Source organism: Hemitrygon akajei, chromosome 7, assembly GCF_048418815.1.
Source record: "Hemitrygon akajei chromosome 7, sHemAka1.3, whole genome shotgun sequence".
NCBI classification, from domain to species: Eukaryota; Metazoa; Chordata; class Chondrichthyes; order Myliobatiformes; family Dasyatidae; genus Hemitrygon; species Hemitrygon akajei.
In genome coordinates this window covers 11797016-11869104 of record NC_133130.1, presented here as the reverse complement: position 1 = coordinate 11869104, position 72089 = coordinate 11797016, and the positions used below count along the sequence as shown (strand labels likewise).

The 72089-nt window shown below is 45.5% G+C and overlaps 1 protein-coding gene across 3 annotated transcripts; it reads left to right on the top strand.

The window, feature by feature from the left end:
* The first annotated feature begins 13763 nt into the window (after window positions 1-13763).
* On the top strand, window positions 13764-49665 carry LOC140729959 (T-cell-specific guanine nucleotide triphosphate-binding protein 2-like). Of its 3 annotated transcripts, XM_073050130.1 has the most exons (3): window positions 29134-29199; window positions 31435-31564; window positions 47575-49665. In XM_073050130.1, the coding sequence occupies exon 3, from the start codon at window positions 47581-47583 to the stop codon at window positions 48796-48798; it is 1218 nt and encodes a 405-aa protein (XP_072906231.1). In that variant the 5' UTR covers window positions 29134-29199; window positions 31435-31564; window positions 47575-47580; the 3' UTR covers window positions 48799-49665. The 3 variants fall into 3 exon arrangements, with proteins under 3 accessions (XP_072906232.1, XP_072906230.1, XP_072906231.1); XM_073050131.1 differs by lacking the exons at window positions 29134-29199; window positions 31435-31564 and adding an exon at window positions 13764-13849; XM_073050129.1 differs by lacking the exon at window positions 31435-31564 and having other exon boundaries at window positions 29127-29199; window positions 47575-49664.
* Window positions 49666-72089: the final 22424 nt, after the last annotated feature.

The following is a 72089-nucleotide window of genomic DNA, read 5'->3' as shown; positions in this document are numbered from 1 at the left end:
CAGCAGACTTATTATAACATATTCAATCATTGTATCGAAGCATTACCACACTAACATTATGTTACCATTCACCAAAAAATACTTAGAGTGAAAGAAACACTTACAAGTTAAACTATCTTGCAGAGCTCACCACATTAGTTTCCATTGCTCTGATCACAAGCAAATTAGACTCATAGCTTATCTCGCAACAGTTACCACATCCTGTTTGCTTTGTAGTGTCCACTGTCCTTAGTCACGTAGCTTATTAGCCCTTTACCTCCATAATTCCCTCTTTATCGAATTTCTAGATCAACGCTCATATCGCTTCCCCTATTCACCGCCTTCACATCCCATAAGAGGGAACTGCTATCGTCCAAAATCATTCTTTTTCAGAAATTGCCTTCTTATTTCTGCTTTCACCCTTTTCCCAATGTGGGTTTTTTCTTGAAGAGGGGTACTTTAAACCTGGTGTAACAACAATCGTACCAGTCATTCTTTAGCCATGGATAAACTCACTCCCCACAGATCTAAAAGGTGTTGTTTGGCGGCAGGGGTGGGGGGTGAAGTTAGTCCTATAGTGGCTGGTCCAATTATTCTTTTTTTTTCTTGCACTTACTCCATCCTGCCTTCCATCGCCAATTCTTCCTACACCAACAGGTGTCTCCTCTGTCTATATACTATCATCTGGGGGGGGTGAGTCTGAAACATCAGGGTAACATGGGAAGTAGGATCCCTTTAGCAGACCTGCCCGTCCACTCAGTCCCATTCCCCATTCCCCTCTACTCTTGCTGTTTAGCTGGCAAGGTGTCCATCCTCCAGTGCCGCTATTATGGTCTGGTCCGGAGCCCGCATTCTGGGTCTTGATCTGATCTGTGAACTCCGGACTCTAGGTCTTGTAGCCGTCCCTCCTTTCACCCTTGAGCCAATTAGTCACACCTGTGGATCATTGTGGCTTGTTTGGACTCAAGGAGGCACACCTGATGCCCATTGGCTGGTAGGTGGATACAAGGGGCTCTGGGACTGAGTCTAGTTGGGGGCGATTGCCCTCCTTTGAATACCTGTTTTGTCCTGGTTGGCACTGGTCCCGCAGTTCTGTCCGGTTTGCCTTGCTCATGCTGTCGCGCTGTCTGACTGTCTATCCTGTTTTGACCTCGTCGTCCTGTTGTGTTGGTCACCCTGTCTTCCCTGTTCCGACCTGCGTGTCATGTTTGTTTTGCTGGCGCCTTTTGCCCGGTCTTCGTTCCTGTTTGTCCTGGCTTGGAGTACCCGCCGCTAATCAACGAGTTCTGTGAGTCAGTCTCGGAGTCACCCTGGATCTAGTCCCTTTCCTGCCCCTTGCCCCCATCGGGCAGGTCAGGCCAGATTGCTGTTGCCTGACAGGGTCTCTGCCCCTTTTCCTATCCCTTGCTTCCAATGGGTGGTACCCCGCACCTGCCCAGGTTTCCCGTGTCTCGCCCAGGCCTCTAAGTCCATGCCTGGGAGGCGGCCCTTTCAAGGAGTTATGCGACCTGCCCGGAGGCCTCTGCCCATGAACCCCAAGATCCTGCCTTGTCATGAACCCCAAGATCCTGCCTTGCCTGAACTCCAGGATCCTCCTGCCTCGCCACGAACCCTGAGGATCCTCCTGCTTTGCCTGAACTATCTCTGAACCCCAGGATCACCTTTGAATGCCACGTCCCTCATGACACGGTCACCCCACCTTGTTCTATCCTTTAGTTGTCCCTGTCCTGCCCCTAGTACTTCAGTGCCTGCGTCCTGCATTTGGGTCCATTCCATGTCCCCCTTATGACAACCGCTGCGCATAAAATTGTATCCCCACAACAAGGAGACTGCTCCACCCATCCAATTCCTGTAAGCTCTCCCTCCTCTTCTTTGGCAAAGGGTATAGCCACAAAGGGCATCTCCCCTCCTCTTCCGGTATGTGTCGGTATCGCCATACATACCCAACAGCTTGTATATATGCTCTGTCCTCCAGAGAAAGCAGGCTCTCCCAGTGGCTACACATTTTAATTCCACGTCCCATTCCCATTCTGATATGTCTATCCATGACATCCTCTACGTCAAGGTGAAGCCACACTCAGGTTGGAGGAACAACACCTTGTATACTGGTTGGGTAGCCTCCAACCTGATGGCATGAACATTGATTTCGCTAACTTCTGTTAATGCTCCTTCTCCCCTTCTTATCCCATCCCTGATATATTTAGTTTTTTTCCCTTTTTTTCTGTCTCTCTGCCCATCACTCTGTCTGTTCTCCATCTCCCTCTGGTGCTCCCCTCCCCTTTTCTTTCTCCCTAGGCCTTCTGTCCCATGATCCTTTCCCTTCTCCAGCTCTGTATCCCTTTTGCCAATCACCTTTCCGGCTCTCAGCTTCACCCCACCCCCTCCGGTCTTCTCCTATCATTTTGCATTTTCCCCTCCCCGTCCTACATTCAAATCTCTTACTATCTTTCCTTTCAGTTAGTCTTGTTGAAGGGTCTCGACCGGAAATGTCGACAGTGCTTCTCCTTATAGATGCTGCCTGGCCTGCTGTATTCCTCCAGCATTTTGTGTGTGTAGCTTGTATGGGTCGTCCTATTCACATAACCATATGCCAACTGAAGGAAGGTATTCTTTGATACATATGCAATGCTGGAAGAACTCAGCAGGTCAGGCAGCATCCGTGAGAAAAGAGTAGCCAACGTCTTTGATTTGACTTCTATTCCTCTAGGATTGTGATTGACTGGTCAATCTTTGAGACTTTACCAGTAGATCCCAAAAAAAAAGAAAAATAAATACACAAATACTGTTGAGAGATTGTTTCCGGGTAAAAAGTTTTTAGTTCCGTTCTTTCTGCCCAGTGCGCATGCGCATAGTTCCCCCGCACTACACAGTGTACTTCAGTGGTCCCCAACCACTGGGCCGTGAGGAAACAATGTGAGTCAGTTGCACCTTTCCTCATTCCCTGTTACGCCGACTGTTGAACTTGAACCCACACAGGGTCATCAGTTGCCTAAATGCAGTGACACCCTTGCGCGGCCAGCGAGAAGTGCTGTTGCTACTGGCCCGGAGCGCGGACAGATGGGCGCTGCCTCTAAACCTGTTTCGCACACTGAATGTTCGTGGGGAACCCGGTGCTAAAATATTTGCAGACGACCTAATTCGGGCTCAGGGTTTTGTAAGTAACAGAGCAGGTACCTTGCTGTGACCTACTGAAACAAACTTCTGTCGGCTGACAGATCCTACAAGGGGGCGGGCGCGGGCCTGTCGCTCTCCTTGCTCGGCTGGCTGTTCTCTCTGGACTGCGACTGCCACGGCTCCCGTATGGGGACCTCCGACTCTGACCTTGTCCCCTCACCCCACCCGCGACCAGCCGCATCTGACCAAGGCGGCTGGTGGTGGGCGGGCGGGAGGCTGTCTAATTAGGCAATGAAGCCCTCAAAACTGCTTCGGTACCCTGAGTCCAAGCACCCTGCCCTTAAAGACAAACCCACTGAGTGGAAAAAACATGAACAGTGCGGGACAGCAGCTAAGTGCCAAGAGCTGTGAAAACTAAATTGCGGAATAGACTGAACATAAGGAACACCCCTTCGAGCATCACGGTATCCCCGTCGTGTTTAACACCTCCCCCCGTCGGCCGGTCCGCAAGAATATTGTCCATATTAAACCGGTCCGCGGTGCAAAAAAAGGGCAGGTACCCCAGTGTTTATACATTATTTCTACTTCCGGGTTGTGGGGCTTAACTTCCGATCTTTTCTGACCCGGTGCGCATGCGTGTAACTAATCGTCTCCTGCCGAGGTATGTGTCATGGTCCCTTCTGGCAATCGCCCACCTGGCTATTTTCCTCAGAAACTGGGCCTCAATCACCTCATTTAGTTTCCAATCATTCTCAGGTTCCACTAACAACAAACACCTGCTTTCCATCAGCAAATGCAGTATAAGAACCCTGTGACCACAACAAGGAGCTGCCAGTTCGTTTGGTTGAATCGTGTATGAGTAACCTCGTTCCATGGTTCTTAGGACTATTAGTTTTAAGTCTAGCATTGTTCCTGAATTCTCTACTAAGGCCAAGGCTCTGGGTAAAGTCTCCCTTGGCACCAATTCCACGCTTGCTACGATCGTAACGCCTCCCGACTTGGCCTCCACCCCCGTGTTCAGCACTTGGGTTCGTTCTACCACAACGTCCTTGCAAAAGAACGAACTGGCCACGATGAATCCAATGGATGTGGATCCCGTACAACAGGCCCTGGGCAGCCGGGGCTACCTGTTGGGCACCCATGACCAACTACTTTGGGAGATCATGGAAAACCTTTGGACACTTACCACAAATGTGCAGAAGGTCAGTGAACAAGTGGACCAGATCCCCGCTTCTTTTTCTCTGTCTGCTCCAAGAATCCCGGCTATCCAAACTGCACCGCTTGGGATGGCTTTGCCCTCGGAATCAGCAACACCATCCCCTGGAGAGCCGTATGTACCCAAGCCTGAACCCTACGCCGGGGACCTAGGTAGGTGCCGAGCCTTCCTGTTACAATGCTCCCTAGTCTTTGAGCTGCAGCCACGTACCTACTCTTCCGATAAATCAAAGATTGCGTACATCATGGGGCCGCAACGAGGGGATGCCTTGGCCTGGGCAACCAGGATATGGGAAAACCGACCGGAGGTTTGTTCCTCCTACTCCTCCTTCGTCGCTGAAATGAGGAAAGTCTTCGAACAATCCATTCGCGGTAAGGACACTGCAAAACAGTTGCTTACTCTTCGTCAGGCTTCGCGAAGTGTGGCCAGGTATTCCATTGAGTTCCGGACCTTGGCCACAGACTCCGGGTGGAATGATGAGGCCCGTTCCGACCGGGCCTCTCGGACAAGATAAAGGATGAGTTGGCTGTGAGGGACGACACGGACTGTCTGGACTCTCTGATCTTGCTAGCCATTCAATTATATTATCGACTTAGAGAATGTCTGAGAGAGAAGACTGGTTACCCCCTTCCTCGGGCCATCCCACGGTCCACCATATCCTCCTCAACCAGCCCGAACCTCTCTCCCCCTTCCATTCCTCACAGAGCTCCCACTCCTACTGTTCTGTTGGGTCCGACAACACTCCCTTCAGCGCCCCAGACTCGGAGGCAGATCCCGACTACCGTGAATTACCAACGACAGTCTCTGTCCCTATCCACTTTGGTGGATTTCAATACCGAGGGCAATCTGCTGGATTAATGATATAGCCTCCCAGGCTGGAATACTTCACGAGCTGCTAATTACACCCCTGGAGGCCCGGGCCCTGGATGGAAAACTGCTGGCTCAGGTAATCCACTGTACCCCTCCCCTGACCTTGATCCTGTCTGGCAACCATTGGGAGGAGGTATGGTTCAGTTTCATTCATTCACCTCAAGCCCCAGTAGTTCTAGGGTATCCATGGCTGATCCAACACAATCCCCACATCGACTGGTCTACCGGGACGATAGCCAAATCAAGCCAGTCTTGCCACGCCAACTGTCTGCAGTCACCTCCATCTCCCAGGGTAGCTACCACAACCTCGACTGTCCTGGAACCCCTCGATTTGTCCAGAATCCCCACCGAAAACCATGACTTGGGACCAGTATTCAGTTGTCACGTACCCCGTATATATATATGCCGTCGATCTTCCCGTTGTCCTCCGAAGTCCTTTAGAAGTCACCGACTGTGACCACAACAAAGGCGACCGTTCTTCCGTGGTGGAATTATCAACCCAGGCGAGGGCTGGACACACAAATAACTCCCCACCGGTCAGACCCTTTCACACTGCGAGAGCCACTGATCAATCCACCTGATCGATCCTCTAAAACTCACCTTTTCTGTGGGCACAACAAAGCTCATTCAGTGTCCAAAACCATGTGCCTGTAGGTCTATCAGCTGTCCTATTTATCACCCCGTGCCGAACACCAGCTGTCCACCAAGCAGCTCCTCCCTTCTCTCTCTGTGAGAATACAGACGCTGAGTGTCCTTGCAAAAGTGTAAACATGCTCGCAGAGAAACCGTAACACCATCTCCGAGCAGTCTTCGCCTCTCTCTCTTTCAATAACAAGGTGTCTGGTGTTTAACAACAACTCCCTCTCAATTTTGAAAAGCACAGTTCATAGGGGTAATTCAGGACCCCGCCACACAGTAAACAACGGGCTCTTTCCCTGCCTCTGCACCGCCCATATGATTGTGCCATCGACCTTCTCCCCGGGGCCCTGCTACCCACCAGTCGCCTTTTTAACCTATCCCGACTGGAGAGAGGCCACGGAGAAGTACGTCAGCGAGTCCCTCGTGGCGGGCATTATCAGACCTTCACCTTTCCTGGTAGGTGCCGGTTTCTTCTTTGTAGAAAGGAAGGACGGGACGCTTCGCCCTTGTATCGACTACCGAGGCCTAAATAATATAACAGTCAAGAACAAGTACCCTCTACCCCTCATTAGTTTGGCATTAGAACCCCTGCATGGAGCCACCATCTTCTCAAAGCTGGACCTTCGCAACGCCTACCATTTAGTCAGGATGAGGGAGGGGGACGAATGGAAGACAGCCTTCAATACACCTCTGGGCCACTTTGAATATTTGGTCATGCCGTTTGGCCTCACCAATGCTCCTGCCGTTTTCCAAACCCTGATCAATGACTACTGAGGGACTTTATCAATCGGGTCGTATTTGTTTACCTTGACGATATCCTGATATTTTCTAGCAGCCCCCAAGAACACGTACACCATATCTGTCAAGTCCTCCAGAGACTGTAGGAAAACCAGCCATTTGCAAAGGCGGAAAAACACGAGGCGCGTCCCTTCGGTCAGCTTCCTAGGCGATACCATTGAAAGCGGGCAGGTAAAAGCAGACCCTGAGAAGATCCGGGCAGTGGAGGAATGGCCTCGACCCACGACACGCAAACAACTTCAGCGATTCCTGGGGTTTGCAAACTTCTACCGCAGAGTCATCAGAGACTACAGTCGAGTGGCGGCCCCCCTTACCCGGCTTACTTCGCCCACCACACCGTTTTGCTGGGACTCCGAAGCGGACTCAGCATTCACCGACCTGAAGAGGCGTTTCACTACCGCTCCATCCGCACCCATCCCGTCAATTCATCGTGGAGATGGACGCCTCTGACTCCGGGATAGGAGCAGTCTGACCCAACGGGCAAGTTCGGACGAAAAGCTTCACCCCGTGCCTTCTACTCTCGCCGACTGTCCCCCGCCGAGCTGAATTACGACGTGGGGAATCGGGAAATACTGGCGGTCAAACTAGCACTGGAAGAATGGAGGCACTGGTTGGAGGGGGCAGAACACCCATTTGTGGTATGGACTGATTATAAAAACCTGGGGTGTATTCAGACCACCAAACGATTGAACTCCCGCCAGGCCTGTTGGGCATTGTTTTCTGGACCATCCAGGATCCAAGAACTGGAAGCCAGACGTGCTATCCGGCCAGCATGACTCCAAGGATGACTCCTCCAGCCCTAAGACAGTCCTCCCACCATCCTGCGTGGTGTCCACCCTTACTTGGGAGATCGAGGCTAAAGTGAAAGAAGCCCAGCCGGTCGACTCTGACCCTGGCAATGGACCCGGCAATCGCCTGTACGTGCCCATCTCCATCAGGTCTCAGGTTCTCCAATGGGGGCACACATCCTGGCTCGCCTGCCACCCCGGGAGTATCGGACCCTGGCTCTCCTGAGGAAGCACTTTTTGTGGCCGTCCATGGAGGGGGACACCCATTCTTATGTCTCGGCTTGTTCCATCTGTGCCCGGAGAAAGGCCTCTGATCGACCACCTGTGGGTCTACTTCGTCCTCTACCTGTCGCTGGTCACATATTGCCCTAGACTTCGTCACCGGTCTACCCCCTTCCCATGAAAACACCACTGTCCTCACCGTGGCAGACCAATTCTCCAAGGCGGTGCACTTTGTGGCCCTCCCTAAACTCCCTTCCTCTCAAGAAACTGCAGATCTTCTCGTCCGCCACATCTTCCGCCACCACCGAATCCCTGCGGACATCGTCTCAGATCGAGGTCCTCAGTTCATCTTGCGGGTATGGAAGGCCTTCTGTCAAGTCTTAGGTGCAGTGGTCAGCCTGTCATCCGGCGTCCACCCCCAGACGAACGGGCAGACGGAACGGGTCAATCATGACCCGGAGACGACACTACGTTGTGTAACGGCAAACAACCCGTCAACCTGGAGCGACCACCTCCTGTGGGTTGGGTAAGCCCACAACTCTCTGGTGAGCTCTGCCATTGGGAGGTCTCCGTTTGAGTGCTCCCTTGGGTACCAACCCCCACCTTCCCCGCGCAAGAAGAGGAGATTATTGTCAGTTCAGGACCATATTGATCGCTGCCTGAAGATTTGGGAGGAAACACACACGGCCCTACTCAGATCAACAAATCAAAATAAGAAGGCAGCTAACCGATACTGGACTCCAGCACCGGAGTACCAACCTGGGCAGACAGAGTGGCTTTCCGCAAGGACATCCCGCTCAAAAACGAACATAGGAAACTCACCCCTCGTTTCCTGGGACCATTCAAGTTTGGAAGGGTTATCAATCCCACAGGGGTCCGCCTAAAGCTGTCAGGGTCTACGCGCATCCACCCAACTTTTCATGTGTCTCAGTTAAAGCCAGTTTCTGTCAGCCCCTTGTGCCCCCCAGCTGAGATTCCCCCACCTACCCATATCATCGACAACCATCCGACATACACCGTCTGACGACTACTAGATTGCGCCATCGGGGCAGGGGTTTCCAATACCTGGTGGACTGGGAAGGGTACAGTCCAGAGAGCGTTCCTGGCTCCCCTGCTCCTTCATCCTAGACCTCTCCCTCATCCAGGATTTTCATCGGGACCATCCTGACAGGCCTGGAGGATCACCTGGAGGCTCCCATTGAGGGAGGGGTATACTGTCATGGTCCCTTCTGGTGATCGCCCACCTGGTTATTTTCCTCAGGAATTTGGCCTCAATCACCTCATTTCGTTCCAATCATTCTCAGGTTCCACTAACTACAAACACCTGCTTTCCATCAGCAAATGCAGTATAAGAACCCCGTGACCACAACAAGGAGCTGCCAGTTTGTTTGGTCAACCCGTGTATGAGTAACCTTGTTTTATGTTTCTTAGGACTATCAGTTCTTTGTCTAGCATCATTCCTGAATTCTCTACTAAGACCAAGACTCTGGGTAAAGACTCCCTTGGCACCAATTCCTCGCTTGCTATGACCGTAACGCCTCCCGACTCGGCCTTCGCGCCCGTGTTCAGCACTTAGGTTTGTTCCACCGCCACTTCCTTGCGACACTATGTGCCTCACATTTAATTATGGCTAAGGCCTGAGGCAACTGGATGTCCTCTAACAAGTTAATAACTAGTTGAATGTTTAATAGGTTTTCCAGAGGAGGTAATGAATCCTCTGTTCTTCCAGAGTTGACCAAAATCATGGGCTACTCCAAAGGCATAACGGAAATCAGTGTAAATGTTCACAGTGTTGCCCGAGGCCAATAATACATGCCCAAGTGAGGCCGATAAGTTCATCTGCCTGTGTGGACGTTCCATTTGACAGGGCGTAGGCCTCTACAACCTCATGGGGAAAACTGCTGGGTGACAGCAGAATTGAGGAGCAGGATCACAGCATGGGGTACCAACACAGTGCAGGGGTGATCAAATGCTACGGGGATGGATTTTTCGATGATCACCACTGGGGCTGCCACTACTCACAGACAGGATGGCATTCCCTTCACTCCAGCAGGTAGGGAGGCTGAGTAATAGGCCACTGGTTGCTTGCCACCCTCGTATTTTGACACAGCGCTCCGGAGGGAGGCAAAAGAGGTGGGAGCGTGCACTGCTGATCAGAGATAGTGTCATGGCTGCAGAAAAGGTAGACACCATTGAGGGATTTTCTACGGAGTCTCTGTGGGTGGAGGTTAGGAACAGGAAGGGATCAATAACTCTACTGGGTGTTTTTTACAGGCTGCCCAATAGTAACAGGGAAATGGAAGAGCAGATAGGGAAACAGATCCTGGAAAGGTGTAATAATAACAGAGTTCTCGTGATGGGAGATTTTAATTTCTCAAATATAGATTGCCATCACCTGAGAGCAAGAGGTTTAGATGGGATGGGGTTTGTTAGGTGTGTTTAGGAAGTCTTCTTGACACAATATGTAGGTAAGCCTACAAGAGGAGAGACTGTACTTGATTTGGTACTGGGAAGTGAACCTGGTCAGGTGTCAGATCTCACAGTGGGAGAGCATTTTGGAGATAGTGATCATAACCCTATCTCCTTTAAAATAGCATTGGAGAGAGATAGGAACAGACAAGTTAGAAAAGCAATTAGTTGGAGTAAGGGGAATTGTGAGGCTATCAGGCAGAACTTGGAAGTTAAAAGTGGGAACAGATCTTCTCAGGGAAAGGTATGGATGAAATGTGGCAAATGTTCAGGGGATATTTGTGTGGAGTTCTGCATAGGTATGTTCCAATAAGACAGGGAAGTTATGGTAGAGTTCAGGAACTATGGTGTACCAAGGCTGTAATAAACCTTGTCAAGAAGAAAAGAAAAGCTTACAAAAGGTTCAGAGAGCTAGGTAATGTTAGAGATCTAGAAGATTATAAGGCTAACAGGAAGGAGCTTAAGAAAGCAATTAGAAGAGCCAGAAAGAGCCATGAGAAGGCTTTGGTGGGTAGGATTAAGAAAAACCCCAAGGCAATCTACAAATATGTGAAGAGCAAGAGGATAAGATGTAAAAGAATAGGACCTATCAAGTGTGACAATGGGAAAGTGTGTATGGAAACAGGAAATAGCAGAGGTACTTAATGAATGCTTTACTTCAGTATTCACTATGGAAAAGGATCTTGGTGATTGTAGTGATGACTTGCAGTGGACTGAAAATGATCTTTGCAACATCAGTGGGGACAGGAGAGGTTCCAGATGATTAGAGGGTTGCCAATGATGTTCCTTTATTCAAGAAAGGGAGTAGAGATAGCCCAGAAAATTATAGACCAGTGAGTCTCACTCCAGTGTTTGGTAAATTGATGGAGAAGATACTGAGAGGCAGGATTTATGAACATTTGGAGAGGTATAATATGATTAGGAATAGTCAGCATGGCTTTGTCAAGGGCAAGTCATGCCTTACGAGCCTGATTGAATTTTTTGAGGATGTGACTAAACACATTGATGAAGGAAAAGCAGTAGATGTAGTGTATATGGATCTCAGCAAGGCATTTGACAAGGTACCCCATGCAAGGTTTATTGAGAAATTGAGGAGGCATGGGATCCAAGGGGACATTGCCTTGTGGATCCAGAACTGGCTTGCCCACAGAAGGCAAAGAGTGGTTGTAGACGGGTCATATTCTGCATGGAGGTCTGTGACTAGTGATGTGCCTCAAGAATCTGTTCTGGGACCCTTACTCTTTGTGATTTTTATAAATGACCTGGATGAGGAAGTGGAGGGATTGGTTAGTCAGTCTGTTGATGACACAAAGGTTCGAGGTGTTGTGGATAGTGCGGAGGGTTGTCAAAGTTTACAGTGGGACATTAGTAGGATGCAAAACTGGACTGCGAAGTGGCAGATGGAGTTCAACCCAGATAAGTTTGAAGTGGTTGATTTTGGAAGGTCAAATATGGTGGCAGAATATAGTATTATTGGTAAGACTCTTGGCAGTGTGGAATATCAGAGGGATCTTGGTGTCCTAGTCCATAGGATGCTCAAAGCAGTTGCGCAGGTTGACTCTGTGGTTAAGAAGGCATACTGTGTATTGGCCTTCATCAATTGTGGTTTTGAATTTAGGAGCCAAGAGGTAATGTTGCAGCTGTATCGGACCCAGGTCAGATCCTAGTTGGAGTTCTGTGCTCAGTTCTGCTCACCCCACTACAGGAAGGATGTGGAAACTATAAAAAGGAGATTTACAAGGATGTTGCCCAGATTGGGGAGGATGCCTTATGAAATCAGGTTGAGTGAAATTGGCCTTTTCTCCTTGGAGTGACGGAGGATGAGAGGTGACATGATAGAGGTGTATAACATGATGAGAGGCATTGATTGTGTGGATAGTCAGAGGCTTTTCCCCAGGGCTGTTATAGCTGCCACAAGAGGGCACAGGTTTAAGGTGCTTGGGAGTATGTACAGAGGAAAAGTCAGGGGTGAGTTTTTTTCTGCAGAGTGTGCTGAGTGCGTGGAAAGGACTGCCGGCAATGGTGGTGGAGTGCTATATGAAAGGGTCTTTTAAGAGACTTTTGGATAGGTACATGGAGCTTAGGAAAATAGAGGGCTGTGGGTAACCCTAGTAATTCCTAAGGTAGGAACATGTCCGGCTCAACTTTGTGGGCCAAAGGGCCTGTATTGTGCTGTAGGTTTTCCATGTTTTCAATGTTCTGTGTTTTCTTTACGGCATGGTGTATTAGCAACATGCAACATTTCCAAGGAAACCCAATGTCCCCTGTTAGCCAGATGCTGTAACACATTAATTGTATCAGCTAGGCAGTGAAGACCGGTGTCCAAAGCTATCAGGATATAATCAGCATATTGCATAATTGGACTCATCCAGGTCATGCTTTACGGCCACTCCATACGCTGCTGGGTTTTCTGAGTATCCTTGCGGCAGTTAGTGAAGTGCCTTGTATTCCCAGCTGGTTTTGAGGAGGTATTGCAAATCCTGCCTTTGCAAGTCCGAGGAATTTCCCAGGGCTGTGCATAGTGCATTGTATGAGCAGGGAATAAGGGTTGCAGTCCAGTTGCCCAGCAGTACAATACTGGAGTATTGTGACAATCATCCACTCTTCTCATGAACTTTAACATCTGCTGGACCTGAATTTGGGGAAGATACATGTAAATGCCATCAGGTCGACAGTACAAGATCATGCCTGAATTATAGAGAGTTTGTCTGCCTAACAAGGGGAAGGGGTTTGTTTTAGAAATGATAAAGGTATCAGTAACATCCATGTTATCTATTGTTAGCGAGGTAGGTGTGGAAAGGAGTTCCATCATCGGGACATCAGCTGTTCTGATGGTGCTGAATAGCTGTCCATTAGCTTGTACGTTCACGCGGGGGGGGGGGGGGGGTATACAGGAGTTAGGGGACAGAGTAGCGCCATCTCCATCAGCCAAGCCTCCTCACTATCTCCTATTTTTACAACCACTGTGGGCTCTTCTCTCATACTTCTGGATAGTCTGATAGCTGCTGCCTGCACCACCGGCACCCCTAAGGCTGAGGTGAGTAAAAGAGAAAGTTGACGACTGTCGGCCTTCTGAAGCCCGAGGAGTGGGACAGCAAGGGGGGACCCGACAGTTCCAACCCAGTGGCCTATTTTTCTACAATTTCGGCATGTCGTTGGGCAATCAGGGTCCAGTGCCCCTTCTCACCACAACTACAGCATTGGTCGCTTGGTGATGCAATAAGTGAGGCAAACCCAAGAACAGGAAACAGGCACGGAGATTGAGTTAGGATGCAGACGCGGGCGTGAGCTTTGAACAGCAAACAGGAGGGATCTTGAGTCCAAGGGTGGCTAGGGACAGGTAGGGGATGAAGCAACCCCAGCAAGTGGACTGTGGGAGGCTTTTCTGCAGGCACAAACAGAACAGGCAGAGATGACAGAACAAGTGCCAGGGTCCATGGAGGGCCACCAGAAATGTCTCTTCAGAAAGAACAGAGTTTGACCGATCTCGAGACGGCAGGTGAAACGAAAATTGTGCTCCCACTGGAGAACCTGAGATCGAACAGAGTCAGCTACAAAAAGGCGATTGGAGGGTCCATTGCCTGGGTCAGGTTGAGTCTGTTTGTCCTCTTTGACTATGGATTCGATCTCTCATTTGAGGGCAGCCACCACACAGGATGGTGGAAGGATGGTCTCGGGGTTGGGAAGGCTCTCCTTGGAGACTTATTGGCGGGGGAGAGCATCGGGCTTCCCGTTCTTGGAACCTGGATGATAGGTGAGTGTGAATCTGAAAGGGCCAAAAGATAATGCCCAATGGGCTTGGCGGGAATTCAGGCGTTTGGCGGTTTGGATGAATGCGAGGTTCTTATGGTCTGTCCAGACAATGAATGGATGTTCCGCTCCCTCCAGCCAGTGCCTCCACTCCTCCAAAGCGAGTTTGACGGCCAGTAAATCCAGATTCCCTACGTCGTGTTTCCATTCGGTGGGGGATAGATGGCAAGAAAAGAAAGCACAGGGATGGAGCTTTTGGTCTGGTCTGGAGCATTGGGAGAGGACCACTCCCACCTCAGAGTTGGAGGCGTCGACTTCCACAATGAATTGGCGAGAGGGGTCTGGTTGGACCAGAATGGGAGTCTCTTCAGTTCCGAGAAAGCAGTGTCAGCTTTGGGGTCCCAGTGAAAAGGGGTCTTAGGCGAGGTGAGTCGAGGAAGGGGTGCTACCACCCGGCTGTAATCCCTGATGAACCGACAATAGAAGTTTGCGAACGCCAGAAATCACTAGAGTTGCTTGAGTGTCTGGGTTTTGGCGACTCTGCCACCGCCCGGATCTTTTTGGGATCTGCCCTCACTTGCCTGCTCTCGATAATGTACACTAAGAAACTGACAGATGGAACATGAAACTCGCACTTCTCAGCCTTCATGGATAGTTTGTTCTCCCAAAGCCTCTGTAGAATCTGACGGACGTGGTGGGTGTGTTCCTGAAGACTGCGGGAGAAGATTAAGATGCTGTCCAAATAAACAAAAACAAAATGGTTAATTCAAGTACTTAAGGACATCATTTATCAGGGCTTGGAAGATGGCGGGGGCACTGGTGAGACCGAAAGGCATGACCAGATATTTGAAGTGACCAAGAGGGGCATTAAAAGCTGTTTTCCACTCATTTCCCTCCCTTATCCTGACCAGGTGGTAGGCACTCCACAGATCCAATTTAGAGGAAATGGTGACTCCGTGAAGGGGCTGGAAAGCAGAGTTGGTAAGGGGTAGTGGATACATATTCTTTATGGTGATGCCATTCAGGCCACGGTAGTCAATGCAGGGGCGCAGTGAGCCGTCTTTCTTCCCCACAAAGAAGAAACCTGCGCCTACAGGGGAAGATGAGGGTCGTATAATGCGAGAGAGTCATTTAGGTAAGCCTCCATTGCTTCCCTTTCTGACCGGGACAGGTTATACAGCTGACTGGTGGGAAGAGAGGCTCCGGGGAGAAGGTCAATTGCACAATCGTAAGGGTGATGTGGAGGCAGAGAAAGAGTCCTGGTTGTTTGCTAAACACTTCTCCCAGATCATGATACTCTGCTGGGAGTTTCAGAGGCAGACAAGGTTGTGGTGACATTCACAGGGGAAAGGGCCGATTGTAGACAAGTGGAGTGACAGAACGGACTCCAGCTGACTATCTTCCCAGTGGACCAGTCGATGTGGTGTTATGGTGTTATGTTATGGTGGCTTAACCAGGGGTAACCAAGAACTATCGGAGCTTGAGGAGAGGAAATTAAATTGAATTGTACCTGTTCCCTATGGTTCCTGGAAAGAAAGAGAAACAGGGTTGGTGTGCAATGTGTGACTTGGGCCAGCAGTCTGCCATCCAGTGCTTGGGACTTCCAAAGAGGTACTCAAACGCTCGCAAGGAATTCCGGCCTGGGAAGCCATGTTTTCATCCAAAAGTTTTCCTTCAGCGCCGGACTCCACTAGAGCTGACAGAGGCAGGGACTGTTGGTTGTAATGTAAAGTAGCTTGGATCTGCATCCGGGTTCGTGGGACAGAAGGGAATGTTGTCTGGCTCACCAGGGTCCCCGTTTCTACTGGTGAGCCTTCCCTTTTTGGCCGAAGAGGACAGGTAGCATGGAAGTGGCTGGACTGGGTGCAATATAGACACTCACCCGCTCTCAATCTCCGGAGACGTTCTGTGGGGGGAAAGCGGTTCCGTCCCAGCTGCTTGGGTTCCTCTCCCGGAGCAGTGGAAACGGCCAAGCTGGGAGCTACTGTAGGAGCAGGAGGAGTTCTGGCGGGTGGTGGAAATAAGTGCCATGGAGTAGCCAAAGGTGGTGGGCGAGCAATTCTTTCTCTATGGTGTTCTCGGGGCCGATTTTTCCAACCTGGTGGCTAGGGAGATCAAGGAGTCTAGGCTCTCAGTATTGTCTCTTGCTGCCAGATCATCTTTTACAATGTCACTGAGACCATTCCGAAATACCCCTTGGAGTGCCTCATCGTTCCACCCTGAGTTGGCCGCAAACATCCGGAATATTCGGCAAAACTGTGTGAGCCCTGACGGACAGTGAGTAGACGCTTAGCGGCATCTTTACCACGGATGGGGTGGTCAAAGATCTTTCTCATTTCTGCAATAAAAGTGGGGAAAGAAGAGCAGATATCCGGCTGATTATCCCAAACAGCTGTAGCCCACAGTAAGGCATTTCCCTGCAACAACCCCATGATATAATCTATCTTTGACTTATCCGTGGAGTACGTGGACGACTGCTGTTCGAACACCAAGGAGCATTACAGAAGGAAGGCCCGGCACTTCCCCAAATCCCCAGTGTAGTGTTCTGGTTCAGGTATGTGTGGCTCTCTTGGCGGGGGTGTTGCTGACATGTAGGCGGTTGCCACTGCAGGCTGTCCGGGCTGGTTAGACAGAGTTCCCGGAGTGTGTTGAATAAAGTGAGTGGATACATGGTTCACCTGGTCACCGATCTTCGTTAAGTCAGCAGACAGGGAACGGAGGTTCTCTTTGACCTCATGGAGGAGCTGGTTGTGTAGACCCAGAAGAGAACCCTGGTTGGCGAAGTCTTGTTGCAGGGTATTCGTGTCCACTGGATCCATTGTGGCCAGATCGTTCAGTTGCAATAAATGAGGCAAACCCAAGCGCAGGACACAGGCACGGAGATTAAGTTAGGATGCTGACGTGGGTGTGAGCATTGAACAGCAAACAGGAGGGATCTTGACACAGAGCCTTAACACAGAACATTGACACAGAGAGATGGAGTTTCATAGGTAAACCTCAAAACTGGAGTAAAACTTAGAACACAAGATCCTAAGAGGCCTGGAAATGTTAATTACCACACATGGAAAACCAACGATCTGGCAACTAGTGATTATAACGTCAGGGTTCCTGTGCTGCAGGTCCTGATGGAAACCAGGTGTGCCGTCATCAAAGAGAATTAGGAGCAAATGGTCCTAATTAATGGTTGGAAGCGTGGCACAATCAAAGGAAATTAGGAGAAGACAGGGAATTAACGATCAGGACAGTGACACTTGGTGGATCAGGATGATTTCTTCAGAACCCAGGATTCCCTCCCCTTCCCTGCCTTCATCACAAAGGTGGCACACTTTGCCTTGGAAGTACTGGCCTACTGGCATTTTCCCTCTCTCATCTGTTTTCTAAGGAAAGAATCCCTCCCGATCCATATTGTACAAAGCCATCATTGTTTCAATGGTTTTCTCGATTCACAGCAAGCAGGCAGCGGAGTAAGTCGACGCTTTTTGGGAGAAAATTCAGATAGATTTTTTAAACTACTTGGTATAAAAGAGGCACAACTGCACAGGTATGTGACCTCAGAGAGCAGAAGGCTTAAGAAGAACACTGCCATATCCAGTGGGCAGTGTTGGAGCGGGCAGCGGAGTGAGAGGAATCAGAGTGATAGGGCTTTGGCTCAACAGGCTTAGGTGGAAACAAGAAGAGGCTTCCTGCGACCGTTGAGTCTTATAGTAAAGGGGTAAGTTATAGGTTTATTTATTTAGTAATAACAGTAGCATTAGAGGTATGCATCTAGGATTAGTGTTGTGCTTGAAGTGCCAGATGTGGGGGCCCTGGGAGACTCCCAGCCTCCCCAAGGATTACAGCTGCACCAAGTGCATTGAGATGCGGCTCCTTAAGGACCGTGTTAGGGATATGGAGCTGCAACGTGATGGCCTTCAGCTAATTAGGGAAAGAGAAGAGGTAATTGATAATACCTACAGAGAGATAAGTGGACAACACCTCTGTGACAGTCCCCCTCAGGAATCGATATATAGTTTTAGATACTGTTGGAGAGGTTGACCAGACAGAGAAAGAGCACAACGAACGGGAGTCTGGCACTCTGTCCAGTGCCGTGATCAAGACAGCAAGGAGAAATGCAGTAGTTATAGGGGATTCCATAGTGAGGGGAACAGACAAGTGATTCTGCGAGCCGAACAAGGATACCTGGATGATGTGTTGCCTCCCTGGTGCCAGGATACGAGATATCTCAGGTCGGGTCCAGAGATTCTGAGGAGAGAGGTTGAGCAGCCAGAAGTCTTGGTACATGTTGGTATCGATTGCACAAACAGAAAAAGAGAGGAGGTCCTGAAGGAAGATTACTGGGAGCTAAGAAGAAAATTGAAAAGTCAGACTTCCAGAGTAATAATCTCAGGATTACTGCCTGAGCCACACACTAATAAAGGTAAGAATAGCAGAATTACACAGATGAATGTGTGGATAAGTAACTGGTGCAGGGGGCAGGGCTTCAAATTCTTGGATCATTGGGATTTATTTTGGGGGAGGTTTGACTTATACAAAAACGATGGGTTACACCTGAACTCAAAGGGTACTAATATCCTGGTGGGATTGTTTAATATATCTGTTAGTGAGGGTTTAAACTAAGTTGGCAGGGGGAAGAAAACCAGGGTGTTAGGGTCGAGGAAGAGGAAAATAGAAATAAGTCAAAGATACTGAGCAGCAAAGATGGCAAGAAGGACAGGCAGGTGAATAGACAGGAGAATCTGCTGTGCGATAGAAATATAGCAAAATCAGTAACAGATACTGATCTAAATGTACTGTACTTAAATGAACACAGCATTAGAAATAAAGTGGATGACCTTGTTATACAGCTACAGGTAAAAATATATGACATTTTGGCCATCACCGAGTCATGGTTAAATGATGGATGTGATTAGGAGCTGAATGTCCAAGGATACACAGTGTATAGGAAAGATAGGAAGGTAGGTAAAAGGAGTGGCGTGGCCCTAATGGTAAGCAACAATATCAAATCACTAGAAAGAGGGGACATAGGATCAGTAGAGGTAGAATCCTCCTTATGGGTCAAGTTAAGAAATGGCAAGGCTATAAAAACACTAATAGCAGTTCTATACAGACCTCCAAATAGCAGCCAAAATGTGGACTACAAGTTACAGCTGGAAATAGAAAAAGCATGTCAGAAGGAAAATGTCAACTTAATTATGGGAGATTTTAATATGAAAGTGGATTGGGAAAGTCAGGAAGGTACTGGATCTCAGGAGAGGGAGTTTGTAGAATGCCTACGGGATGGCTTTTTGGAGCAGCTTGTCCATAAATGCACCAGGGGATCAGCTGTTTTGGATTGGGCGCTGTGTAATGAACCTGAGGCGATTTGGGAGCTAGAGGTAATGGAACCCCTTGGAAGTAGTGATCATAATATGATTGAGTTCAGTTTCAAATTTGAAAAGGAGAAGCTGGTATCAAGTGTATCGATATTTCAGTGGAACAAAGGAAATTACAGTGGTATGAGAGAGGAACTGGGCCAAGCTCAAGTCAAGTCACTTTTATTGTCATATCAACCATAACTGCTATGTACAGTACATAGTAAAAACGAGACATCGTTTTTCAGGACCATAGTGTTACATGACACAGTACAAAAATTAGACTGAACTATGTAAAAAACACCACAGAGAAAAAAAAACTACACTAGACTGGAGACCTACCCAGGACTTCATAAAGTGCACAAAGCAGTGCAAGCATTACAATAAATAATAAACACGGCAATAGGGCAAGGTGTCAGTCCAGGCTCTGGGTATTGAGGAGTCTGATAGCTTGGGTGAAGAAACTGTTACATAGTATGTGAGTACTATGTGAGTAGCCAAATGCTTCGATGCCTTTTTCCAGGAGGGAGAAACGGAGAAAGGCAGGAGGGAGAAGAGTTTGTATGAGGGGTGCGTGGGGTCCTTCATAATGCTTTGCTTTGCAGATGCAGCGTGTAGTGTAAGTGTTCATGATGGCGGGAAGACAGACCCCGATGATCTTCTCAGCTGACCTCACTATCCGCTGTAGGGTCTTGCAATCCGTGATGGTGCAATTTCAGAACCAGGCAGTGATGCAGCTGCTCAGGATGCTCTCAATACAACCCCTGTAGAATGTGATGAGGATGGGGGGTGGGAGATGGACTTTCCTCAGCTTTCACAGAAAGTCGAGATGCGGCTGGGCTTTCTTTGCTATGGAGCTGATGTTGAGGAACCAAGTGAGATTCTCTGCCCGGTGAACACCAATAAATTTGGTGCTCTTAATGATCTCTACCGAGTAGCCATCGATGTTCAGCGGGGAGTGGTTGCTCCGTGCCCTCCTGAAGTCAGCAACCACCTCTTTTGTTTTGTTCACATTCAGAGACAGGTTGTTTGCTCTGCACCAGTCCGTTTGCCGCTGCACCTCCTCTCTGTAAGCTGACTCGTCGTTCTTGCTGATGAGACCCACCACAGTTGTGTCATCGGCGAACTTGATGATATGGTTCGAGGTATGTGTTGCAGCACAGTTGTGGGTCAGCAGAGTGAACAGCAGTGGACTGAGCACACAGCCCTGGGGGGCCCCTGTGCTCAGTGTGATGGTGTTGGAGATGCTGCTCCCGATCCAGACTGACTGAGGTCTCCCAGTCAGGAAGTCTAGGATTTAGTTGCAGAGAGAGGTGTTCAGGCCCAGTAGGCTCAGCTTTCCAATCAGTTTCTGAAGGATGATTATGTTGAATGCTGAACTGAAGTCTATGAACAGCATCCGAACATATGTGTCTTTCTTGCCCAGGTGGGTTAGGGCCAGGTGGAGGATGATGGCAATGGCGTCGTCTGTTGAGTAGTTGGGACGGCACGCAAACTGTAGGGGGTCCAATTAGGGGGGCAGCAGTGTCTTGATATGCCTCATGATGAGCCTCTCGAAACACTTCATGATGATGGATGTGAGTGCAACGGGTCGGTAGTCATTTAGGCAGGACACTGAAGACTTCTTCGTCACGGGGACGATGGTGGCCGCCTTGAAGCACGTTGGAATGGTGGCGCTGCTCAGGGAGATGTTGAAGATGTCAGTGAGAACATCTGCCAGCTGGTCTGCACATCCTTTGAGCACTCTACCAGGGATGTTGTCTGGTCCAGCAGCCTTCCGTGGGTTGACCCTGCACAGGGTTCTTCTCATGTTGGCCATGGTGAGACACAGCACCTGGTCATTTGTGTGTGTGTGGGGGGGGGGGGGTTGTATTTTCTCGCCGCCACATCATTTTCTGCCTCAAAACGGACGTAGAAGTTATTCAGCGCATCTGGGAGGGAGGCATAACTGGCACAGTCAGGTAATGTTGTCTTGTAATTTGTGATGTCCTGGATGCCCTTCCACGTGTGTCACGTGTCGCCGCTGTCCTGGAAGTGGCTGTGGTTTTGCTGGGCTTGTGCACACTTTGCCCCTCTGATGGCCCACGACAGTTTGGCCCTTGCTGTTGTTAGAGCTGCCTTGTCGTCTGCTCTGAAGGCGGAGTCATGGGTCCTCAGCAGCACATGCAACTCCGTGGTTATCCATGGCTTCTGGTGACATGGTAATATAGGGATAGCATTTTAATGTAAGAGTTGCACGGTAATGTAGGAGTGACATTGTAACACAGGAGTGGGGCGGGAACGTAGGTGGTGTCAGGGCAATGTAGGAGTGACACTGTAATGTAGAGGGAACATGCACAGTCCACGGTGACCATAGAGGTGTTCTGGGACCACAGTCCTCCGCGAGGCAATTATTGCCACCATTGACAGAGATGGAAACATTTTAGTTTAATGTTTATTGTGTACTTGTAGTGAAGTAATTGTGTTAGTCACTGTTTTGTATATATAGAGCTGATTTTGTAACAAAGGCATTTTGTATATATAAATATATATAGGAGTGATATGGTAATGCAGGGATGGCACTTTAATGTAGGAGTGGCATGGTGACATAGGTGCTGACTCTGTAATGTCGGAGTGTGGAGGAAAAGAGTTAATTAGCTACGTGACTGGGGACAATGGACACTGCAAAGCAAAGCCCATTGCGTGCAAATAAAAAACAGGAAGTGATAACTCTTGCGAGTTAAGATGAGTCCAATCTGCTGCAACCACAGAAACAGAAACTACCATGCTGAGTTCTGCAAGACAGTTCAACTTGTAACTGCTCCTTTCACTCCAAGATTTCTTTAGTGAATGGTAACATATTGTTTGAGTGTGGTAATGTTTCTATACAATGATTGAACTTATTATAATAAATCTGCGGTTACTATGTGAACTGTACAAAAGGATGCTATTATAACAGGAGATTAGAGTCAGTAGCTGGTGAAGTCTAGCCCTCTCTCTCCTTGGTACCAAGTAAAAATAATGGATCCAAAACGAGGCTCAGGAGTCGAGTATTCTTTTCACCTGACTAAGGTGAAATTTCCAAGAAAAGGAGTGACAGTACGTAGGGTTAGTTTGGTAATATAATTGTGGGACTGTAATGTAGAAGTGACACTGTAATGTACGGGTGACTTGGTAATGTTGGGGTGGCACTGTAATATAGGAGAACCACTGTAATGTAGGAATGACACTCTCAGTAGAAGTGAAACTGTATATAGGAGTGACTCGGTAATGTCGGGGTGACACTGTAATGTAGGAGTTACACTGTGATGTAGAAGTGCCACTACAATGCAGAAGTGACATGGTAATATAGGGATAGCATTTTAATGTTAGAGTTGCACGATAATGTAGGAGTGATACTGTATCATAGGGGTGACATTGCATTGTGAGAGTGACATTGTAACACAGGAGTGGGGCGGTAACGTTGGTGGTGACAGGGTAATGTAGGAGTGACACTGTAATGTAGAGGGAACATGCACAGTCCACGGTGACCATAGAGGTGTTCTGGGACCACAGTTCTCCGCGAGGCAATTATTGCCACCATTGACAGAGATGGAAACATTTTAGTTTAATGTTTATTGTGTATATGTAGTGAAGTAATTGTGTTAGTCACTGTTTTGTATATATAGAACTGATTTTGTAACAAAGATATTTTATATATATAGAAATACGTAGGAGTGATATAGTAATACAGGGATGGCACTTTAATGTAGGAGTTGGTGGTGACAGAAGTGCTGACTCTGTATTGTCGGAGTGTGGAGGAAAAGGGTTAATTAGCTACGTGACTAGGGACAATGAATACTGCAAGGCAAAGTCCCTTGTGTGCAAATAGAAAACAGGAGGTGATAACTCTTGCGAGATAAGGTATGGGTGATCTGCTGCGACCAGAGAAATGGAAACTACCATGCTGAGCTCTGCAAGACAGTTGAACTTGTAACTGCTCCTTTCACTCCAAGATTTTTTTAGTGAATGGTAACATATTGTTAGGGCATGGTAATGTTTCTACACAATGATTGGATATATTATAATAAATCTGCTGTTACTATACAGAACTGTATATAAAGACGCTAGTGTTACAGGAGAGTAGAGTCTGGAGCTCGTGGAGACTAGCCCTCTTTCTCCTTGGTACCAAGTAAAATGAAGGACCTGAAACGAGGCTCAGGAGTCGAGTATTCTTTTCACCTAAGGTCAAGTTTTCAAAACAAGGATAGTGAGAGTAGGAATGAGGTGGAGGATAAATGCGTGACTGAGGGATTGTGGCAGGGGGCAGGGAATTCAAGTTTCTGGATCATTGGGACCTACAGGAGAGACTTTAAATTAGAATGGTTGGGTGGTGGGAATCAGTTTGAAGAGACTAGGGGAGAAGAGGTTAGGTCACAAATAGAGAAAGCTAGTAGACAGTGTGTGAGGGAGGATAGACATGTATTTCACCTGACCAAGGTCAAATTATCAAGTCAAGGACAGTGAGAGTAGGAATGAGTTGGAAGATAAATTCGTGGCTGAGTAATTGGAGCAGGGGGTGGTGATTCAAGTTTCTCGATCATTGGGACCTCTTTTGGGGCAGGTGTGACCTGTACAAAAAAGACGGGTTATACGTGAATCCTAGGGGGACCAATATCCTCGCGGGGAGATTTGCTAATGCTACTGGGGAGACTTTAAACTAGAATGGTTGGGGGGTTGGAATCAATTTGAAGAGACTAGGGGAGAGGAGGTTAGGTCACAAATAGAGAAAGCTAGTAGACAGTGTGTGAGGGAGGATAGACATGTATTTCACCTGACCAAGGTCAAATTATCAAGTCAAGGACAGTGAGAGTAGGAATGAGTTGGAAGATAAATTCGTGGCTGAGTAATTGGAGCAGGGGGTGGTGATTCAAGTTTCTCGATCATTGGGACCTCTTTTGGGGCAGGTGTGACCTGTACAAAAAAGACGGGTTATACGTGAATCCTAGGGGGACCAATATCCTGGCGGGGAGATTTGCTAATGCTACTGGGGAGACTTTAAACTAGAATGGTTGGGGGGTTGGAATCAATTTGAAGAGACTAGGGGAGAGGAGGTTAGTTCACAAATAGAGAAAGCTAGTAGACAGTGTATGAGGGAGGACAGGCAAGTAATAGAGAGGAGGAGTGCTCAGACCGAAGATGTAAGGGAGAAGGAAGAAAAATATAATAAAGTTGATTGCTTTGTTATGGATAAACAGAAAGGAAGAGGTGGAGAGATTCTTAAATGCATCTATTTTAATGCTAGGAGCATTGTAAGAAAGGTGGATGAGTTTAGAGCATGGATTGATACCTGAAAATATGATGTTGTAGCTATTAGTGAAACATGGTTGCAGGAGGGGTATGATTGGCAACTAAATATTCCTGGATTTCGTTGCTTCAGGTGTGATAGAATCAGAGGGGCAAGAGGAGGAGGTGTTGCATTGCTTGTCCGAGAAAATATTACAGCGATGCTTTGGCAGGATAGATTAGAGCGCTCATCTAGGTAGGCTATTTGGGTGGAATACGTGTCGTAACACTTATAGGGGTGTATTATAGACCACCTAATGGGGAGAGAGAATTGGAGGAGCAAATTTGCAAGGAGTTAGCAGATATTTGTAGTAAGCACAAGGTTGTGATTGTGGGAGATTCTAATTTTCCACACACAGACTGAAAAGCCCATTCTGTTTATGGGCTGGATGGTTTGGAGTTTGTAAAATGTGTGCAGGATACTTTTTTGCAGCAATACACAGAGGTACCAACTAGAGAAGGGGCAGTGTTGGATCTCCTGTTCGGGAATGAGAATGGTCAGGTGATGGACATATGTGTTGGGGAGCACTTCAGGTCCAGTGATCACAATACCATTAGATTCAATATAATTATGGAGAAGGATAGGAGTGGATCCAGGGTTGAGATTTTTGTTTGGAGAAGGGCTAACTTTGAGGAGAAGCGAAAGGATTTAGAAGGAGTAGATTGGGACAATTTGTTTTATGGTAAGGATGTAATAGAGAAACGGAGGTCATTTAAAGGTGACGTTTTGAGGGTACAGAATCTTTATGTTCCAGTTAGGTTGAAAGGAAAGGTCAAAAGTTTGAGAGCACCATGGTTCTCAAGGGATATTGAAAAACTTGGTTCGGAAAAAGAGGGAGATCTATAATAAATATAGGCAGCATGGAGTAAATGAGGTGCTTGAGGAATATAAAGAATGTAAAAAGAATCTTAAGAAAGAAATTAGAAAAGCTAAAAAGATATGGGGTTGCTTTGGCAAGTAAGGTGAAAATAAATCCGAATGGTTTCTACAGTTATATTAATAGCAAAAGGATAGTGAGGGATAAAATTGGTCCCTTAGAGAATCAGAGTGGACAGCTATGTGTGGAGCCAAAAGAGCTGGGGGAGAGTTTGAACAATTTTTTTTCTTCAGTATTCACTAAAGAGAAGGATATTGAATTGTGTAAGTTAAGGGAAACAAGTAAGCAAGTTATGGAAACTATGATGATTAAAGAGGAGGAAGTACTGGCACCTTGATAGGAAAATAAAAGTGCATCATTCTCAGGGTCCTGACAGGATATTCCCCAGGACCTTGAGGGAAGTTGGTGTAGAAATAGCAGGGGCTCTGACAGAAATATTTCAAATGTCATCAGAAACGGGGATGGTGCCAGAGGATTGGCGTATTGCTCATGTGGTTCCATTGTTTAAAAAGGATTCTAAGAGTAAACCTAGCAATTATACGCCTGTCAGTTTGACGTCAGTGGTGAGTAAATTAATGGAAAGTATTCTTAGAGATGGTATATATAATTATCTGGAGTGGAGGATGCTATCACGTATTTGCTGCACAAATCACTCTCTCACCTAGATGGGGTCAGTTGTGCTGTGAGGATTACATTCCTTGACTTCTCTAGTGCCTTTAACACCATCCAGCCCAAGATCTTAAGGCACAAACTAACGGAGATGGGAGTAGACTCTCACATGGTGGATTGGATAGTGGACTACTTGACAGATAGACCTCAGTATGTGCGGTTGGGAGACTGTAGGTCTGACACGGTGGTCAGCAGCACAGGAGCGCCGCAGGGAACCGTACTCTCTCCGGTCCTGTTCACCCTGTACACATCAGACTTCCAATATAACTCGGAGTCCTGCCATGTGCAGAAGTTCGCTGATGACACGGCCATAGTGGGGTGTGTCAGGAATGGACAGGAGGAGGAGTATAGGAAACTGATACAGGACTTTGTGATATGGTGCAACTCAAACTACCTGCGTCTCAATATCACCAAGACCAAGGAGATGGTGGTGGACTTTAGGAGATCTAGGCCTCATATGGAGCCAGTGATCATTAATGGAGAATGTGTGGAGCAGGTTAAGACCTACAAGTATCTGGGAGTACAGTTAGACGAGAAGCTAGACTGGACTGTCAACACAGATGCCTTGTGCAGGAAGGCACAGAGTCGACTGTACTTCCTTAGAAGGTTGGCGTCATTCAATGTCTGTAGTGAGATGCTGAAGATGTTCTATAGGTCAGTTGTGGAGAGCGCCCTCTTCTTTGTGGTGGCGTGTTGGGGAGGAAGCATTAAGAAGAGGGACGCCTCACGTCTTAATAAGCTGGTAAGGAAGGCGGGCTGTGTCGTGGGCAAAGTACTGGAGAGTTTAACATCGGTAGCTGAGCGAAGGGCGCTGAGTAGGCTACGGTCAATTATGGAAAACTCTGAACATCCTCTACATAGCACCATCCAGAGACAGAGAAGCAGTTTCAGCGACAGGTTACTATCGATGCAGTGCTCCTCAGACAGGATGAAGAGGTCAATACTCCCCAATGCCATTAGGCTTTACAATTCAACCGCCAGGACTTAAGAACTTTTTAAAAGCTATTATTAATGCTTTTTGAGATAGTGATTTAGATGCATATCATTTTTTTACTGAGTTAAGTATTGTATGTAATTAGTTTTGCTACAACAAGTGTATGGGACATTGGAAAAAAAGTTGAATTTCCCCATGGGGATGAATAAAGTATCTATCTATCTATCTATCTATCTATCTATCTATCTATCTATCTATCTATCTATCTATCTATCTATCTATCTATCTATCTATCTATCTGATTAAGAATAGTCAGCATTGATTTGTGATTGGAAGTTTATGGTTGACAAACCTTATTGAATTTTTTGAAGAGGTTACGAGGAAAGTTGACGAGGGTAAAGCAGTGGATGTTGTCTATATGGACTTCAGTAAGGCCTTTGACAAGGTTCCTCACGGAAGGTCAGTTAGGAAGGTTCAATCATTAGGTATTAATATTGAAGTAGTAAAATGGATTCAACAGTGGCTAGATGGGAAATTCCAGAGAGTAGTGGTGGATAACTGTTTGTCAGTTTGGAGGCCGGTGACTAGTGGTGTGCCTCAGGGTGCTGTATTGGGTCCAATATTGTTTGTCATATACATTAATGATCCGGATGAAGGCGTGGTAAATTGGATTAGTAAGTATGCAGATAGGTGGGTAGGTGGCGTTTTGGATAATGAAATAGGTTTTCAAAGCTTGCAGAGAGATTTAGGCCAGTTAGAAGAGTGGGCTGAACGATGGCAGATGGAGTTTAATGCTGATAAATGTGAGGTGCTACATTTTGGTAGGAATAATTCAAATAGGACATACATTGTAAATGGTAGGGCGTTGAAGAATGCAGTAGAACAGAGTGATCTAGGAATAATGGTGCATAGTTCCCTGAAGGTGGAATCTCATGTGGATAGGGTGGTGAAGAAAGGTTTTGGTATGCTGGCCTTTATAAATCAGAGCATTGAGTACAGGAGTTGGGATGTAATGTTAAAATTGTACAAGGCACTGGTAAGGCCGAATTTGGAATATTGTGTACAGTTCTGGTCACCGAATTATAGGAAAGATATCAGAAGAGATTTTCTAGAATGTTACCTTGGTTTCAGCACCTAAGTTACAGGGAAAGGTTGAACAAGTTAGGTCTTTATTCTTTGGAGTGTAGAAGGTTGAGGGGGGACTTGATAGAGGTATTTAAAATAATGAGGGGGATAGATCGAGTTGACGTGGATAGGCTTTTTACCCTTGAGAGTACGAGAGATGGAAACAAAAGGACATGATTTGAGAGTTAAGGGGCAAAAGTTTAAGGGTAGCATGAGGGGGAATTTCTTCACTCAGAGAGTGGTAGCTGTGTGGAATGAGCTTCCAGTAGAAGTGGTAAAGGCAGGTTCGGTATTGTGATTTAAAGTAAAATTGGATAGGTATATGGACAGGAAAGGAATGGAGTGTTATGGGCAGAGTGCGGGCCACTGGGACTACGTTAGTTTAAGCGTCGGCAGGGACTAGAAGGGCCGAGACGGCCTGTTTCCGTGCTGTAATTGTTATATGGTTATATGGAGAGACACTGTAACGTAGGGTTAGCTCAGTAATGTAAGAGTGGGACTGTAATGTAGAAGTGACATGGCATTTTGATGTAGGAAGTGAAAAAAATCAGTCACTACACCGCGTCCCCACGGGACACCGCAGTCAACCAAAAACGGCTCTCACACAGTCACTTTTTGCTCCTGTCTGTCGGCTAACTTTCTGCACATGCTAGTGTGTTTCCTGCAAAGCCATGAACTCTTATAGTGTTTAGTAGCCTCATGTGCGCCACCATGTCAAGGGATTTCTAAAAATCCAAATAAACAACATCTGCTGTCTCCTTTGTCTATTCTGCCTGTTAGTTCTTCCAGTTGCCGGTTCTGTTGTTCCCCTTTGTTTGCCTCTAAGGTTGCTACAGTGCAGCTGTTCCCTTCCTTACTCTGAAGGTTAGAGCCACGATCTGAGATGTATTTCAAGTTAGACCAGACAGTAGGTGAACTGTCCATTGGGGCTAATATGCAACGAAATGTTTGTGGATTACTGGGCGTGTCCTAAAATAACCCATATAAATTTCAGCGAGTGTCCAGAGTTAGTTTCATTCCGGATTGAGAGCGGTGAACAACGCTCCTGCTTCATTCTCTGTCCAACAGTGACACTTCAGGAAACTCCTCCCAGGTAAATTCTTTATATCTGCACCAATTTCAGAACACTTTACCGAGTCGTCCCAAAATTTGTCCAAGGCTTCACACTGCCGTGATATATCTGACCGACGCCGGGCACCGTCTCATTCAGATGGATCGTCTCTTGAGGACGACATAGCCAAGACCTTGAGCTTTCTGATAGCCCGGTCTGTCTGTTCGTTTGTTGGTCCTGCACTTGTTCATCTCCCCCACCTTCTTCTGCTCCCCCAATGGCCTGGACTTCTTTCGATGCTGAAATAATGATCTAGTGAAACAATTCAGTGAACGGATCTTTCAGGGTCTCCGCTCCCAATTCCAGATGCAATGTGTGTGGGGATTAAGGGATTTCCACCTAGAAACTGGGATGTCGCTGCATCAAGAACCAAATTCTCGAGTGTAAGCTAATGCAGTTTTGGGAAAAAATTGTTCTTCCAAAGGGGGTTCACGGACTTTAGAAAGGGGACCCACGAACACGTCTCTCACTGTATAGTGTCGCCACTGTGGATCTCTCCCAGTGCCGGAAGCTCCCCTGTCGGCTCTGTTCTTTTTTCCTTTGATTCCGACCCACTGAGTTAATTTTACTTTGCGCTGTGCAGCCGCGGTCTGCCTCCCTCTGTTGGGCGGAGCCCCGAACTGAGATCTATTTCAAATTAGACTGGGCAGCGCGAGAATGGTCATTACTCAGTCTGGGAACGTGCTGTTTAACCAAGGAGTTGTTTTTCCTTGGAGTTCACCTGAGATTAACGGTAAAGTGGTCGGTCTGTGCGGATGAATTTGAGGGTATTTCAGTTGCAGTGTGACAGCGCCCATCACGCACTGGTGTGCTTTGGGGTAATTCAACTGTTATTCGGAGAGTGTGTAGAATTAGTTTCGTTTTGGGTTAGGATCACTGCAACAATTCAGCACATACCACCTTTTGTTTGTACTAGATTTTGAGCGACTTTCTGACAAGCGCCAAACGTTGTCCGACATTTTCAAGCTGACGAGCTATCTGCGACCAATCCTGTGGACCTCTAATTGCCCTATGCCTTCCACTACAGAACCCTGTCAAAGGCTGGAGATCCATCAGTCCCCATTCTACCCAGTTTGGAAGATCTTTGTAGCTTCTGTCCTTCTCCCCTGATATTGCTCACCACTTGGATTGGTGAAATCATGACCGTTCTTCTCGCCGTTCCACCCCTCCGGCATGGTCTGCGCTCCCAGTGAACGTGTTGGCGCTACTGGGTCACACGATCAGGTGACTTGTCTGGGTGATAAGTTTGAGAGGAGGGGGCTACGTGAGTCACAGCGCCCAGCAACCAGGGACATGACATGAGATAATTTCTCTCTTACCACACCACACTTGCAGTATTGTGTTCAGTTTCGGTCGCCTCATTATCGGATGGATGCGTAAGGTTTTGAGAGGGTGCGGGGTAAAAATACCAGGATTCTCCCTCGACATGCCCTGCGAGAAAAGTTTGAGCAAGATAGGGTTGTTTTTCTTTGGAGCGAGGGAGGATGAGAAGAGATTTGACAGAGTTGCGTAAGATGAAAAAATACACAGATGTTGCGGACAGCTGGCATTGTTTGCCCGGTGTGACAATGGCTAATCGGAGAAGGAATAGTTTTAAAGTCATTGGAGAAAAGTATTGGTTTGGGGGAACGGTATGTACAGTTGGCTTTTACACAGAGTGATGGGTACATGGGACGCACTGCCGGGGTTGGTGGGTGGGTGGGAGGGATGCTGCCTTACGCAGATATTTCAGGGACATTTAAGAAACCGTAGATGGGGATATTGATGAAGACAATATAGTGCGCCATCTTGGGGAGGGTTAGATTGGTCTTAGTATCGGTGTTACTTCGGCTAAAGGATGGGCGTAGCAACGGGGACAAGAGTCTGCAATGTTTTAAGTTCTATGTTTATTCAGAGGGTGCCCATAATTAATTTCGTTCTGTATTGGGAGCACTAAGCGACATTCTAAACCATTCTGTAAACAGGCGTGATACAGCAGGGAAATTGAACTCTATACAGGTACAATGTTTATATCTTTACGAGTTTCCGATCACGTTACCGAGTATTTCCAATCTTTGTCTGGGTTTGATACTGACGAGATTTCTGTCACCAGCCGTATAGACCCCCGAATGTAGTAACCGTGATACTGCAGGGAAACTGAACACTGCCGAGGTAAATTGTTGATATTTGCGATAGTTTCGTAGTGATTGACTGAATATTAACAAATTTTGTCCTAAGATTCGAACTGACAGGACACCCCCTCGACCAACCCCGTAGACCTCCCCTCCTGTAGCAGCAATACAATCAAAATGCTGGAAGGACTCAGAAGTTTTGGCTTCGGAGGGAAATGAGCAGTTGACTTTTCAAGGTGAGGCCCTTCATCGGCAGTGGAAAGGACTGAGGCAGAAGCCAGGGTAACATGTTGGAGGAGGGTGAGGAGTACAAGCTGGCAGGTGATGCAGGTGAAGGAAAGGTGGTTGGGAGGGAATGGTAAAAGGACGTAATCATGTAAGAGGCAAGGGGCTAATAGACTGAACGAGCCAGGATTCCGTTAGGAGAGGACGGTGAAGCGTTTAATGAAGGGAAGGACGTGGTGAACATAAGGAGCGCGATGATCTGGTTGTGAGGGTGGGAAGGGAGTGAGAAGGATTAAGGGGACGGTGGCATCGAGCGGAGAGAAAAGAAGAGGACACAGTGACTGAGGTTAACTTAAAGAAATTGGTGTCAATGACAGCAGGTTGGGGACTACTGAGACGGAATATGACTTTGCTCCACCAACCTGTGTTTGGCTCATCATGGCAGTAGAGGAAGCTGTGGATAGGTATAGCAGTGTGCGAATGTGATTTTGGATTGAAATGCTATGCCACCGCGAGATCTTATCTTGTTTGTTGCAGTAGACAAGAGTGTAGGTGTTCTCAGTGCCAATCGCAGTCTGTGTCACTACCAGCTCATCACCTCGGTGTGACTCATCGTGTGCTTCCCGGGATCCTGCTGCACCCATTGTTGCATTTTAGTGATCTAGAGGGTAATGTGGTAACCAGTTCAGCAGATTTGTGGATGACATCAAGACTGGGAGCGTAGTTGACAGGCAGAAAAGATATCAAAGCTTGCAGCGAGATTTCGACCAGCTGGAAAAATTGGGTAGGATGTTGGAAGATGGAAGCTGAGCCAGACAAGTGTGAGGTGTTGCACGTTGGGAGGACAAACTAGGGTAGGAATAGAACATGAATTGCATCCATAATACCTTGAAAGTGGTATCACACATAGATAACATCCGAAAGAGAACTTTTCGCACATTGGTCTCCATTCATCAAAGCTATGAGTGCAGAGGTTAGGATGTTGTTTTGACGTTGAAGGTTAGAAGCCTGATTCAGAGTATTAGTCCAGTTCTGGTCATCTACTTACAGGAAGGACATCAGTAAGATCAAAAGAGTGCCGAGAAATTTTACAATGATTTTGTCAGGACTTCAGGAGCTGGTTTACAGGCAGAGTTGAAAAGGTTAGGAATTTATTGCCTGGAGTGCAGCAGACTGAAGGATGATCCAACAGAATTAGGAAGGGCGAATGCTTATTTGATTTGTCCCCTTGGGTTGGGTGAGACTGGAATTAGAGGTCATAGGTTCAGATGAAATGCAAAATATTTTAAGGGAATCTGAGAAGAAACTTCTTCACTCAGAGTGGTGAGATTGTGAACAGAGCTGTCAGTGGAATATTGAATCTGGGATCAAGATGTTGGAGTCATTTGTTAAGAGTGAGGTGATGAGGTACTTGGTGACACAGGACAAGATGGTACTGTCACCAGGTTCGGATACGGCCCAAGTGTGGAGTGAGAGACACTGAAGCAGATCGATAGTTCACAAACTTTAATGTGAACAGTGTCAAAGGTAAAATAAAACAATAAACTCTTGATCAAACAGGTCGTTAACTAAAGCTGTCAAAGGGAAAATGAAGCCTACACTGCGGCTGAGAAGAACAACTAAATATTGAAAGAATACCGCTAGTCTTCAGAGTCAGTTGACTTGACAGTCCAATTTCTCAGGCAAGGCCAAATGCAAACAGGCAGCGAAGCGTTACTGTGCTGTGTCCAAGTCTTGACAATCACTATGATGACAAGTATGGAGTTAAACATTCAAATGTCTGTAGTGAGATGCTGAAGATGTTCTATAGGTCAGTTGTGGAGAGCGCCCTCTTCTTTGTGGTGGCATGTTGGGGAGGAAGCATTAAGAAGAGGGACGCCTCACGTCTTAATAAGCTGGTAAGGAAGGCGGGCTGTGTCGTGGGCAAAGTGCTGGAGAGTTTAACATCAGTAGCTGAGCGAAGGGCGCTGAGTAGGCTACGGTCAATTATGGATAACTCTGAACATCCTCTACATAGCACCATCCAGAGACAGAGAAGCAGTTTCAGCGACAGATTACTATCGATGCAATGCTCCTCAGACAGGATGAAGAGGTCAATACTCCCCAATGCCATTAGGCTTTACAATTCTACCGCCAGGACTTAAGAACTTTTTAAAAGCTATTATTAATGCTTTTTGAGATAGTGATTTAGATGCATATCATATTTTTTACTGAGTTAAGTATTGTATGTAATTAGTTTAGCTACAACAAGTGTATGGGACATTGGAAAAAAGTTGAATTTCCCCATGGGGATGAATAAAGTATCTATCTATCTAAGCGCAATTGCCGTATCTTCTGCGCTGCTGAATCTGTGATTGCGACAAGTACAAATCCAGCATGGTTTCCTTCAGGGAAAATCCTGCCTGACGAACCTGTTGGAATTCTTTGAGGAGATTACAAATATGATAGATAAAGGGGATGTAGTGAATGTTGTATATTTCGACTTTCAGAAGGCCTTGGACAAGGTGCCACACATGAGGTTGCTTACCAAGTTAACAGCCCATGATATTACAGGAAAGTTACTAACGTGGTTAGAGCATTGGCTGATTGGTAGGAGACAGTGTGTGGGATTAACAGAATGCTTTTCTGGTTGGCTGCCAGTGACTAGTGGTGTTCCACCGGGTCAGTGATGGGACTACTTCTTTTTATGCTGTATATCAATGATATAGGTGATGGAATAGATAGCTTTGTTGCCATGTTTGCAGATGTTACCAAGAATGGTGGAGGGGCGGGTGGTATTGAAGAAATAGCTAGGATGCAGATGGATTTATACAGATTAGAAGAATGGGCAAGAAAGTAACAAATGAAATACAATGCTGGAAATGCATGGTCATGCACTTTGGTAGTAGAAATAAATGTGCCGACTACTTTCTAAACAGGGAGAAAATTCAGGAATTTGAGATGCAGAGGGACTTGGCAGTCCATGTGCAGAACACCCTGAAGCTTAACTTGTAGGTTGAGTCACTGGTGACTCAATGTTAACACTATTTCAAGAGTTCTAGAATATAAGAGAAAGGATGTGATGCTGAGGTTTCAAAAGGCACTGGTGAAGGTTCACCTTTTGTACTGTGAACACGTCTGGGCACCTTATCTTTGGAAAGATGTGCTGGATGATTCCAGAAATGAAAGGATTATCACACGAGGAACATTTGATTACTCTGGGTCTGTACTCGCTAGAATTCAGAAAGATGAGGGCAGATCTCATTGAAACCTTTCAAATGTTGAAAGGCCTGGACAGGGTAGATGTGGAAAGTATGATTCCCATGGTTGGAGAGTCTAGGAAAAGATGGCACAGCCTCAGGATAGAGGGACACCCTTTCAAAACAGAGATGTGGAGAAATTTCTTTAGCCAAATGGTGCTGTATTTGTGGAATTTGTTGCCACAGGCAGCTGTGGAGGCCAAGTCATTAAGTGTATTTAAGGCAGAGATTGATAGGTTCTTGATCATACATGGCATCAAATGTTACAGGGAGAAGGCTGGGAACAGTGATTGAGGAGGAAATAGAAACAAATCAGCCATGAGTGAAAGGCAGAGCAGACTCAATGGGCCAGATGGCCTAATTCTGCTCCTATGTCTTATGGTCTTTTGGTCTTATTATCAACAACATGGATTCATAAGGCCGCAAGATGAACATTGAGACTCAGCTCGCTCAGTTACAGTAACACTGCAGTGGACCCATGTCGCAGTTGTTGGAACTGATCGGTAGACCCCACTGTGGTTCACTGTCCATGGAATGCACACTCCTCCATGCCTGGCAAAATGCTGATAGCTGTACCAATTCAAGAGAGGTGTTTGAATATTCCCAAAATGACTAACGTTTGCTCAGTTCAGAAAATGACTGGATATGGAGTATTTAGGGACCCGACAACCATCTGACCATAAATATAGGAGCAGAACTGGCTATTTGGTCCATCGAGTCTGCTCTGCCATTTCATCATGGCTGATCTAAAATTCTTCTCAGTCCCAATCCCCTCCCTCCTCCCCATATCCCTTCATGCCCTGACCCATCACGAATCTATCAACCTCTGCCTTGAATATAACTACAGACTTGACCTCCACAGCTGCCTGTTCCAATACATTCCACAGACTCACCACTCTCTGGTGAAAGAAATTCCTCCTCATCTCCATTCTAAAATGATGCCCCTGTATTCTGAGACTCTGTACTCTGGTCTTAAACTCTAACACCATCGGAAACATACTCTCCACATCCTCTCTATCAAGCCCTTTCACCATGTGATAGGTTTCAATGAGGTCACTCCTCATTCTTCTGATCTCTAGGGAACTCAGGCCCAGATACATCAAACACTCTTCATTTGACAAGCCACTCAATCCTGGAATCATTTTTGGGAAACTGCTTTGAACCCTCAGCACATCCTTTCTAAGATGAGGGGCCCAAACTTGCTCACAATACTCCAAGTGAGGCCCCACCAGTGCGTTACAATGTTTCACCATTATATCCTTGCTTTTATATTCTAGTCCTCCTGAAAAGATTGCTAACATTGCATTTGCCTTCCTCACCATAAGCAGCATATTAACCTTTAGACAATCCTACAGAAGGACTCCCAAGTCCCTTTGCGACTCAGAATTTTGTATTTTTGCTGCATTTTGCAAATACTCAACCATTTCCTCTGCCAAAGTGCATGACCAAACACTTCCCAACAATGTATCCCTTCTGAGACTTCTTTCTCCATTCTCCTAATCCGTCTGTCCTTCTGTAGTTCCTCTACTTCCTCAAAACTAACTGCCACTCTGCCCATCTTCATATTGTCTGCAAACCTTCCAACAAAACAATCAATTCTATCATTTATATCATTGGCATATAATCTGAAAATTATCCGTTCCGTCACAGATCCCTGTGGTCACCACAGGTCACCAGCAGCCACTCAGAAAAGGCTCCTTTTATTCCCATTCTTAGCCTCCTGCCAATCAATGCTAGAATCTTCCTTGTAATACCATGGATTTATAGCTTGTTAACCAGCCTCATGTGTGGCACCTTGTCCAAGGCCTTCTGAAAATCCAGGTGTACAACATCAACTGATTCACCTTTGTCGATTTTGTTTGTTATTTCTTCACAGAATTCCAACAGATTTGTCTGACAAGCTGTTTCCTTGAGAAAATCATGCTGACTAAGACCTATTTTATCATGTCTCTCCAAGTACCCTGAGACCTTATCCTTAATAAGCAACTCCAACCATTGAGGTCAAACTAACAGGCCAGTAGCTTTTTTTTTGTGCCTCTCTCCCATCTTGAAGAGAGGGGTAACAGTTCCAATTTTCCAGATATTTGGAACCATTCCAGAATCTAGTGATTCTTAAAAATTCATTTCTAATGCCCCCATGACCTCCCCAACCATGGCTTTCATAAATCCGTAGTGTACACCACATGGTGCAGGTGACTTATCTACCTTCAGATCTTTCCATTTCCCAAGAACTTTATTTCTGGTTCTGTTCATTTGCCATTTTGTTCCCCCCCCCCATTACTACCTCATCATTTTCCAGCATGCTGATATCCACTCTCTCCTCTATTTTACACTTTATGTATCTGAAGAAACATTTGGATCCTCCTTAATTATTTGGCTAGCTTACTTTCATATTCCATCTTTACCTTCTGAATGAGTTTTTAGTTCCTTCTGTTGGTTTTGAAAGCTTCTCAATCCTCTAACTTCCAACCAGTTTTTGCTCTATTATATGCCCTTTCTTTGGCTTTTATGTTTGCTTTGACTTCCAATCCTGTTGACTGCAATTTTGTGCTATCATCAGCCTCTTCTTGCAAGGACTCTCACTACACATTGCCTCTGTTTGTAAACCAATTATCTCTTCTTCAGCACCAACACTCCAATTCCCACCCCCCTGCCAAATTAATTTCAACCTACCCAAACAACTCCAGCCAACCTGCCCGCAAGAATATTGAACCCCTGGTTCAGGTGTAACCCGTCTCTTTTATAAAGATCATACCTTCCCTGAAGAGAATTTAATGATCCATAAATCTGAACCCCTCCCTACTGCACCAGTTCCTCAGCCATGCTTTCAGCAGCTAACCCATCCTGTTCTTACCCTCACTGGCACATGGCACAGACTATAACCCATAGATTATTATCCTGGAGGTCCTGTTTCTCAGCTATCTACCTAGCTCTCTAAAATCTCTCTGCAGGACCTCCTCTCCTTGCCTATCTATTTCATCTGTTTCATAGTTGAAATTGATAGTTGACCTGATCAGAGGGGATGACAAGACGGCCTACAGGGACGAGGTCCAGCACCTGGCTGCGTGGTGTGCCGACAGCAACCTGGCCCTTTACACCCAGAAAACCGAGGAGCTGTGAACTCAGGCATGCTAGCAGTCACACTCATCTCCCCAACTACATCAATGGAGCTGTAGTACAGCATTTATCAAGTTTCAAATTCCTTGGTGTCCACATTTCTGATGATCTCAGCTGGTCCCTGAACTCCTCCATCCTGATCAAAATGGCGCAACAGCGCCTTTATTTCTTGCGAAGCATCAAGAAAGCCTACCTCAGTCCCAGGATACTGACAGACATTGTACCATTGAGAGCATACTCACCAACTGCATCTCAGTGTGGTATGGCAATTGTCCCATATCGGGCCACAAAGCACTCCAGTGGGTGGCGAAAACTGCCCAACGGATTATCGGCACTCAATATCCCGCCATTGAGAACATCTACCATAAATGCTGCCTGGGCAGGGCAAAAAGCATTATCAAGGATGCATCTCACCCTAACCATGGACTTTTTACTCTCCTCCCATCCGATAGGCACTACAGGAGCCTCTGCTCTCACACCAGCAAGCACAGGAAGAGCTTCTTCTCTGAGGCTGTGACCCTGCTGAACCTCACATTGCAGCACTAAGCAGTATTGCACCCATATTGTACTGTCTCAGTACTTTTATATTTGTATGCTGTAGCAGTTACTTTTTATTCACAGTTATTTTGCAAACACTATTCTTTTGCACTTCTGGTTAGATGCTGACTGCATTTCATTGGCTTTGTATCTGTACTCAGCAGAATGAAAATGAAGTTGAATCTAATCTAATCTTCTGAGCCACAGCATCAGCTCAGCACCAGAGAGCTGGTCACTGTTGCTCCGCCCATTATATAATCCCCTTCAATAGTATCTAATGTTACCTGGGTTTCAGCACCTCAGATACAGAGAAAGGATGAACAAGTTAGGTCTTTATTCTTTGGAGCGTAGAAGGTTGAGGGGGGACTTGATAGAGGTATTTAAAATTATGAGATAGATAGAGTTGACATGGATAGGCTTTTTCCATTGAGAGTAGGGGAGATTCAAACAAGAGGACATGACTTGAGAGTTAAGGGGCAAAAGTTTAGGGGTAACACGAGGGGGAACTTCTTTACTCAGAGAGTGGTAGCTGTGTGGAATGAGCTTCCAGTAGAAGTGGTAGAGGCAGGTTCGATTTTGTCATTTAAAAAAAAAATGGATAGGTATATGGACAGGAAAGGAAAGGAGGGTTATGGACTGAGTCCAGGTAGGTGGGACTAGGTGAGAGTAAGCATTCGGCACGGACTAGAAGGGCCGAGATGGCCTGTTTCCATGCTGTAATTGTTATATGTTTATATGGTTATATAATTATTATTGAGGGGATCTGCCACAGGTATATTCTGCATTGGCTGTGCAATTCCCCTCCACCTGACAGGCACGAGATAGACAAGGACTGTTTAGAGATGGTCTAGCTCCCTTTTCACGTGGTAGGTCACATCTAACAAACTTTATAGATTTTTTTCAAAGAGGCTACCAGGAAAGTTGATGAAGGATATAGTCTAAATGGACTTTAGTAAGACTTTCAACAAAGCCTCTCATCAGAGTTTGGTCTGTTTGGTCTCTTGGCATTCAGGATCAGATAATAGATTGTATTATACATTTGTTTCGTGGCAGATACCAGTGAGTTCTCTATGAGAGGTCTGTAGCTAGTGGTGTGCAGCAAGGATCAGTGCTCAGTTCTATATTATTTATCATTCATAGCGAATATCTGGCTGGAAATGTGGAAAACTGCATCAGCAAATTTTTGGATGACTCCAAGTTGGGGGTGAAAGTGGACAATGAGGAAGCCTATTGAAGCAGTGAGATCCTGACTATCTGGATAAATAGGTTGAAAATGGCAGATGGAATTTAATGCAGACAAGTGTGAGGTGTTGCACTTTGGGAAGGTGAACCAGGGTTGGACTAGCACAGAGAGCGCTAGGCCATTGAATAGTGTGGTAGATCAGAGGAGTCTGGTAACACAGATCCATAATTCATTGAATATGGTATCACAGGTACAGTTAGATAGGGTCGTAAAGAGAGCTTCTGGCACATTGGTCTTCATAAATCTGAGTACAGCAGTTAGGACCTTATGCTGAGATTGTGAAAAAATGGGTGAGCCTATATTAGGAGTATTGTGTGCAACTATGATTGCCTAACTACAGAAAAGATGTAAATAAAGTTGAAAGAATCGAGAGCAAGTTTACAAGGATATGGCTGAGTCTTGAGGAGATGAGTTACAGGAAAAGTTTTAGCAGGTTAGAACATTATTCCCTACAGCACAAGATGATGATAAGAGATTTGTTACAAAATTATATGGTGTGAAGTCCCAGTGGCTTCCTCGGCTGCATAAATCTAGGTAAGACCCACTCTAGTCCTGCCAAACCCATGCAATTGAGATGGATCTCCCACCCCATACCCAATGTAACCCCATGGGTCGCCTCAGGCTCGCTCAGCTCCGTCTCATTTAGGGGGAGCAGCCTTCGGCCCCGCCAGACTGGGTAATCAGCTTGTGTGGATGCTGTGTGATGTCCCCGCCTCGCCAAAGAACAGACAGTACATCATATACGATTAAATTAATACAATTTATAAAGATTACTATAACTAAGTGATTAATAACGATACAGTATATAGGAAGGAAAAGAAAATAAAGAAAAGGCGCCAAACTTATCAAAGTCCAAACCACTTCGTGCACAACCGTTGGAGCTCAATTACCGAAGTCTTCTGGCCACCATTCGATCCCCTCCGAACTCCTCGACTTGCAGCTCAGGTCCACCCGAAGTGGTCAACCAAGCACAGCTATCCTTGTCTCCTCTCCTTGTGGTTCCTCCTGGCCTTGCACCCCAGCTTGGGGTCTGTTCCTCGCCCAGCTTACAGCATCGCGTCCTCTCTCTCTCTCCCACCCGCGCCGACTCCCCAAAGTGCCCGCCAAAGCTTACAGACTCAGAAGAAAGAACAACATTAATCCCAATTGGTTAACAAATGAATACAACTCTCGTTATCAGTAAATTTTAACCCAAACAAGCTTCTAGCACTCTCTCGCAATAAAGAAGCAGTCATACTTTTAACAAAACAAAGAAGCTATTTTGATTAACATATGCAGTAATAAAAAAAAGAAAGAAAAAACCCCCTCACAAAGAAGAAACCCCCTTACACCAGGTTGTGTGGATGCTGTGCAATTTGCTTTCCTCTGGTGACACAAGTTGAGGGTGATGTGGATAGCCTGGAGGGTTGTCAAAGTTTACAGCAGGGCATTGATATAATGCAGAACTGGGCTGAGATGTAGCAGGTGGAGTTCAACCCAGATATGCAGACAACCCAGAAATATCTGTACAGGATTAAAGGAATTATATTTCTGAAACTTACCTAACTAAAGGGTTAGTAAAGAAAAGAAAGAAAAACAAAAAAGAGCCCATTAAACAGTCAAATGTGCACAGGTTGGAGCTCCTCTTGAAGTTTTCTGTCACTCACATGCTGGGGCCTTGGCCTGCGTGAAAACACACATCACCTTCCAAACGTTGCTCGCAATCCATCTCCAACAAAGAGGTCTCCCACCAGGTCGTATCCTACGACCGGTTCTCCCCAGCATTTTCTCTCTTCATCTCCCGTCGATCAAAAGCTCCAAGACCATTAGAATCCAATCCTGTCCTCTCTTGCTCTTTCATCAAGCCATTGTATTCTGACTCTGTGTCACTGTCCAGGACTAATACTCTTTTCACCAAATTCAGTCTCTCACAGGCAGATAAACCCATTACTGACTCTACATTTTTTGGCACGACCACAAATGAAAGCATGTGCACAATATTTTTGTGTGACACCTTTGACACACATGTTCCTTTAACTTGAATGTCTACACTTGAATACCCACTCACTTTTATATTCACAAGATCACAAGACAAAGGAGCAGAAGTAGGCCATTCGGCCCATCGATTCTGCTCTGCCACTCCACCATGAGCTAAACTATTCTCCCATCTAGTTCCAATTTCTGGCTTTTTCCCCATATCCCTTGATACTCTGACTAATTAGATACCTATCAATCTCTTCCTTAAACACCCTCAATGATAGGGCATCCACAGCTGTATGTGGCAACGAATTCCATAAATACATGACCCTCTGGTTAAAAAATACTCCTCATCTCTGTTTTAAATGGGTACCATCTAATTCTAAGTCTGTGGCCTCTTGTCCTGGACTCACCCACCAGGAGAAACAACCTTTACACATCTACTCTGTCCAAACTTTTCAACATTCGGAATGTTTCTATGAGATCCCCTCTCATTATTCTATACTCTAATGAATGCAGTCCAAGAGCCGACAAACACTCCTCATATGTTAGCCCCTGCATTGCAGGAATCATCCTCGTAAATCTTCTCTGAACTCTCTCCAACATCAGTCCATCCCTTCTAAGATAGGGGGCCCAAAACTGCACACAGTATTCCAAATGAAGTCCCACCAGTGCCCCATAGAGCCTCATCAAAACCTCCTTCCTCTTATACACTATTCCTCTTGAAATGAATGCCAACATAGCATTCGCTTTCCTTACTGTTGATCCAACCTGGTGGTTAACCTTTAGGGTATCCTGCATGAGGACCCGCAAGTCCCTTTGCACTTCTAATTTTTGAATTTCCTCCCCATCTAAATAATAATCTGCCCAATTATTTCTTCTTCCAAAATGTGCAACCGTACATTTCTCAACATTGTATATCATCTGCCATTTCTTTGTCCACTCTCCTAAACTGACCAAGTCTCTCTGCAACCTTTCCATTTCTTCAACACTTCCTGCTCCTCCACCTATCTTGGTGTCATTCGCAAACTTAGCCACAAAACCATTTAATCCATAATCTAAATCATTGATATACAGTGCAGAAAGAAGCGGCCCCAACACCGACCCTGCAGAATACCACTAGTAAATGGCAACCAACCAGAATAGGATTCTTTTATTCGCACCCTTTGCTTTCTGCCTATCAACCAATGCTCCACCCATTCCAATATCTTTCCTGTAATTCCACGGGCTCTCATCTTATTAAGCAGCCTCTTATGCGGCACCTTATCGAAGGCCTTTTGAAAATCCAAATACACACCATCCACAGCCTCTCCCTTGTCAATCTTATTTGAGATTACCTCAAAAGATTCCAATAGGTTGGTGAGGCAGGATCTTCCCTTCATGAAACCATGCTGGCTTGGGCCTATCTTGTCATGCACCTCGAGGTATTTCATAACCTTGTCCTTGAGGATCGACTCCAATAACTTTCCAACAATAACCAATGTCAGACTAATAGGTCTGTAATTTTCTTTTTGCTGCCTACCCCCTTTCTTAAACTGTGGAACTACATTTGCAACCTTCCAGTCCTCCGAAACCATGCCAGAGTATATTCATTTTTGGAAGATCACTTCCAATGCCTCCACAATGTCCAAAGCCACCTCCTTCAGAACTTGTGGGTGCACCTCATCTGGTCCGGGAGACTTATCTATCCTTAGTCCATTTAGTTTCCCAAGCACTTTCTCTCTGGTAACCTTGACTGTACCTAATTCTATTCTCAGACCTCTCACAATCAGGTATGTTGCTAATGTCTTCCACTTTGAAGACTGATGCAAAATACTCATTTAGTTCCTTTGCCATCTTTTTGTTACCCATTATAATTTCTCCAGCATCATTTTCAATCGGTTCTATGTCTATCCCTGTCAATCTTTTACTCTTCATATATTGAAAAAAACGTAGTATCCTTTTTTATGTTAATTGCCAACTTTCCTTTTTTATGTTAATTGCCAACTTCCTTTCATAATTCATCTTTTCTTTCCTAATGACTTTCTTAGTTTCCTTCTGTAAGTTTTTAAAAGCAATCCAGTCCTCAGCTTTCCCACTAATTTTTGCTTCCTTGTACGCCGTCTCTTTTGCTTTTATTTTAGTCCTAACCTCTCTCATTAATCACATTTGTGCCACTTTTCCATTCGTGAATTTCTTTTTTCTTGGAATATCTTTTTCCTGCATTTTCCTTATTTCTTGTAGGAATTTCATCCAATTCTGCTCTACCGTCCCTCCATCTAGCTTACTTTTCCAATCAACTTGGGCCAGTTCCTCTCTCATACCACTGTAATTTTCTTTGTTCCACTGAAATATCGATATACCTGATATCAACTTCTCATTTTCAAATTTGAAACTGAACTCAATCATATTATGATCACTACTTCCAAGGGGTTCCATTACTTATCGCTCCCTAATCGCATTAGGTTCATTGCACAGCACCCAATACAAAGCAGCCGATCCCCCGGTGGGCTTGTGGACAAGCTGCTCCAAAAAGCCATCCCGTAGGCATTCTACAAACTCCTTCTCCTGAGATCCAGTACCTTCCTGACTTTCCCAATCCAGTTTCCTATTAGAATCCACCATAATTATCTTGACATTTTCCTTCTGACACGCTTTTTCTATTTCCAGCTGTAACTTGTAGTCCACATCTCGGCTGCTGTTTGGAGGTTTGTATATAACTTCTATCAGTGTCTTTTTATCCTTGCCATTTTATTAACTTGACTCATAAGGATTCTACCTCTTCTGATCCTATGTCCCATCTTTCACTGATTTGATATTGTTGCTTACCATCAGGGCCACGCCACCCTCTTTACTTACCTTCCTATCTTTCCTATACACTGTGTATCCTTGGACATTCAGCTCCCAGTCATATCCATCATTTAGCCATGACTCGGTGATGGCCGCAATGTCATAACCTGTGGCTGTACAACAAGGTCTTCCACTTTATTTCTAATGCTGCGTGCATTTAAGTACAGTGCATTTAAATCAGTATCTGTTACCGATTTTGCTATATTTCTATCACACAGCAGATTATCCTGTCTATTCACCGGCCTGTCTTTCTTGCCATCTTTGCTGCACAGTATCTTTGACATTTCTATTTTGCTCTTACTCAACCCTAACACCCTGGTTTCCCTCCCCTTGCCAACTTAGCTTAAACCCTCCCTAGTAGATATATTAAACAATCCCGCCAGGATATTGGTACCCTTTGAGTTCAGGTGTAACCCATCGTTTTTGAATAAGTCAAACCTCCCCCAAAATAGATCCCAATGATCCGAGAATTTGAAGACGTGCCCTCTGCATCAGTTACTTAGCCACACATTCATCTGCATAATTCTGCTATTCTTACCTTCATTAGTGCGTGGCTCAAGCAGTAATCCTGACATTATTACTCTGGAGGTCCGTCTGTTCAATTTTCCTCTTAGCTCCCAGTAATCTTCCTTCAGGACCTCCTCTCTTTTTCTGTCTGTGCTATTGGTACCAACATGTACCAGGACTTCAGGCTGCTCACCCTCTCTTCTCAGAATCTCTGGACCCGACCTGAGACATCCTGTACCCTGGCACCAGGGAGGCAACACATCATCTGGGTATACTCGTCTGGCTTGCAATATCTCTTGTCTGTTCCCCTCACTATGGAATCCCCTATAACTACTGTATTTCTCCTTGCTTTCTTGATCACGGCACTGGGCAGAGTGCCAGAAGTTCACTGTACTTTGTACAAATACTTGTCACAGTATCAGGGCAAATCGACCCTGATACAGTTCTTAAGTACTGTGGTCTTCCTCTGCCAGGTCAACTTCTCCAACAGTATCTAAAATGATATATTAATTTCTGAGGGGGGCTGTCACAGAGGTGCTATCCACTTATCTCTGTATAGGTATTATCAATCACCTCCTCATTTTCCCTAATTAGATGAAGGTCATCAAGTTGCAGCTCCAGATCCTTAACACAGTCCTTAAGGAGCCTCATCTCAATGCAGCTGGAGCAGATGTAATCCTTGGGGAGGCTGGGAGTCTCCCAGGGTCCCCACATCTGGCACTTCAAGCACAACACTAATCCTAGATGCATACCTCTAATGCTACTGTTATTACTAAATAAATAAACCTGTAACTTACCCCTTTACCATAAGACTCAACGGTTGCAGGAAGCCTCTTCCCGTTTCTGTCTAATCCCGTTGAGCCAAAGCCCTATCACTCTGCACCCTCTCTCTCCACTGCCTGCTGGATATGGCAGTGTTCTTTTTAAGCCTTACATGCTCTGAGGTCACGCGACTGTGCAGTCATGCCTTTCCTGTCCCAAGTAGTTAAAAAAAAATCAATCTGAATTTTTCTCCCAAAAAACGGTGACATACTTCGCTGCCTCCTTGCTGTGAATAAAAAAAAAAACATTGAAGATTGCTTCCCTTTTTAAACCTTCCGCGCTCTGTCTGATGTCTATTTCTCTGATTTAAATTTGGTCTTGGCTTTAATGCTTTAAACTCAGATTCCACAAAAACATTTTACTTGTGCTCCAGTATCAAGTTTAAACACAATATTGTTTTGGTTCACTTGCAATGGAATAGTCCAGACATTCTTACTTTGTTTATTTTCACAAAGCTCATCAATAAAAAAATCCTAAAGTTCATTTACAAGCAGTGCATTTACTTGTTTTATATTCTTTCTACTTGTGCAACAGTGTGAAAAATGATTACTCTACCACGGTGATTGCACATTTTCCCACACACTGGACATTTTTTAGGTTGGTACTCCCTCCCACAGTGAACACATAGTTTTTTTTTCTTTCAGATGACCTCTTTTTCTCTGTTGGTTTCATTTCCATTTCATTATTTATTATAATATGTTCACGGTTATTCACAGCGTGTATGCAGCAGTTCTCAATAAAAAGCTCTTTAGCCTGTGACTTTACAGTTTCCGAAGCTTTGCAGAGAATCAAAGCTTTGTCCAAATTATCGTCTGGTTCTCTTAAGAGTCTTCCTCTCAGAGCATTATCCAAAATGCTGCAAACACTTTTGTCTTTAATTAGAGAGTCCGTCAGCTCTGCAAACTTGCATGTTTTACTGCAGTTTCTCAACTCGGTAAGAAATTGATCAATCGTTTTACCAGTTTTCTGCTTACATGTAAAGAATTTATATCTTTCATATGTCACATTACGCTTTGGTATACAAACTGCTTCAAATGGTTATATACCTGAATTGTGTCATGATCTATTACGTGGAATATAATGGCAGCTTTCGTTTTTACTGTTTTATTTTCTGCTTTGATCGTCGATAAATAAATTTCGAAATGCTGTTTGAATGTTTTCCAGTTTTCTGCTACTTTACTAGTCAGCTGAAGTGAGTTAAGAGGTTGCAACCCTTTTACTTGTAAAGCTGTTAGCAAACACTAAAAAAGTTTGCACTCTTTTTTCTGATTATCTTCACTTCTCCTGTGTTTAGCGAACATATTATTCTTCTAGACCGACTTCTGACACTGCATCACTGCCCTGTCTACCTATGATATCAATGCTGTATTTGACCTGCACAACTTATGTTTCTGAAATTACTGACTTTGCACACGTCTGAGATAAATTCCCACTGCCACACTTTGTCCAAACTGCCCAAGTGTTCTGGATCTTGCTGTAATCTCAGACAACCTTCTCCACCATCTGTTGTACCACCAACATTGTTATCTTCCACAAATTGACTAAACATAGAACTAATATTCTCATGCAAGTTGTTAACATAAATTAAAAAATGCAGGAGACCTGTTAATCACCTGTAGTTTCCATCCTCCGAATAGAAAAACAAGCCACCATTGCCACCCTCTCACACGTGTCACAAGCTGATTTAAATTAATTTGGCTCGTTCAAACAGGACTTGCGATTCCACGATGACATCCTTCTCCAACATAATATACATGTTTTCCTCTTTCAGCGGGAAATGGCTGGTGTTCTTTCCAACCTGTATTACAGCACCAAGGATGTGAAGGATCTGGTGTCTGCCTATCAATGTGAAGGAGAGACGGGTCTTCAATCGGCCATTGAGAGAAAATCCAAGCAGTTCGAAAATGTACGGATCCGGATTGCGGTGATGGGTGACTCCGGGTCGGGCAAATCGACCCTGATCAATGCCCTGCTTGAGTTGAATGAGAATGAGAAAGGGGCTGCCCCAACTGGAACTAAAGAGACCACCAAGAAGATAACACCTTATGCCCACCCCACCCTTCCTAACGTTCAGTACTATGACTTCCCTGGGTTGAACACACCAATGTTTCCGGTGAAACAGTTCATGAAGGAAACCAACTTTTCCCAGTATGATTTGGGCATCATTGTCACTGATTCTCGGTTCACAGAGTATGACAAGTTACTGGCTGAAGCACTGAAGAAGGTGGGCAAACCTTTCTACCTGGTGCGCTCTAAGATTGACGAGACTATCAGGGCAGAAAGGCGCAAGAAGGATTACAACCAGAAGGATATGTTCCGGAGTGTGAGGGCATATTGCGTCTCCTCACTACAGGCAGCAGGGATAGAGAAACCTACCGTTTATCTCTATTCGGCCTTTAACCTAGATCAGTTTGATTTTGCTAAATTAAGGGAAGCTGTGGTATCCAATCTTTCGGAGACACAGAAGAATCTATTCATCACAGCTCTCCCCAACACATCTGAAGCTGCTATAGAGAGTAAACGTCAGGCTCTGCGGCGTTTCATCCAGATGCTGTCTGCCATTTCGGGGGCTATTGGTGTAGTTCCCATTCCGGGTTTGTCCCTTGCCTGTGACTTGGCACTCATTACCACTGGTATCCTGTTCATACGGAAGAACCTTGGTCTGGATGAGGCATCACTCAGCAAACTGGCCCAGAGAGTGGAGACAAGTGTAGAGGATCTGAAAAAAGGTACTGAGCACAACTGGGTGTTCGGGGAGATCACACGTCAGCAGGTAGTGCTGTTGATGCAGAGAAGCACAGTGGCAATGGCGCTGACAATCGCCGAGCCCTTCCTTGACTTTGTCCCCATTTTGGGCTCTATCTTTGGGGCAACATCATCCTTTGGGGTGACTCTCATGATGCTGAACAGTTCACTGGATGCAATGGTGGAGACAGCTAAAATTGTCCTTAAAAATGCCAAGGCAGCTGCTTCCTCTGAAGACATCGGTAACTGAAGGCTGTTATCACTGTGCCCCTTGTACTCTATCCCTGAGGAATGTCACACCATCCTGATATCTATCACCCAAAATCAAGGTCTTTCTGGCACCCCATCCCCATCTGGAAAAGAGATGCTGAAGGTACTGGAAATCATGAACAACACACAGCAGGAATTCAGCAGGTCAGGCAGCATCAATGGAGGGGAATAAACAATTCATCAGGACTCCTGTTAATCCTAACAATGCTTGAGTGCAAGTGTTTCCTGTTACCCCAATAGGAGGGCTATCCCTGTTACCATCATTTTCAGGAGCTGTTTCTCCAAAGTCACTGCCTGACTCAATGAACCACCCACCTCTTCCAGGTTTATTTCAGACTTCCAGCATCTGCAGCATTTTGCATCAGAATGCCTCACAATTTAATTTACATTCAGCCATCCTGGTGTAGATGTTTAATGTCACAAACACGAGAAATTCTCCACATACTCAAAATCCAAAGCAATGCACATAAAATGCTGGAGGAACTCAACACACCAGTCAGCATCTATGGAAAAGAATAAATAGTCAACGTTTTATGCAGTGATGGTTCATCAGAACTGGAGGGTCCGGTGGTCCACCTACCAGCGAGCAGTTCCAGTGACAATGGAGTAGCAATGATTACATCCTACCCCTATTCAGTGCCGGGTCCAGTGAGGTATGGATTCATGTCACTGTTCCCAGCTTTAATGTCGAATCGTTCAGCTCAATGAATTTAATTTCCTCAGCCCTGCTGGAATTTAATCTCAATCTCCTGTGCTATTGAGTCCAAGTATCGATGCAGTAGCTAAAGCTGACAAGCAGTGTGCACACACCCTTCATCATAGTCCAGCTTAATGTTTGTTTTCTTCTGTAATATTTCGATGTACTTTTGAATTGTGATTAAACGATCTGACAGAAGCAAGCAACTGCCCCTCGGTCAGTGTTCATTCTTTGTGAACAGCGATGAATTCCATTAACCTTCATGAATCCTGGTCTCCAGTGCAACCAGGTGATTCAGTGTATCGGGAGAGAGGGCAGGGTAACAACACAGAGGTTTTACTGCACAGCAGGTGGCAGGATTACTGGCCCGAAATACAATACATAGTCATAGAATCATAGATGCAAAGAGTAGCAGAACATAAAACAGGCTCTTCGGCCCATCTAGTCCTTGCTGAAATCTTTAAAACCCTGCCGAAGACCCATCCGCATCTGACTCTGACTCCGACTGGAACCACGGCCTCCCGGACATGGGCACCAGCCCCCTCTGGGCCATAGACTCACTCGCTTCTGACTCAGATCTCAGTTCTGGTGCCCTGCAGGCCACAGGCTCTGCCACCCCCAGCTCCAGACCCTCTCCAGACCGTGACCATTATTACTGCCACTGGGTCCTACTGCTCGTCTTATTCCTCTATTATCCCCTATCCTCCCCACGCCTCCCAACCTTCCTTCCACTCCTCATCACCCCTCCATTCCTCTGATCCCTCATCCTCCCCTCATCCCACTCTCCCTGAAAATCCGAACCACCCTTTCCCTCCTAAGACCTCCCACTATTTAACCTCCTCTGACCCCAACGCCAATCCTTGCCGTGCCTTCACCATCGCCTCCGACCTTCTGCTCTCTGAGGCAGAATGTTCTTTCCTTAACAAAGGCCTCACTTTTGTCCCCCTCTGTCCACACCTCAGTGAGTTCCGTGCCCGCCACGATCCTGAACTCTTCCGTCACCTATGTCTCCGAGCCTACTACTTTAACAAGGATTCCCCTCCCCCTATTGATGACCCCTTTTCCCATCTTCAAACATCCTCCTCCTCCTGGACACCCCCTCGGGCCTTCTCCTGCACTCGATCTTTTAATCTCCAACTGTCGCCGAGACATTAACTGTCTCAACTTCACCACTCCTCTCTCCTGTTCCAAACTCACTCCCACTGAACGCACTGCCCTCCACTCTCTGCACTAATTCTAACCTCACCATCAAACCTGCAGACAAAGGAGGAGCTGTAGTAGTCTGGTGGACAGACCTCTACCTCACTGAGGTCAAATGGCAGCTCTCTGACACCTCCTCATACTTACCCCTGGAACAGGACCCCACCAAAAAACATCAAACCATTGTCTCCCGTACCATCATTACCCTTATCATCTCCGGAGACCTTCCATCCTCAGCCAAAAAAAACTCATAATTCCCACACCCCGCACTGCTCGATTTTACTTCCTCCCCAAGAGCCACAAGCCTGACTGTCCCGGTAGACCCATTGTTTCGGCCTGCTCCTGCCCCACCAAACTTATATCTGTCTACCTGGACTCTATTTAGTCACCCATAGTTTAGTCCCTCCCCACCTACATCTGGGATATATCCCATGCACTCCACCTCTTCAATAACTTCCAGTACCCTGGTCCCAACCGCTTCATTTTCACTATGGATGTCCAATCCTTATACACCCACTTCCCATCAAGAAGGCGTCAAACCCCTCTGCTACTTTCTTGACAACAGACCTCACCAGTTCCCCAACACCACCACACTCCTCCGGTTACTGGTACACACACTTAATAAATTCCCTTTTAGCTCTTCCCACTTTCCATAGACCAAGGGTGTAGCTATGGGCACTCGCATGGACCCCAGCTATGCCTGCCTCTTCATTGGTTATGTGGAACAGTCTATGCTCCAAATCTATACTGGTATTGTTCCCCAACGTTTCCTTTGCTACATCGATGACTACATTGGTAGTGCTTGATGAGCTCATCAATTTCATCGACTTTGCCTCATTTGTAGAGCAATAGAGTATAGGAGCAGGTATGTGATGTTGAGGCTCTATAAGGCACTGGTAAGACCTCACTTGGAGTACTGTGTGCAGTTTTGGGCTCCTTATTTAAGAAAGAATGTGCTGACATTGAAGAGGGTTCAGAGAAGATTCACTAGAATGATTCCAGGAATGAGTGGGCTCACATATGAGGTACATTTGACCGCTGTTGGACTGGTCTCCTTGGAGTTTAGAAGAATGAGGGGGGACCTCATAGAAACATTTCGAATGTTGAAAGGCATGTACAGAGTGGATGTGGCAAAGTTGTTTCCATGGTGGGGGAGTCTACTACTAGAGGGCATGTCTTACGGATTGAAGGGCGCCAATTCAGAACAGAGATGCAAAGAAATTTATTTTAGCCAGAGAGTGGTGAATCAGTGGAATTTTTTACCACGGGCGGCAGTGGAGGTCAAGTCATTGGGTGTATTTAAGGCAGAGGTTGATAGATATCTGAGTAGCCAGGGCATCAAAGTTTATGGTGAGAAGGTGGGGGAGTGGGGCTAAATGGGAGATTGGATCAGCTCATGATTAATTGGCGAAGCAGATTCAATGGGGCGAATGTCTGCGTTCTGCTCTTTCGTCTTATGGTCTAAAGTTGGGAGCTGGTGGGGACCAGCCCTCTCTCTCCTTGGTACCAAGTAAAATAAAGTTCCCGAAACAAGGTGCAGGAGTCAAGTATTCTTTTCACCTGATGTAGGGGGTAGCTTGGTAATGTAAGAGTGGGACTGTAATGTTGAACTGACACTGTAATGTAGATGTGACATGGCACTTTGATGTAGGAAGTGAAAAGAAGCAGTCCCCACATTGATCCCCACAGGACACCGCAGTCAACAAGAAATGGCCGATCCCCCCCCCCCCTTTAAAGGCTCTATCATATCCACCTCCACCGCTGTCATCGGCACTCAACCTAGTCACATAAGGTATGCTCCCCAAACCAGGCAGCATCCTTGTAAAACTTTTCTGCATCCTCTCTATGGTTTCCACATCCTTGGTATAGTGAGGTGACCAGTCGAGCACAGTACTCCAAGTAGGGTCTGACCAGGTTCCGATATAGCTGGAACATTACCTATCAGCTCCTACACTCAATTCCACAACTGATGAAGGCCAATCCACTGTATGCTCTCTGAACCACAGAGTCAACCTACGTAGCCTATGGACTTGGACCCCAAGATTCCTCTGATCCTCCACGCTGTCAAGAGTCTTACTACCTAATACCGTATTTGACCCACCATAATGAACCACCTCACAGATGTCTAGGTTGAACTCCAACTGCCACTTCTCATCCCAGGTTTGCATCCTATCAATGTCCCGCTGTAAACTCTGAGAGACCTCCGCACTATCCAAAACACCCCCAACCTATGTATCATCAGCAAAGTTACTAATGCATCCCTCCACTTCTTCATCCAGGTCATTTATAAAAATCACAAAGAGCAGAGGTCCCAGAACAGATCCCTGAGGCACGCCACTAGTAACCGACCTCCATGCAGAATATGACCTATCTACAACAACACTTTGCCTTCTGTGGGCAAACCAGTTCTGGATCCACAAAGCAATGTCTCCTTGGATCCCATGCCTCCTTACTTTCTCAATAAGCCTTGCATTGGGTACCATGACAAATGCCTTGCTGAAATCCATATACACTGCATCTACTGCTCTACCTTCATCAATGTGTTTAGTCACATCCTCGAAAAATTTAATCAGGCTCGTAAGGCACGACCTGCCTTTCACAAACCATTGCTGACTATTCCTAATCATATTATGCCTCTCCAAATGTTCATAAATCCTGCCTTTCAGGATCTGCCCCATCAACTTATCAACCACTGAAGTAAGACTCACCGGTCTATAATTTTCTGAGCTATTTCTACTCCCTTCCTTGAATAAGGGAACAACATCTGCGACCCTCCAAACCTCCAGAACCTCTCCTGTCCCAATTAATGATTCAAAGATCATCACCAGAGTTTCAGCAATCTCCTCCCTCGACTCCCAGAGTAGCCTGGGGTAGATCTCATCCGAGTCCCAGTGATTTATCCAACTTGATGCTTTCCAAAATCTCCAGCATATCCTCTTTATTAATATATACATGCTTAAGCTTTTCAATCTGCTGTAAGTCATCACTAGAATGGCCAAGATCCTTTTCCATAGTGAATACTGAAGCAAAGTTCTCATTAAGTACCCCTGCTATTTCCTCCGGTTCCATACATACACACTGTCACGATTGATAGGTCCTATTCTTTCACGTCTTATCCTCTTGCTCTTCACATACTTGTAGAATGCCTTGGGGGTTTCCTTAATCCTGCCCACCAAGGCATTCTCATGGCTGCTTCTGGCAATCTTAATTTCTTTCTTAAGCTCCTTCCTGCTGGCCTTGAAGTAGCACAATTACGGATTTGCATATATGATATTGGGTATCACTGAATTGTGAAAATTACAGCTGAGAGCTTTATGTCCAAGGATGCACATTTTTTCGAAAGGACAGACAGCAAGGCAGGAGAGGATGGTGTAAAAAAATGAAATCATACAATAAGAAAGAGGTGACAAAGGCTGAAAAGGAGTAGAATCACTGTGGGTGGCGCCAAGGAACTGCAAGCATAAAAAGACCCTGATGCGAGTTCTATAGAAATCCCCAAACAGTAGTAAAGATCTGATCTATAAATTACAATGGGAAATAGGAAATGCATGCCAGAAGTACGACGTTATGATAGTAAGAGGGGTAGGTTAGGAAAATCAGGTTGGTGTTGGATCTCAAGAGGGTGAATTTATAGAATGTCTGCAAGATTGTGTTTCATAGCATCTCATGGTTGAGACAGTGGGGGGGGGGGAGGTCCCCTATTGTTGACAGAAAGTACACTGCAGATGCTGTGGTCAAAGCAACACATACAACAAGCTGCAGGAACTCAGCAGGTCGGCAGCATCCGTGAAACGAGCAGACAACGTTTCGGGCCGAGACCCTTCGTCAGCACTAGAAAGGGAGGGGGCAGTGGCCCTATAAAGAAGGTGAGAGGAGGGTGGGAAGGAGAAGGCTGGTAGGTGCCAGGTGAAAAACCAGTAAGAGGAAAGATCAAGGGCTGTGGGAGGGGAAGCAGGGAGGGGATAGTCAGGAAAGGTGAAGAAGGAATGTAAGGGGAAAGCACTATGGGTAGTAGAAGAAGGCAGAATCATGAGAGAGGTGATAGGAAGCTGGAGGAGGAGGCAGAGTGAAACTGGGTTTGGGGAAGGGAAGGGAGGGAAATACTGGAAGATGGAGAATTCAATGTTCATGACAGGGGTCAGGAGACTACACAGACAGTATATGAGGTGTTGCTCCTCCAACCTAAGCTCGGCCTCATCATGACAGTAGAGGAGGCCATGTATGGATATATCTGAATGGGAATGTGAAGCAGAGTTGAAGTGGGTGGCAACCGGGAGATCCTGTCTGTTGTGGTGGACGGAGCGGAGGTGCTCGACGAAGTGATCCCTCAATCTGTGTTGGGTCTCGCCGACGTAGAGGAGGCCGCACCGGGAGCACCGGATGCAATAGATGACCCCAAAAGATTCACAAGTGAAGTGTTGCCTCACCTGGAAAGACTGTTTGGGGCCCTGAATGGTGATAAGAGAGGAGGTGTAGTGACAGGTGTAGCTCTTACACTTGCAGGGATAAGTGCCAGGTGGGAGATCCGTGGGGAGAGGCATGTGGACCAGGGAGTTGCGGAGGGATTGATCCCTGTAAAAAGCAGAGAGGTGTAGACAGGGAAAAATTTGCTTAGTGGTGGGGTCCTGTTGAAGGGGACGGAATTTGCGGAGGATAATTTGCTGCATCCGGAGGCTCGTGCAGTGGTAGGTGAGGACAAGGGGAGCTCGGTCCCTGTTGTGGTGACGGGAGGATGGGCTAAGGGCCGAATTGCAGGAAATGGAGGAGATGCAGATGAGGGCATCATTGATGATAACAGAAGGGAAACCACGATGCTTGAGATGCCCTGGAATGGAAATCCTCATCCTGGCAGCAGATGTAGCACAGCCAGAGGAACTAGGAGTAGGGAATAGCATTTTTGCATTTGACAGGGTGGGAAGAGGTATAGTCGAGGTAGTTATGGGGATCAGTGGGTTTATAGAAGATGTCAGTGGACAGTCTGTCTCCAGAGATGGAGACCGAGAGATCGAGAAAGGGGAGAGATATGTCCGAGATGGACGAAGTGAATTTGAGGGCTGGGTGGAAGTTAGAGGCAATTGCATTCGCCTTCTTCACCACCGACCCAACCTGGAGGTTAACCTTAAGGGTATACTACACAAGGACTCCCAATTCACGTTGCATCTCAGAACTTTGAATTCTCTTCCCATTTAAATACTAGTCTGCCCATTTATTTCTTCTACCAAAGTGCATGACCATACACTTTCCAACATTGTATTTCATTTGCCACTTCTTTGCCCATTCTCCCAATATATCCATGTCCCTCTGCAGACTCTCTGTTTCCTCAGCACTACCGGCCCCTCCACCTATCTTTGTATCATCAGCAAACTTAGCCACAAAGCCATCTATTCCATAATCCAAATCGTTGATATACAACGTAAAAAGAAGCGGCCCCAACATGGACCCCTGTGGAACACCACTGGTAACCGGCAGCCAACCAGATTGGGATCCCTTTATTCCCGCTCTCTGTTTCCTGCCAATCAGCCAATGCTGCATCTCCCTTGTCTAGCCTACTTGTAATTTCCTCTAAAAATTGCACTAGGTTTGTCAGGCAGGATATTCCTTTAAGGAAACCATGCTGAGTTCTGCCTATCTTGTCATAAGCCTCCAGGTACTCCGTATCCTCATCCTTGACAATCGACTCCAACAACTTCCCAACCACCGATGCCAAGCTATAATTTCCCTTTTGCTTCCTGGCTCCGTTCTTAAATAGTACAGTGACATTTGCAATCTTCCAGTACTCCGGAACCATGCCAGACTCTATTGACTTTTGAAAGATCATTGCTAATGCCTCCACAATCTCCACAGCTACTTCCTTCAGAACACGAGGGTGCATTCCATCTGGCCCGGGAGATTTATCTATCCTTAGACAATTCCGCTTCCTGAGTACTTTCTCTGTCATAATTGTGACTGTACACATTTCTCTTCCCTGACACCCTTGAGTGTCCAGTATACTGCTGATGTCTTCCTCAGTGATGCAAAATACTCATTCAGTTACTCCATCATCTCCTTATCTCCCATTACAATTTCTCCAGCATCATTTTCTATCGGACCTAAATCTACTCTCACCTGTCTTTTACTATTTATATACTTGAAAAATCTTTTAGTATGCTCTTTGATATTATTTGTTAGCTTCCTTTTCCCTCTTATTGACCTTCTTAGTTTCCTTTTGTAAGTTTTTAAAATCTTCCCAATCCTCTGTCTTCCCATAATTTTTGCTTCATTGTATGCCCTCTCCTTTGCTTTTACTTTGGCTTTGACTTCTCTTGTCAGCCACAGTTGCATTCTTTTTCCATCTGAAAATTTCTTCTTTTTTGGAATATATCTGTCTTTACCGTCCTGTAGCAATAGCGTCATTTTACACAGTTCAGCATAGTACAGCAGACTGATTAAAACATATCCAGTCTTTGTATAGAAACATTACCACACTAACATTATGTTACCGTACACTAAAAAAAACTTAGAGTGAAAAGAGCACTTACAAGTTAAACTACCTTGCAGAGCTCAGCACATTAGTTTCTGTTTCTGTGGTCGTAGCAAATTAGACTCGTACCTCATCTCGCAACAGTTAGCACATCCTGTTCTTTATTTAGAGTTTTGCTTTGTAGTGTCCACTGTCCTTAGTCACGTAGCTTATTAGCCTTCCATCTCCACAAATCCCTCCTTGTCAATCTTCTAGATCAACACTCATATCGTTTATCTGTTCACATTCATATTTTCTCATTGAGTGTAACCCTGCGAAGGGGAACTCATAACCCTCAGGAATGGGGCACATTTTCAGTCATTCCTCCTCATCATGGCTATCACTACTATCCTTTTCCTCCTCCTCCTCTTCCCAAGAGGTTCCAGACCTTCCATTTAAAGTTTGTACACACATGGGGGCTGGAGTCTTCGGGCCCTATCCTCTGGAGGGTACTGGTGTACAAAGGAATCTGGTGGCCAGTCCTCCCTTTCTTGGTCAGCAGGAAATCAAGAGCCATTCTGCTCTAAGAGCCACCTTTCTCAGGGCTACGGTCACCACCATGACAGCCTCTAGAGCTTGTTGGGTACCATCTAAACCATCTGCTGTTGCATTCACCAGTTTCACAAGGGCATCGGCCATATTGATCAATTCCCTGACCGCCTTCACGTCTCCATAAGAGGGAACAGCTACCGTCCAAAATCATTCTTTTTCAGAGATTGCCCTCATATTGTTTCAGCTTTCACCCTTTTCCCAATGTGGTCTTCTCTTAAAGAGGGGTACTTTCTAACTGGGAGTATTACAAACCCGGGTAATAACAACTGTACCAGTTATTCTTTAGCCATAGATAAACTCACTCCCAACAGATCTAAAAGGTGTTGTTTCGTGGCAGGGGTGGGGAGTGGTTAGTACTATAGTAGATGGTCCACTTATCCTTTCTTTTTTTTTTGCACTTCCTCCATCCCGGCTTCCATCGCCAATTCTTCTTACACCAACAGGTGTCTCCTCTCTGTCTATATACTATCATCTGGGGGGGGGGGGTAAGTCCAAAACGTCAGGGTAACATGGGAAGTAGGGTCCCTTTAGCAGACCCGCTAGTCTACTCAGTCCCATTCCCCATTCCCCTCTACCCTTGCTGTTTAGCCGGCAAGGTGTCCATCCTCCAGTGCCGCTGTAGGTGGTACCGCTGTGGGTAAAGTTGTATCCCCACAACAAAGAGCCTGCTCCTCTCATCCAGTTCCTGTACGTCCTCCCACCTCTTCTGTGGCGAAGGGTATAGTCGCGAAGGGTATTTTCATTCCTTCTCTGCTATGCACCAGCATCGCCTACAGACCCAACAGCCTGTATGAATTCAGATATTCATATGCCAGCTAGAGGAAAGTATTCTTTGATTCGACTCCTATTCCTCTGATTACACTGTTTAATAGTCCAGTTATTAACAGTGAGTGGGACCACATGATGGCGTGGCTCCTTTCACTCGACTCGGCAGCTGCTACTTACAGAAGTCTATTGTTCCTCTCCTTTTTTGCAGTGCAGAATGCACCGAGGGGTGTGTATCCAGTCCTTTTACCTTCACTGCGGTCGAATGACCAACACGACTTGATAGGGTCCTTTCCTCCTCAGAGAGAAAGAACATTTGATCATAGCTTGACCATATACCCAATCCCCTGGTTTGAATGGGTGCATATTTCCTTCATTCAGTGGAATTTGGGCGACCGTCACTTGACCATGTAGTTTTTCCACTTCTTGGCACAGTGATTGTGCGTATTTTGGGGGGGTTTTCATCGTTCCAAATCAAAGCTACTCTCTCCGGTGTCATCGGGGGTTTCAGCCCCGTTGTCATTAGTCTATCCACAAATATTTCGTGTGGGGTGAGCCCTGTACACTAATACTTCCGATTTCACAGAGAATACATTACCAGACGCAAAGCCTCTGGCCTTTTAAGGTCATTTCGCTGACACACATTGCCCAGTGTATTTTGTTTATTTCTCCGTTTACCCTTTCCACCATTCCCGAGGATTAGTGTTGATAGGGGCTCTGTAACCTCCACTGAAATCACAGGGCACCTTTCAGAACTTTCACTAATCTGCTGGTAAAATGAGTTCCCCTATCACTATTAATGCACTTCGGAATCCCTTCATTAGGGCATTCACTACTGTTCTTACGTCATACTTCCTGGCCGGGTATGTCTCCACCCACCGAGAGAGCGTATCTATTACCAAAAATATATACTTGTAGCCCTTCTCCATTGACGTATATGCAAAGTCTATCTGCAAGCTTTCAAACAGCATTGCTGGCTGGGGCAAATGATCATACTTTGCCGGAGTCTTTCCTGCTGACGTATCAAGCATGGCCGTGCTACCCATTCGATTGTGACAGTTATCCCAGGGACATACCATTGCTGGCTAATCACATTCTGCATCCCTCCTTTTCCCATTATTCAATACCCCGTGGGTATCTTGTCACTACCTTATGACCACGATGTATTTGAGTATCTGGTGAGCATGATGTAATGATCTTGTGATGGTGGGGTGATGTAATTTCCCGCCAGTGTGAGGTCACGTGATGACATGTTCTCAACAGGTATAACACTGGAAAGCCTCCTGTGACACAGGAGTTTTCGTGTTGAGTCGTTGTTTAATTCGTCAGTTACTCCGTTATGCTGCGTATTTGTCTCATGACGCAGTTTCGTTTGAAAGTGGAGTTTTACTTCCTACTGTAAGGTACGGAATCATTGTGCCAGCAGTTCTGCCAAATTGCTGCCAGTTTGTTTGAAGTATCTTTGATTTAATTTTAAAGTCTAAGTATTGGAGAGTGAAGATTTTACCAAAGTACGGGAACCCGAAGGATCGAGTAAAGTTCGGCGGTTTACCACAAGATCAACTTTATTGAATCTTCGCTCAGGAAATAGTGACCTGCATCTGAGATAACCCCTACCTGTAAGAGTAGAAAGGGTTGTTCAGTGTTCATTCACCAAGAAAAAGGTCAGTTCCTTTAAGCCGTTTTTATTTCCTCCTGTTAAGGATTCGGCCTGAACACGGGGTCGAAGGGCCTCTGCTGATAGCCCTGGACGACGACAGCCCTTAATTTCGGCCTGTGGTCATGTGGGTTTGACCCAGCCTCCCTCCTTATTGGACTTTCGCCAATTACCCACTTATCTCCTCACTAGCACCCACCTGTTTCTGTTTTCACTCATTACCCGGTCCATTTAAACCCTGCCTTGACTCACATTCGCTGCCAGTTTGTCCCAGCTCTGGCCTGAGTTGTTCTAGCCTACCATTGCGACTGCTGCCACTGATTTTGTCGGACTCTGTGTTTCTGGATTTTTGCCTGGGCGCTCTGAATCGTCTGCCCTCACCGGACTGCCTTTCCCGGGTAAGACTTCCGCCTGCCATTCTGGATTCGTGCCTGCCTCCTGTTGTTGAAAGACTGTTGACCTTGTACTCCCTGATCAATCCTGGTAAAAGTGCATTCATTGGTCTGCACTTGAGTCCTACCGTAACCCGACCCCACCTGACAGAACGAACTGGCTATTATGGACTCAGCAGACCCCAACCAGGTGCGTGAGGCCCTCTCCTGACTGGGAGTGTTGTTAGGGAGACACGAAGCGCAGTTCGCCTCTAGTCGATGGAAGCCTTCTCTGCCTCTCTGACCAGTGTGGCCTTCCAGCTACAGCAGATTCAGCTGGCGCTGAGCTCTATCCCGGCTCCTGTTGCCGTACCATCAGCCCCACAGACTCCAACCCTACCAGCCCGAGAGCCCCGTTTACCTCCACCTGAAATTTACAATGGTGAACCAGGCACTTGCAGATCCTTCCTGTCTCAATACTCGCTGGTTTTTGAGCTGCAGCCCGCTAACTTTCCCACTGATCGATCCCGTATCGCTTATGTGATCACGCTGCTGTCGCGAAGAGCAGGAGATGAGAAGAGTCTTTGACCGTTCCCAACAGGGGCGAGAGGCAGCGAGGGAAATGTTGCTCATTCGTCAGGGTAACCGCTCTGTTTCGGACTACGCCATGGAGTTCTGTCCCTCTTCCTCCCCAGCAGGAAGGTTCTTCTTTGTAGCCAAGAAGGACGGGTCCCTGCACCCTTGCGTGAACTATAGAGGTCTCAGTGAGGTCACCGTTAAGAACCGCTCTCCTCTTCCTCTTATGTCATCTGCATTTGAATTGCTCCAGGGTGCGTCTATCTTTTCCAAGCTCGACCTCTGCAACGCTTACCATCTGGTCCGCATAAGGGAGGGGGATGTGTGGAAGACCATGTTAAATACGCCATCTGGGCACTATGAATATTTGGTGATGCGTTTCGGACTTTCTAATGGTCCTGCTGTGTTCCAGTCCCTGGTGAATGACGTCCTCCGAGACATGCAGAGCCAATTTGTATTTGTGTACCTGGATGACATTCTGATATTTTCTAGGTCCCTCCTGAACACATCCAGCACGTCCGCCGGGTGCTCCAACGACTCCTGGAGAACCAGTTATTTGTGAAGGCGGAGAAGTGTGAATTTCACCGGAGTTTAACTTCGTTTCTGGGATATGTGATCAGCACTGGACGAATCCAGATGGACCCTCAGAAGATAAAGGTGGTAGAGGAGTGGCCGCAAACCGCCTCTCGACGGGATGTCCAACGCTTTCTTGGGTTTGCCAACATCTATCGCCGATTCATTCAAAACTTCAGCATCCTGGCCGCCCCGCTGACTGCCCTAACCTCCTCCAAGTCGACATTCGCCTGGAATCCAGCGGCTGAGAAAGCCTTTTCCGATCTAAAGACTCGTTTCACCAGGGCACCTATTCTCCTTCAGGCCGATCCTACCAGGCAGTTTTCTGTAGAGACCGATGCCTCTGATGCCTCTGATGTAGGAGTAGGGGCTATACTGTCACAGCGTTCAGCAGAGGACGACAAGCTACACCCATGTGCCTTTTTTTCCCACAAATTTTCGCCCGCAGAACGCAACTATGACATCAGCGATTGAAGTTGTTGGCTGTTAAACTTGCTCTTGAGGAATGGCGGCATTGGCTTGAGGGAACGACTACTCCTTTTCTAGTATGGACGGATCACAAGAACCTGGAATATATTCGTTCCGCCAAACGCCTCAATTCCTGCCAGGCTCGGTGGTCCCTGTTTTTTGCCCGTTTTAGATTCACCCTGACCTACCGTCCCGGCTCTAAGAACGGCAAACCTGACGCGCTTTCCAGGCAGTTTCCCACAACCGACGAGGCACCCGAGGTTACGACCATTCTCCCCAAGCAATGTTTGGTCGCCGCAGCACAGTGGGAGATTGAATCTGTGGTCCGGTCGGCCCAACAGGGTGAGTCGATTCCTGATGCGTGTCCCGCTAACTATTGTATGTTCTGCAGTCTGTCCGCTCCCAGTTTCTCCAGTGGGGACACACCTCCAGACTGGCATGTCACCCTGGCATCAGACGTACGATGGCTCTCATCAGATCAAGATTTTGGTGGCCATCCCTGAGGAAGGATGTCGAGAGCTTCATTTCTGCCTGCCCAGTCTGTGCACAGAACAAGAACTCCAGCCAACCACCTGCTGGTCTCCTGCAACCCCTACCTGTTCCTAGAAGGCCTTGGTCCCACATTGCACTGGACTTTGTCACCGGTCTCCCCCCGTCTGACGGTAACACTACCATTCTTACCATAGTGGATCGTTTTTACAAATCGGTCCACTTAGTGCCCCTTCCCAAGCTGCCCTCTGCCAAGGAGACTGCCGACCTGATGATTCAGCATGTTTTTCGTATTCACGGTCTTCCCGTTGAAGTGGTATCTGACAGAGGTTCCCAATTTACCTCCCATTTTTGGAGGGCCTTTTGAAACTACTCGGGATCAGGATTAACCTCTCATCTGGGTTTTATCCACAGAGTAATGGTCAGGCCGAGCGGGTTAATCAGCAGATGGAGGTGATGCTCCGTTGAGTGACGTCTCGGGAGTCTTCCTCTTGGAGTCGGCAACTTCCCTGGGTCGAGTACGCCATCAATTCCTTGCCTTCTGCTTCATCAGGCTTATCACCATTCCAGTGCTGTCTTGGCTATCAACCCCACTTATTCGCACCTCAGGAGGAGGAAGTGGGCGTTCCCTCAGCCGAAGCGTTTGTCCAGAGGTGTTCACGGACCTGAAGACGAGCCCGAGGGGCACTGCTTCAGTCTACTGCCAGAATGAAGCAGCAAGCAGAGCGTTACCGTATCGAGGCCCCCTGTTACCGCCAGGGTCAGAAAGTGTGGTTATCTTCGCGGGATATTCCCTTAAAGGTGGTCTCCCGCAAGCTGGCGTCACGCTACATTGGACCTTTCCCCATCACCAAAGGTAATCAGCCCTTCGGCAGTGCATCTAGAACTGCCCCCTACCCTTCGCAGGATCCATCCTACATTCCATGTTTCTAGGATTAAGCCCTTCGTCTGCAGCCCCCTCTGTCCCGCCCCTAACCCCCCTCCCACTCCCAGTCTCCTTGATGGCTCAGAGACGTTTACTGTGCGCCGATTACTGGACGTTCGCCGCAGGGGCCGTGGACTGCAATACCTCGTGGATTGGGAGGGCTATGGCCCCGAGGAAAGGTGCTGGGTTCCCGCTCGGGATATCCTGGATCCCTCTCTCATTAGGGACTTTCATAGGAGCCATCCCGTACCGGCAAGACGCCCGTGCGTGGGGGGAGGGGGGGGGGGGGTTTGTGGTTACTGTTAAGTATCCGGCCTGAACACGGGGTCGAAGGGCCTCTGCTGATAGCCCTGGACCACGACAGCCCTTAATTTTGGCCTTTCACCTGACCATGTGGGTTTTGACCCAGCCCCTTTCCTTATTGGACTTTTGCCAATTACCCACTTATCTCCTCACTAGCTCCCACCTGTTTCTGTTTTCACTCATTACCCGGTCCATGTAAACCCTGACTTGACTCACATTCTCTGCCAGTTCATCCCAGCTCTGACCTGAGTCATTCTAGCCTGCCATTGTGACTGCTGCCACTGATTTTGCCGGGCTCTGTGTTTCTGGATTTTTGCCTGTGCGCTCTAGATCGTCTGCCCTCGCTGGACTGCCTTTCCCGGGTAAGACTTCCGCCTGCCATTCTGGATTCGTGCCTGCCTCCTGTTGTTGAAAGACTGTTGCCCTTGTGCTCCCTGATAAATCCTGGTAAAAGAGCATTCGTTGGTCTGCACTTGAGTCCTACCGTAACCCGACCCCACCTGATACCTTCGTTGTGAATCCTTCGGACAAGGAATATTTCAGCTGGGATTAGCAGTAACGTCATGTCGTTGAGGAGTTCGTTACTTGAGGAAAGTCTCTCCTAATTGACTGTATAAATCATTTGGACTTTTGCATTTACTACTTTAGGACTGTGTTCCCATTTACCACTTTAAGAACTGTTCCAGAGTTGCCGTATAACAGTTAACTTCCGGTTAAGTTAGTCATTTGTTTGCTTTTCATTTTTATTGAGCAGGGTTTAGTAAAATGTTTTATTTGTTTATAAGACCCGACTTAATTCTATATTCATTGTTGCCGGACACGTATCGTAACAGTCTGGGGCTCGTCTGGGATGTTCCGTTATTTTAAGTGCTTGTTTAATTATCAGTCTGAATTGGAAAAGGGATATACCCAATTCTTTTGTTTGATTGGTTTGTGGGTGGTTTTTGGGAACAATGAATCTTGATGACACTTTGACATCGCTAGATCTGGAATTATTAGCGAAGGTGAAATAGAGTGATGTATCTGAGATTGCTAGCAGGTTGGACCTTAAAGGTATTTCGATGGCTAAAACAAAGCCAGTAATTCAGAGAAAAATCGCGTCACGCTATGTGGGCTCGGGTGATTTGGTGACCAAGTGTTAGATATGTTTCCAATAAGTACTCTAGAGATGCAGTTAAAAATCGAAGAAATGAAGTTAGAGAAATGTAAAGTGGACTTGGAATGATGGAGGTTAGAAGATAAAAATAAAAAGAGAATTTGAAAGTAAAGAAGCAGAGAGGAAGAGGGAGTTTGAGCTTGTGATGGAGAAATTAAGTTCTGAGAATCAGTCCTCTGGTTCTAGGAAACAGTTTGCTGCTAGTCGGGAAGTTGTATTAGCTCCTCCATTCAATGAAACAGAAGTAGAGAGATATTTCCAACACTTTGAAATTGTTGCTCTGATTTCAGAGTGGCCGAAAGAGAAATGGCCAGTGATGTTACAGAGTGTAATTAAAGGCAAGGCACAAGAAGTTTATACAGCTTTAACTGCTGAGCAAGCACTTGATTATGATATTGTAAAGCAACATATACTAAAAGCATATGAACTGATTCCAGAAGCTTATAGAGAAAGATTCAGAAATTTGAAGAAATCCATGGAAGAACCTTATGTGGAATTTGCCTACGATAAAGCTGTGTGTTTTGAGATATAGGTTTCCTCTAAAAATGTGAATGGGGAGAATAATAAATTGAAAGAGTTGATTTTAATGGCAGAATTTAAAAAGAGCATCCCTGTTGAAGTAAGGACATACTTAAATGAGAGGGACGCTGCTACATTGCAGGACTCTGCTAAATTAGCAATTGAGTATGCTTTAATCCATAAGAGTAAATTTCCTCAGGGTAGAACTTTTATAAAAAAAAATAAGGAAGATGTGGTAAGATGGAGCTTGATTCCTTTTTTCAGTCTCAGTTCAAGGATTGCGTCTATTAAAATGAATATACTGCCCAGACTGTTATATCTCTTTCAGACCCTACCAAAAGAGATTAATCAAAATGAATTCAATGAATGGAACAAGATGCTATCAAGATATATTTGGCAGGGTAAAAGGCCTGGAGTTTGTCTCAAAGCTTTGCAATTAGCAAAGGAAAAGTGGGGGATGGGGTTGACCTCAGTTAGAGATTATTATTTTGCAGCACAGTTGAGAGCTGTGATATGTTGGTGCAACCCATCATATGACGCTCAATGGAAAAACATTGAGGAGCGGGTACTTCCCATCCCCATACAAGCAATTTTGGCTGATAACAACCTGCAAAGGTACATAAATACTATTGATAACCCATGGGTGAAATTGACTCTTAAAATATGGAAAACTACTATAAAAGAATATAATCTAGAGGGAGATATTGCAATTCTTAAATGGTGTGCATATGACTCTGATTTTACACCAAATAAATTGGATGCTAGATTTAAGGACTGGACAGCTAAAGAAATAACAGTTCTTTGCAACATAATGAAAGAAGGAACACTGTTCAGTTTTGAAATGTTTAAAGAGAAAAACTTATTAGAAAAACAAGATTTTTATCGGTAATTACAGATGCGACAATATGTTAATAAGACACTTAAAAATGTAACCAAGGCCAATACATGCTTGATAGAGTTCTTTAGAAAAGCATATAATTCAGATAATGGTAGTAGAATTATTTCAAGCATGTATAAGGGGTCGTCAAATCTTAAAACACATTCGACTTCATACATTAAAACAAAATGGGAGAAGGAAGGAGGAATAATTATATTTGAGGAAGAATGGACAACAATATGGAGATATCAATGGAAGTGTACCAATTCACAGAACTGGAGGGAGTTTGGATGGAAAAACTTGATAAGATATTTTATTACGCACTCTCAGAAATCCCATTATGATAGTAACCTCCCTGTTTGCTGGAGAAATTGTGGAAATCAAAATGCAAATCATTATCATATTTTTTGGGACTGCCCTGCTATCAAAAACTATTGGAGGGGGATACACAAGTCACCCTTAAATGTGAAATACCCTTGAAGAGTAAGACCATATACTTTGGATATATACCTCAAGAATGGTTGCAAAGGGATAAATATTTAATGAATATACTGTTGGTAGCTGGTAAAAAGACTCTTACTAGGAAATGGTTATCACAGGAGAGCCCAACTTTAAATACATGGATGGAAATTACAATGGAAATTTACAAAATGGGGAAGATAACAGCATCTGTTAATCATAAGCTGGAACAATTTGATTCGTACTGGGGAAAAATGGTTTAACTACATAATGCCTCCTAGGCCTGATTTTATTCTCACAAATCAATGAATCTGTTGTAAAAAAAAATCACTCCCTACTTGTACGTAGTTCTTTCCTTTTGCTTGTTTTTTCTTTTCACTCTTTTTTATAAGTGCATACCCCAGATAAATACTTTGTGGAGATTTGTGATATATATGATATATACAATGTCTGAAATACATCTTATGGAAATGTTTGTTTCATGAACTTCAATAAAAAAATAGAAAAAAACCCACTAAACAAATATAAACAACAAAAAAGAGAGAAAAAAGGGAACTGGGCAGTTCAAACAGAGTTAAAGCAAGAAAAAAGAAAAACTTTCTGATCAAGTCCAACATTTCGAGAAGGTAACTGGAACAGCCATAAATCAAAGCATATGAAAATATTGAATAAAAGCTATCATCTGTTGAGTGGGAACAGGAATATATACTGCTTCCGATGGAATGATCCCAAAATTTGCTGCAAGTAAATTCGGTTGTAGATTCAAATTTAAGACATTTGATGAAGTTTTAAAGACTTCTTTCCAAAAATTATCTATCGTGATACAAGACCAAAACATGTGTTAAAGTAGCTACCTCAGTATTACATCTATCATAAATAGGATTAATATTGGAACAGATATGGGCTAATTTGTCCTTCGATCTATGCGCCCGATGCACTATCCTGAACTGTATCAAGGAATGACGTGCACAAATAAAGTAAGTATTAACCAAATGAAAAACAAAATATCCCATTAGTTATCTGAAAGTGACTCTCCATATTTCAATTCCCGCACAGCTTTAATTTTATTATTAGATAACATAGGCAAATTCATTAACCATTTATAAACTATTGCTATCAGTCCTTTTTGAAGTGGTTTAACCTGAAAAAGAATATCTATTATATTGGGTGAATAACCTGGGGGAAAAATTGGAAGTAATCTACGTAGAAAATTCCTAATTTTTTAAATATCTAAAACAAGGTGCATTAGATAGGTCATATTTGTCCACTAATTCAGTGAAAGACAATAAACAATTCCCCATAAACAAATCTAAAAAGTTACTATTCCTTTGGTTTTCCAAATTGAAAAGGTCTGATCGGCAGTTGATGGTTTAAAAATTAATTGAGATGGATTTTGCTAGAAGGAGCAAAATTATTAAAGTCAAAGAATCGAGGAAACTGAAACCAAATTTTGAACGTATGTTTTATAATGGGATTAAGGTCTCTACTACCAATCTTAGAAAGCCAAAAAGGAAAAGGAGCTCCCAGTAAAGAGGCCAAAGAGTACCCCTTCACCGAGTTTTTCTCCAAATCCACCCATAAAGGACAGTCATGTATGTCCAAGAAATTAATCCAAAAATAAATATATCGTATATCAATTGCCCAGTAATACATTTTAAAATCTGGCAACGCCTTAACACCACACTTTTTTAAAAAATTCTGCATTACACAATCTAGGATTTTTATTATTCCAAATGAAAGATAGAATATTAGAGTCTATTCTATCAAAAAACAGTTAGGAACAAAAGGAGGGATTGCTTGGAATACATATAGAACCTGCCGAAATCATTCGCACCCAATCAACAATAGCCCCCCCCCCCCAACTGTGCTCAACCACAAGCTTCTATGAAACACCATCTTTTAGACATTCAACAAATTCACCCTCTTGAGATCCAGCACTAACCTGATTTTCCTAACCTACCCCTCTTACTACCATAACATCGTACTTCTGGCATGCATTTCCTATTTCCCATTGTAATTTATAGATCTGAATTTTAGTACTGTTTGGGGATTTGTTTTGAACTCGCATCAAGGTCTTTTTATGCTTGCAGTTTCTTAGCCCTATCCACAGTGATTCAACTCCTTTTAACACTTTGTCACTTCTTTCTTACTATATGATTTCATTTTTTAACCATCCCCTCTTGCCTTCTTGTCTGTCCTTTCGATACAACGTGTATCCTGGGACAGGAAGTTCTCAACTATAATTTTCTTCAAGTCACGATTCAGTGATTCGCACAATATCATACAGTATATGCCAATCTGTAATTGTGCTACAAGCTCATCAAACAATCCAAAGCAACACACACAAAATGTTGGAGGAACTCAACACGTCAGGATTCATCTATGGAAAAGAATAAACAGGCAACAGTTTGGACAATGACGCTTCATCAGAACTGGAGCTTCTGCTGGTCCATCTACCAATGACCAGTTCCAGTGGCAGCACATGGTCAATGATTACATTCTTCCCCCTATTCATTGCCAGTTCCAATAAGGTATGGATTCATGTCACTATTCCCATCTTCAATGTCGAATTATTTAACACAATGAATTTAATTTCCTGAGCCCTGCTGGAATTTAAACTCAATCTCCGGTGACATGAGTCCAAGTATCGATGCAGTAGCTAAATCTGACAAGTAGTGTGCACACACCCTTCATCATAGTCCAGCTTAATGTTTGTTTTGTTCTTCTGTAATATTTCAATGTACTTTTGAATTGTGATTTAAAGATATGACAGAAGCAAGCAACTACCTCTCGGTCAGTGCTCATTCTTTGTGAACAGCGATGAATTCCATTAACCTTCACGTATCCCAGTCTCCAGTGCAAGCAGGTGACTCAGCGTATCGGGAGAGAGGGCAGGGTAACAGCACAGAGGTTTTACAGCACAGCAGGTAGCAGGATTACTGGCCCGAAATACAATACATAGTCATAGATGCAAAGGGTAGCGCAGCATAAAAACAGACTCCGGCCCATCTAATCCTTGCTGAAATCTTTCTTTCTTTGTTTATCAATCTTCTTATTAATTAAATAAAAGACTATATATATATAAACAAGAGGAGAATCATCACAAATATCTATATCAATAACAATACATATAAAACGTAAAATAAACTTTACCAAGATGATACATATCATTAATCTAATAGTATGTAATTAAGATGACAATTGGTTCTCCTGTCATCTGTGTAAAGAAGAAAAAAGATAAAGAAACTTTGATAATTTTAATATACATGAAATTAAAACCAGTAAAGAAAAATAAACAACAAAAAAGACAGAAAAAAGGGAACTGGGCAGCTCAACCGAGAGTGAAAGCAAGAAAAAAGTAAAACTTTCTGATCAAATCCTACTTTTTGAGAAGGTAACTGGAAGAGACACAAATTAAAGCATATGAAAATATTGAATAAAAGGTTGCCAAGTTTCCTCAAATTTAAAGGATGTATCAAATGTCCGACTTCTTATTTTTTCTAAACATAAACAGGACATAATGGAAGTAAGCCAATAAAGAGCAATAGGTAGGTTAGAATCCTTCCATTTAAGCAAAATGGTTCTCCTAGCCAGTAAAGTTGTAAAAGCTATCATCCGTTGAGTGGAAACAGGAATATAACCATATAACAATTACAGCGCAGAAACAGGCAATCTCGGCCCATGTAGTCCATGCCAAACTCTTACTCTGACCTAGTGCCACCGACCTGCACTCAGCCCATAACCCTCCATTCCTTTATACTGTTCGTACCCCGTAACTGGATGTCTTTCCAGCAAAGATAGAAGTATCCGTTGGAGTCTGGTACTAATTTCAAAACAGTGTTTATTAGTAAAATATACAAATCAATATCAACAACGCAAATATACAGATAATACACGTTAGCAATACTAAACCTAAAAGTGTGGGTATAATAATAATCAATGATAAACAACCTCTATCGTTGTCTAGGGGATAATGAATTGTCATATGTGAATATAAAGTTCAGTTCAGTTCATGTAGGCTGAGGTACTTGTTGGTTCTTTTGTTGTAACCGTTGGAGGGAGGGAGGGAGGGAGAAAGAGAGAGAGAGAGAGAGAGAGAGAGAGAGAGAGAGAGAGAGAGAGAGAGAGAGAGAGAGAGAGAGAGAGAGAGAGAGAGAGAGAGAGAGAGAGAGAGAGAGAGAGAGAGAGAGAGAGAGAGAGAGAAAACAGTGACAGCTACAGTCAGTCAAACCTTCCTTTACGTTCTTGATCCGTCGATGTGTTGTGGCTATTCAGGTATGACCCCTCTCACCTTTAGCTAGACCGTTCTTCTATGGTGGACTTGTCACCCAGGCAAGGGTGGACACACACACAAGCCCCCACCGGCCTCGCTATAAACACTGTGAGTTAAAATTGACCGATCCTTCGTTCAGTCTCCGATGCCCCACACCTTCTCGTGGGTTCCAACACTTAAGCAGTGCTCACTAGTGTGCCTCCTGGTGTGTCTCCCCAGACCGCACTTTTATCCCTACTCACGGGGTCTCAGGTGTCAATCAGTTTTGAATGGCTTAGTCCATCAAACCAGCCCACTCCGACTGTCCACTGAGGAAGGTTAATGAACATAATGGTACCAAGTAAACAGCTCTCTCCGCAGCCATAAGTCTTTCAGGAGTCTTAACATGGTGGGTAAACAAGTCTCTCTAGTGCCTTTAACACCATCCAGCCCAAGATCTTAAGGCACAAACTAACGGAGATGGGAGTAGACTCTCACATGGTGGATTGGATAGTGGACTACTTGACAGATAGACCTCAGTATGTGCGGTTGGGAGACTGTAGGTCTGACACGGTGGTCAGCAGCACAGGGGCGCCGCAGGGAACCGTACTCTCTCCGGTCCTGTTCACCCCGTACACATCAGACTTCCAATATAACTCAGAGTCCTGCCATGTGCAGAAGTTCGCTGATGACACGGCCATAGTGGGGTGTGTCAGGAATGGACAGGAGGAGGAGTATAGGAAACTGATACAGGACTTTGTGATATGGTGCAACTCAAACTACCTGCGTCTCAATATCACCAAGACCAAGGAGATGGTGGTGGACTTTAGGAGATCTAGGCCCCATGTGGAGCCAGTGATCATTAATGGAGAACGTGTGGAGCAGGTTAAGACCTACAAGTATCTGGGAGTGCAGTTAGACGAGAAGCTTGAC

Coding starts and splice junctions, on each gene's coding strand:
- LOC140729959 (XM_073050131.1), top strand. CDS start 47,581: ATGGCTGGTGTTCTTTCCAACCTGTATTACAGCACCAAGGATGTGAAG.